Below are 72,089 nucleotides of genomic sequence, written 5' to 3' on the forward strand. Positions count from 1 at the left end.
ATATGAGTTGATTTTACTTTGTCTGCATCATGTCATCTTACTCCAAACATTACTTCGTTCATCATGAACTTAATACGTAGAGAGGCAAGCATAGAAGCGCTATTGAAGTGAAGTAATAGTAATAGGTGCAAGCATGAGTCGGCCTATTTGTTTATGGACTTGATGCCTATATTTACATGATCATTGCCGTGAAAATCGCATAACTATCCGCTCTTATATCAATTTCCCAACAGTAATTTGGTTATCCATTGTATGCTTATTTTCATGAGAGATGCCATTACGGAAAGCTATGGCCCCCGGGTCTATTCACAACATATTGCTAAAACCTCTAATACCTTGTTGCCATTTATTTTATTTCATTTTATTTTGTATTTTACAATTGCCTACACACCTCATTCGCTTGCAAATAATGAGTCTAAGGGGATTGACAACCCTCTTACCAGCGTTGGGTGCAAGTTGTTTGTTCTTTTGTGTGCACCCGTTGAAGACGGTTGTGGATTGATATTCCTATTAGTTCGGTAAACCATGGTTTCATAACTAAGGGAAATACTTACCCACTTTGTGTTGTGTTAACCCGTTTCTCTTCACGGATAACTCAACGCAGATCACGAGTATCGGTATGCGACGATGCGAGAGGAAGGGTATCCCGCGACGCACTCCACGAAGGTTCGGCGGCACCCACACGCGCCACCGCATCGGTGTCAGCCATGTCGACGGGGGTTTTGTGACAGCCCGAGACCGACGCTTCAGAAGATTCCCCTCTTTTTCGTTGTCGCCATGTTATTATTTTGATTGCCGCTTTCATCATCGCATCATTCGCATCATCTGCATTGCATCGGCACTCCGCTGCCGCCAGTTTTCAAAACTTGCATCCGTTATTAGTTGCCGGTTCTCTCCGTGTACGTCGTTGACCGTGCCGAGACCAACCACACACGCACGCGCCCGCGACATCGGTAAATATTGTTTTTAAAAGTGTGCGTAAAACTTTCTCGGATCGTGTCGACACTTGGCGTGCGGTCTTTATTTGATGTAGGTAGGCCACCTGCCAATTTTCGTTGCGATCGGAGTCTTTCTCGTACCCTAACGGTCTTCCATAGCGGCACCATCATCGTTTTATCGTCGGACGTTTTCCGGTGTTTTAAATATCATGTCGGGGCGCATACTCCTCTCTTCTCTTAACCCGTCTTGGTTTACACAACCGCCTAACCCATCTATTCCATGCCCACATTCGTGGCCGTCTGATCACGATCCCGTGGCCGAAATCGGAAGTGGATTCTGGTAACCCTAGCCCCTATCTGTAAATAGACAGCTCCCCTTCCTGGGTAGTAATCCCCTCCCCTGCCTCGATTTCCATTCATCCCCAAACCCTAGCCGCCACATGTCTCCTCCTCTCTCCCACCAGCGCCACCGGCCCGCTCCAGCCCATGCGAGGCCCTATCGGGCCCATCTGGCCGCCGCCGCCCGCAAGCGCCCCAGCGCGTCCGTGCCTCCAGAGCTGCCCGCGCCCGAGGGAGAGCCCCGCTCATCAGCATCCCTCCGACCAAGCGATCGCCGCCCCATGCCGAGCCATCGGTGAGCATCGCTCTTGTCGGACCTCCCCAAGCCGTTGTGCCCCGCGTCCCGAACCTCTCTTCTTCCGTGCTATCTCTCCCTCTCATGTCTCCCTCTTCTTCGTGGTTCGACAGGTCTCCATGGGGTTCGCCATTCCACCGCCTCCTGGCTCATTGATGACCGGAATGGAACCCTCGAGCTTGGATCCATTCGTCCCCGTTGCCGACTCCTCCGGATCCGACAAGGGTTGGCCGAATCTCGCGCCTCTGCCAAGCCCTAGAGCTCCCATGGCGCATGTTCCCGCGAGGGAAGGAAGGGGACAAGACCCTGGCGTTGACCCGCACGGGGCACGTGGCCCAGCCGGTGCTAGCCCAGATCGCTTGCGGCCCAGCGGCACTGCCTAGGCGTCAGGCCTAGCAGCGGCAAGCCACAACCCAGCTCCACCACCGCCGGCACAAGTCGGTCCTCTCTCCTTCAACCGGCATTTTAGGCCCAAGGTGAGCACTCGCCCGAGCCCATGTGCTATCCCCCGCCCCTGGCATATATTAGTTGTTGTGCGCCGTGTAGTTTCGGCCCAGTAGCAGTAGATTAGGCCCGTGGTTGTTGTTTTTTCGTCCAACGATTTATCCCAATTTCAGAAAATTGCATATTTTTCAAACCTCCGTAGATTTCAAACCGTGCACTGGATCGAAATAATTTATATATGAAACTTGACTAGATTTTTGTGCAGAATAATTTTTCCAACTGTCATGCATGATTAAAACTGTTAACCTTGCTGTTTTTCCTCTTTTTGCGTGTCGTGCGTGTTTAGACAGTTTAGGTCGTAACTAATTAACCGTAGCTCCGTTGGAGATGTGCCATATATGTAAATGGACCAAAACGACGAGTAGAATCACGTGAACGACTTTGTTTTGCCATTTAACAAACATAAAATGTGATTAGGACAGATCTGGACAGATTGCAAAGTTAACGTGTGGGACCGTTTTCAGAGATGCTATATGACGTTTCCGGTCCCCATTTAAAATGTCTAGATAGGTAGTTTATTTGCGCTTAACCTCTTGCATGTTTAACAACATTTAATATTGCTGTGTGCCTAATCGGGATTGAACTAAATAATTCATATGTGGAGTTTCGTCAATATGCAACTCGTTGCATATTGAACTTCACTTAATGTGTAGTGATTGATTGTTGTGAAATTGTCATGCCATGCCTTGCATAGTTGAAACCGTCCATGCATCATATTAGTCAGTGCATCATGTTGGCATGTGTTGTGGTGTATATCGTGTGTTGATTCTTGTTTCCGTTTGCTTCGTCTCGATAGAGTTCCGCAAGCGTGTCGGAAAGTGAGGATCCGTTCGACTACATCAGTTCGTGTGCTTCACGGAGTCATTCTTCTTCCAAGCTGGATCTCAGGCAAGATGATCATTTCCCTAGATACCATTACTATCATTGTCATGCTAGTTGTCTCGTTTCTTTTGCTATGTCACGTTGCCTACCACCTGTTAAATGTCAGCCTCTCAACATTGCCATGAAACCTTCAACATGTTCACAACCTAGCAAACCACTGATTGTCTATGTTACCGCTTGCTTAACCATGTGTTAGCGTTTCTAGTTGCAGGTGCAGTTGCTTCCATGTGATAACATGGGTTTCTTGTTATATCACCATATAATTGTTAATTAATTTAATGAACCTATATACTTGGTAAAAGGTCGAAGGCTCGACCTTTCTAGCCTGGTGTTTTGTTTCACCTTTGCCGCCTTAGTTTCGACTACCAGTGTTATATTCCATATTTGAGCGCTCTTAACACGATCGGGGTTGTTATGGGGACCCCCTTGATAATTCGTTTTAGATTAAGACTGGTCTGGCAAGGCCCAACTTTGGTACTATTTTCCTAATAACTAATGAACCACATAGGGAGTAATTAACCCGAGGAAACTTAATCAACCCCCGGGCCAGTGTTCCTCATGAGTGTTGGTCCAAAACAGAGCCACTTGCGAGGCCACCCGGGACAACTCGGGGGATGTCTATCCGGCCAATGTACACAGTGCTCATCCGTCGTGTCCTGAGAACGACATACGCGGCTCCTATCGGGATCGTCAACACGTCGGGCGGCCTTGCTAGATTAGTTTTACCTTTGACGAAATATCTTGTGCATCGGGATTCCGGCGATGCTTTGTGATTTCTCAGAGTTGAGGTTTTCCACTAAGGGGTCCGAGGAGATCGCGAGTTTCGTGATCGAGGATTTCTATTCGGCTTGTGGTAATTTATGATGGACTAGTTGGAGCACCCCTGTAGGGTTAAATATTTCGGAAAGCCGTGCCCGCGGTTATGTGGAAACACGGAAACTTTGTTTAACATCCGGTTCTAGAAAACTTGAAGAAAACTTAATTAAAACTTGCCAACTAAGTGTGTAACCGTGATTGTCTCTTTCGTGAGCTCCTTCTCCGGTCGAGGACACGGTGGGGTTATGTCCGACGTAAGTAGGTGTTCAGGATCATTTATTTGATCATCAGTAGTTCACGTCTGATATGCGTAGATCATCTTCCTCTTATTCTTGTACTCGTAAGTTAGTCACCTCAAATAAATGATTAGTCGCTTGCTGCAGCCTCACCACTTAACCATACCTCGTCCGTTAAGCTTTGCTAGTCTTGATACCTTTGGAAATGAGATTGTTGATTCCTCCGTGGCTCACAGATACAACACCAGTTGCAGGTACAGGTAAAGAGTTATTTGATGTGAGTGCATTGATTGTTCATTTGGAGTTTTTTCTTCTTCTTCATCGATCTAGGATGGGGTTGAGGCCGGCAGCCTGGGATAGCACGGGTGGACGTCGTTCTTTTATCGTTTGTTTTCGTACGTAGACGGACCCTGCCCTTCTTCATGATGATTGTATGTAATGTACTGATGTGCCTCTGATGTAGCTTGTGGCGAGTGTAAGCCAACTCCTTATACTCATCTTTTCAGTATATGTACTTGTAACGATATCCATTCTTGCGAAACGACGAGATGTGTTTCTATCACTGTCGAGGCCCTCGTGCCAACATAAGGATAGGGTCGCATCTTGGGCGTTACAGGTTTCCCCCGATCCCAGCCAGCACCTCGGACGCTCAGGAGCCTGCCACCAAACCGACCACGACTCTACGCCACCACGGTCTTGAAGCCACCACGTTGTCTCACCACGGCACCGCGGAATGAGGACTCCACACGACGAATAGGAACCGGGACTAGGGTAGCAGCATCGTCGGCACACGGGAGGGCTCAACCTCCACCGTCAACGATGGTAGCCGTCTAGACGCAATAGCAGGAGCACACCAGGCACGTGGGCCCATAGGCCCGGTCGGGCCCTCATAGGCCCGTAAAGCTCTCGCCATCACGCTAATGCGGGAACGCCGTCGGTGCCCGCCCGGTCCGAGCTGCTCCTCCTCACGACCATGCAACAGAGATTGAAGCCGCATCGGGGGACAGGCTCACTAGGTCCCAGATGGTGCCCGCATGACCCAGATCTGGCCCGGAGGCGTGTTGTCGGCCACACCGCGCCACCACACCGCCCCGCCGCCAAGGAGCGACTCCGCCACCTCGTCCGCAGCCGGCCACCGGGTCACCGGGTCGTCGTCTAGCCGAGCAACACCGCCCCCGCCCCTGCCCCGGGAAGGGGAGACGCGCGCGAGAACGTGATGGGCCCGCCACCGCTGACACCACCCGGACCATGGTCAGGGGCGCCCCCGGCGGCGGCGGGGGGGAGGAGGGGCTGACGAGGAGTAGGGCGGCCCGCCCCGACCACCTCCCGAGGAGACGGCGTAGGGCGGGAACGGAGGAGGGGTGGGGGAAGCCGAGTGGGCGCGGCTGACGGCGGCGGGCGGGGAAAGGGGGCGAAACCCTAGCAGGAGGGGTCAGGGTCGGGACGAGGAGAGGTCTGCAACGGTGGCTCTTGAAGTCTTTCGTGCACTTGCTGCCAGAAGGCCTCCCTTTGCTCCTTCCTATGAAATCTGTGGATACGGCCAACCATGCATCGCACAACAAATCATCCTCCATGATGGAGTAGCTCCACCATCCTTCGTGCTTAAAAAAGGCAAAATATTTGAAAATAAGCTCAATTGCATTTGATCGAACACCTGTCGGACGTGGTGTCCGCCATGGTGGTTGTCAACAGGGGACGGGGTGTACCTGGGTTTAGATGGCTCCAGGGTGACAGCTAGTCGAGCGGATACGTCTGTGCTGATTGCGGACGTACGACAATGCCTCTGTGACGGCTGAAGAGGTACATCAACAGCAGCGGATGTGTAGGATGCAAATGCAAAGCTAAAGAAAGAAGGGACGGAGTGGGAGAAAATGGGACTATGAGGGATGATTGGGTGATCCACGGGGTAGATAGCGATGTTTTACATGTCTGGACTCCTGCAAAATCCCTCACGTCTGTCTCCAATTTACATAAAAAATATGTCAAAACCATAGCGTGAACCGATACAAACCCGTATTAGATGACTTTCACGGTCCGAACAGCGTGGTCCACAGGAATTCGGGCTGTTCGTGGGGCGGTCTTGAAGATGCCGGTACGTAGGCAGGATGTGTGCTGGGGGCACGGGCACCAAACAAACCTGCAGTAGGCGCTCAGCTAGTGATACAAAATTTCTCAAATAAAAAAAACTATTGGTACAAATCAATGCACATGCAAGCAGGCAGCCTTTTTTTTTTTTTTTTTTGAAGTAAGCAGGCAGGCTTGTTGCATGTCTTCAGTTTGTCCCGAATGCACGACTCATAAGCTCAGCACATCATTATTGCAAGATATTCGGTCGATTCGCATGTTAATTATTGTATGTATGTATCGTGGTACGCATCAGCTAGTATCGCGCATGCCTGAGGATTACACCAGATTATTTGTTAGAACATACAGTATTCTGCTCTGCTCTGGTGGATCCTAATCCGAGCAGCATGTTTCACGAGGGACGTGTCTGGGAAAGGAGCGACTATCACGCACATATAACTAATTCAATCGATCCACCACATGATGGTCCAGCGACTGACGTGTTTCTTTTAGCTCCAAGCTGAGGTTGAGACGAAGATTCCTGACGTGAAATTACTATCGAGGCCTGTCATTTCACCATCCATGTATATGATGTGGAGAGACATCACGCAGAGCCAAAATGTTAGTTGACTGACAAAATGACAACTGTATGGCCAACGACTGCTCAGAGCTCACACGCAAAAATGGAAAAGGGGAAATGGAATGTATACATTCACATACTGAGATCCGTATGAAACAAGAGATTTCCCTTCTTCATTTCTTGTGATGATTTAACTGTTTCTGGAAAGAAGACCAAATTTCGGCGAAAATTCTCGCGAACCAAACACACACGATATATATATATATATATATTTATAGTCTTTTTTACATTTCATTTGATTTGCTCATACGTAATATCCGGGCTGTGCACACAAATTCAAATATAGTACTCACCTAGCTAGCAAACAATCAGTTAGGTAGGCGTGCGTGCGTGCACGCACGCACGAGGAGTTAACTGACAGGCAATCACACAATAGCTAGCCAGTAGATTGGCAAAAGACAAATGGAATCAATACTGCTAACCTCACGCTTGATCAAGCTGCACTGCATCCGGCTGGGAATTAACAGCACTTGACGCGAATCATGGCAGCAAGGGACGATCGAGAACTAAACATAATCATATATACCAGCTCCGTTCATCCTTCTTCCTCCTTGATCTCATCGGTCCCGCTGAAGGAAGAGGAGCGGTTGGTGCTGGCGGTGGTCGGGGAGGACGGCGAGGCGGTGTCGCTGAGCGCGACGAGCAGGTCGACGAAGGCACCGACGATGAGGCCGTGGGTGCTCTTGCCGTTGGCCCTGAGGTACCACCCCAGCATCTTCTCCATCCAGCACCAGTCCTTGACGCCATGGCTCATCACCATCTCCTCCATGGACGCCCGGAAGTCACGGTACGGATTCGACGAGTCCATGGTCATCGCCGTCGCTCCCTCGAACGCCGCCGCCTTGCCAACCTTCCTGCTGCCACTGCAGATGATAGTCTCGATGTCCTTCACCTTCAGCTTCAGCTTGGCCTCATCTAGAATGGAGGAGGAGGTGGCCGGCGTTGCGTGGGGCTCGAAGAAGAGGCGGCCGGAGCGCAGGGCACGGATGACCGTCTCTCGCTCGTTGGCCTCAACGAGCCCGGAGGCAGCCTCAGACGCCGTGGAGAGGCTGTCGTCGACCGATGCGAATGAGTTGGAGAAGCATGAGTCGGCGCCCGAGTCTGGCAAGTAGGCAGAGTTCATGGTCTTGTACGCCGCCTGGTGCTGCTCTTGCTGCTGATGCTGCCTGAAGGAGAGGGTCCTTGGCTGCTTGCAGGACGGCCATTGCCACGAGGTGGCAGACATGGAGGAGGACGAGGCCATGGAGGAAGGTGCAGCGCCACTGGTACTAGCAGCACAGTCTACCTGCTTGCTGCTGAAGATGAGGGACGTGAGGCCAAGCTTCTTGACCATGGCTGGTTTTAGTTTGATCTCAAGGAGAAGAAATCGAACAGGATGTACAAGACGCAGAGGCTGGAAGGTATCTGCCTATCTGGCTATGGTGCTCCGCCGCCCACTGGGTCTGGGGCTCTGGGCTACTACTAGCTCTACTTAATTAGAGAGACTGAAGGAAGGAGGTGTGTATGGGCTTTTGTTCAGAGGAGGGTTGCATACATATTGGCATATAATTAACAAAGCTAGCAGCATATAAGTACGGGAGTAATCAAAAGAATTATCAGAGTAGCTAGGTTGCCTAGTGAGCAGACAGACTAGCTGTTCACGATCTATTTTTCAGGAGCGAAGAAAGGAAGGAAGATGCCATGGATGGCAGAGTGCAATTTGTGCAGATATATAGTAATGATTTTGCCTAATCAATCCGGTGGTGTGCTGCTAAACCTATTTTGTTTACTTGGACATCCACGTGGAGCCTTGCTCTTCTACAAGGCTACAAGACACACGCATGATCAGTAGCTAGCTAGGAGCTGAAGAGGCCGTTTAATCGGTGGGTAGGTACTACCTTGTTGCAATTTAATCTAATGGATATGCGCCGTCCTTCCAATTTGCCCAGAGACAAATGTAAGTGTAATGATCCATCTTCACATGCGGCAAGCATTAGATTACTGGGAGCCGGTGGCGTGGTTTAATCTGCAGGCTGAGCAGAAGCAAATTAGTTGATCAGTTTCGCAACAACATACGAATAGGAGGATATAATAAATTAATGCCGCAAGTGTGCAGATACCTGTTGTAATCGAATGGTGCAATAAGGTCACAGGATAGATAATTAGGTTGGGTGCAGACAAGAGAGAAACGTCCTCAAATACGTAGTTTTTTAGGTCACAGTAATCCATGCAGTGCGCCTGGCTAGCTCTCCATCCATCCGTCCATCTGTCGTGTCTCGGGATGGGCCTCATCTCCCTGCAAAGTAACCTTAATCTTTCACAGATGAGACCTTGGCCTTGTTCGTTGGTGGTAGCCTGCTAGTGCCGTGCTACAGATTCTCATTCTCCCCGGTACTCTCTACCTGCATGCCATGCCGCAATCACCATTAAAAAGCATGTTAGTGAATGAACCCCAGCAAAGTCCTTCTCCGATTAACAATGTGTGGGATGAACGATTATAAAAGAACAAAACAGCTTCAGCCAGGCTCTCCTTTCTTTTTATGCTTTTGAATGCTATAGAACTGAAAAATTACACTGCACCAAACAGGGGACAAAAATCCTCAGTGGTTTCAGTTTTGTTTGCCACAGTTTCTATGCAGGCTGCAGCTTTAGCACCAAATATAGTACTGCCGAACAATGGATTGCACAGTATAGCAGAAACACTTGCCCAGTTTACAGCTAATCAGGCCCAATGATGGAGCAGAGTGAGTAGAGTACTGGCATGATCACAAGAGTGAACAGAAAGTTTCTGTGCACGCATCTTGTAAAATAACCTACTATTTATGCAGCAGAGTACTTCAACTGAGACGCGAATGCTGCTCAGGTCTCCCCTCCACCTCCAGTGCCCATTGTTGTAATAAGATCAGTAAAAGAAGAAACTGACAAGTGAAGGTAATACCAATATTACAGTGACTCCTTATGGAGCTTAACCATGCTGAAGACATAAAGATCAAGACAAAATTGTTATCCCAGAAATAAATGGATGGTGCTGACCGGTTGTTGCAAATATTCTCTGTGTTGCCGTTGCATCATCTCTTCTGAACCTTGTTTTAAGCAAGTAGTAGTACGTAGTTGCATAATTCTTGAGCATTTATGCAAGTCTGGCTAAACATGAGACCGGATTTATTGCACTCACCTCGATGGATGGCGTCTTCCCTTTTCTCTCCTTCTTTCCTTCTGCTGCTGCTCATTCAACGCCTCCACATCTTCTGGCATGATATCAAGGCTCCTACGAAAAAGGCAGGAAACCTGTGACCCATTTATTGAGTCTGTCATCCAATTTGGTGGTGCATCCAGAGTAGTAGCAATCTTTCAGGAAATGAAATCACATTTGGTTCAATGATTCTAGTGTACTAAGCATAAGATGATTGGGGAAGCAACATGTTCTTTAACAAGACCCAATCAAAAATTGTTGGTCCAAATAGTTCTGATCGTTGCCTGGTCCTTACGGCCTCAACCAAATACTACTAGTATTATTGTATGATTCCCTTAAGCTTTTGGCCCACCTTGGTACCCAGGAATCCAGGATAGGTACCTCTACTCATAGATTGCTGAACTGTACCAGTAATAGTGCCATGATCAAGGATTCAAGGTAGCAAAATCTTGAAGCAGTATGCTTTATGTAGAAACAGAAACTGTGAAGAAACCGGGATTATTATAGGATAAACTACACAATACCATGGTGAACTTGGCAACAGAAAAGAGTTGTATCGAATGCGACACATAGCGAACCATCGATCAGATCTGCATCTTCATCTTCATCAGTAGGAAATGATTGGTCAACTGAAAATGCTTCCAAATTCCTCACAGCTTGGTGCTGCTAATCAATTTAACCAACTCTCATAATCTGCTTATATTATCCGTGCTACTTCTAAAGCGTATTATTGCTTAATCTGGATCTACTTAGCAGAGGCCCCCCAGCTAGTCATGTCAACATTAATATGTGGACTGCGTCCATGCAGCCACGCATACATACCAGTCAGTCAGGGATAAAGGCGGGTGCAATTTACCACTGTGGGATAGGATGATCCAGCAGATCTATGTGCCCTGCACCTTCACTGTGCGCAGCACATCAGTGTCACTGCGGTCTATTTAATTAACCATGCAGAGCATATCCCACACCCTTTGATCTGCGGCAGCTTTTAAAGTAAGTGGTACTAGTACGTACTACGTACCCCGCCCTAAGGGCTGGCCTCCAATAATCTACTGCATGGAGGCAGTACGTGTGTACCCCCTCAGATTGGTGTAATTAGCTGATGCAGAGCTGCACAAGAGTGGACAGTTCCATGGACCAGGCCGCGGTCTGCCTCCTAACAGATCCACTGTTCTGGAACATGCAGGCAGGCGTCGCTGAGCCGCGGAAATTAATTGCCTGTTAGTAATTAGCTGCTGATAATCTGTATGTATATAAGAGGGCTAGACGCCATGGACACTGACATGTTCGTGTTGTTGTTATCACCCTTCCAGGCCAACAAGCAAGCCGTAGGGAGCTCACAGGGTTTGTGCTTCTGCAATGGGGTTTTGTGACTTTTTAAGAGGGCCAAGTGCACGCAAATGGCCCATGCATGCAATCATGCAATAATGCAGAGAGCATGGCTGGCTCCACTGGGCACATGTCCTGGCCTACCCTTCTTCACTCATGTATGGCGATGGCCAACTAACAATAGCCATTTTCCAGACTGTAATTTCTACCAAGAGTTTCTTCAGTGGCTGTACCAAGAGTTTATTGGTGTTTCAAAAGAGAGATTACTTGGTTGGCCAAGGCAACACCCTTGTCTTAATCTCTCAGGTCTCAACTAAGCCTATAAAAGCTTCTAAATAGACTCCACGAAATTGAGGACATGATTACTGTATAAGTCAGGCAGGTTAAGCTAATGATTTCAGTACTCATCAACTTTTAACAGAGGAATATGACTACCTGCATTCAACTTTTCCGTGGGTATTACCTCTGATTTTTAACCATCTATCTTTTTCATCCTTTCTTCATATGTACTAAGAGCGTTTCGATCACTACTATAGTGATCTAAACGCTCTTATATTTGTTTAGTGATCTAAACGCTCTTATATTTGTTTATAGAGGGAGTAGTATATACTCCGTATATCAATGAAAGGATCTAAATTCCAAAAATGATTAAAGCTGCAGATCGAATACTACTGTGTTTGTGTAGTATGCGTAACAGCAACTCCTAGATTGTGTCTCCAAAGGAGGACAAACCAGAGGACCCCATTGAACAGCTGTACGATACACACATGTATGGGTGTCCCCAAGTGTATAGAAGCAAACAGTGTTTGCATATAACGACCCACCATCAAATCGAAATAAATACGCCAGAATTGGAAAAATACCGAGCAGCTGAACGGCACAGAACAAAAAAGCTTCCTCCAGCAGTACATGGATGATTGAAGCCAAAATAAAATAAAACAAACGAGGGACCAGATTATATTCTTAATTTGAACCCTTCAGTTAGGAGACAATTGGAACCAACAGGATCCATTGTTTTCATGATTTCCTGTGATTTAAAACATGTTGCAGGTTAAACAAATCTATTTTTTTATTGGGGATGCTCTGATATTTTTTTTGTGTGTGTGATAAAACGGGCATACAACATTATAAGCTACTACTAATAATAAATAAGGGTTCTATATAAACGATGCCAATGAAGTATGCATGCTTAGGAAGATATTCTGTACTTTAATTTACACATCAAGCATATATCTTACAGATACAAATCTTATTAGACTAGTGGATGAAATTGAATATAATGCATGTTTTCCTAGAGCCACATGCCTCAAGGACCCAAAAGAGACTAGGCAATTAGGCATCAACAAACCTTAGCCAGTGGTTTAAAAATCCTGTGTTAGTTTGTCTCATGTGGAGTGCAGACAACCTGCATGTGTTAGTTGCTGGGCAGGTCCCCTCCTTCATGGAAGCTACCGCTGGTTCTTGAGACAATACAATTTTGTATAAGGTTTTTTTTTACTCAATCTTATATAAGGTATTAGCCAAGGAACTGACTGAAGTACCAAACCTAGCACAAGGCAGGATAATTAGCATAGTGTTTTCTTCAGCCCTTACTCTGATTCTGATAATCTCTTCAGTCTGGACTGATATTTCACCTTCGCCTTCTTGCATCAAACACCTCGTTAAAAAAGCGCTATTAGGCGCGCTTAAGCGCTGGGCGTTGGCCTAGCGCCTCGCTTTGGCCCAAGGCGCTCAAAAAAGCGGCCGGTGAGGTCCTCCTGCGAGAAATCAGTCTCTCCGGCGAGGAATCATGTTTCTCAGGTGAGAAATCAATTTCCCCGATGAGGATTCTACCTCCCCTGCGAGGATTCATCCTAGCCGACAAGGGATTCAGCTACTCCGACAACAAATTGACTGATTCCGGCGAGGGATCAGGCTTCTCCGGTGAGGGATCGAGCTTCTCTGGCAAGGGACAGAGGAAGAGGGAGAGAAGCAGCCTAGTGTAGCAAGGGAGAGAGGACGAGGGGAAGACGTGAGGAGGAAACCTAAATTTCCTGTCCACTGCACAACATACAAGAGCTTTAGTAGGAGGATATGAAGATGGGCCTGTGGTTTAATGGGCTAGACCAGCCCATCTAGCTTATCTTTTCATCCTACAGTACTAACGCCTAATTGCGCCAAATTTCACCTAACCGCGTCTAAGCTAGAAAAGCGCAAGTAGGTGGTCGAACGCATAATTAACGCCTAGCGCTTTTTTGAATTTTGATCAAACATAACTTGGTCAGCAAAGCATTGTAACAAGCATTACATGATTAAACTACTTGCAAAAGTTTTTTGCCCAAAAGAGGATGCTCCATCCCCTAAAGGATTGTTTCGTCTTAGTGTTGCCTATGGAAAATGCCTCTGTTGTATGAATAATCGAATTAACCTCAGTTCATTTTCAAGCATGTAAGTTCCATATGGATGCAACAATGGAGCCTTGCTGGTTCTGCCAACACAAGGCACAACTTTTCAGAAACATAAAGTGGTAGCCAGCATCTTTTGACTGAAAATAGATTTGTCACTTCATTCTTTCTGGAAAAGTTAAAACCAAGTGCTAAAGTTGACCCGAAATCTCAAAGTAGGATGTATGAGCTATTAATAAATTATACAAATAAAGCTTTGGGGTAGTTACACCTAAACAATGGAGGAGCCTGTCATGTGGGGTCAGCCCTATAGGCGCAAGGCAGGCCCCACGCGGTCTGGGCCTGCACCAGCCTAAACTATGGCCTAGTTTAATTATAGAAGTTGTGTTAGATTAGGAGTCTGGGTTAGTTGAAAAGGTTTAGTCCCGTAGAAGGTTACCCTGTCAACTCCCAATCAGAGTAGGAGTCTGTAATCTGGTTTTGTAATTAGGCTATATATAGCCAGCCCTTGGGATCAATAAAATTAAGCAGAGAATAATCTAAACCCTCACCTCCTTGCTCCTGCGCTACGGCGCCTCTCCTCGCCCCCTTCTCCAGCCATAGGCCGGCGAGGGATCCGCCCTCGCCCTCCTGTCTCTCACGCCTACAATTTGCGCAGCAATCAGCCGGACCATGACAGAGCCACTATAAAAGCAGGGGCACTTTGACATGCATAGTTATGCCTAAACGCTAGTAGTAAGTAATTTTTTTGTTGAAGAGAGACTGTAGGGGAGTTCCAGGCAGTGAAGTTACTAATAAGTAAACAGGAGAATTACAACTTATGTACAATATGTACGAACCAAAGGGTTTGACTATACAGTATGACATTAAGCAGATCCGGCTTATCCTCCTCTTTAATCAACTAACAGTACTCCGGCAGGAGTACTACTTAATAGTTAAAACCCTGAACACTAATAAAAACCTAGGCAAATGATGTGAGATCTGAATGAACAATCCTACTCTTAATGGGCCTTTGTTTGGATGCAGATATACATGGCCGTTGGGCCTAAAGTCAGGCTACATAATAATAGGGCCATTTGGTTGAGCACAGCCCATTGTTAACTGCTAAGTACCCTGCTCACATCATTGAAGCCAAACCAAGGACGACAGTGTTCAACACGCCTACACATGTGACATAATTTGAAAGATAGCTCTCCAGATCGAAACCTACAAGATAACCCTAGCTGTTTTAATAGATTTTTTAAAGTAGTGTATGGTAACATCAAGTCATCAACATCGCCGAGTACGACATTGATATCGAAGGAAAACAGTTGTTATGACCGGTACGGCGTACCAACGGAGGAGGCCCAATGGGCAGGGTTAGTTACGGGCTTAGCCCAAGTTATTTTAGCTATCTTAGAGTTCAAGTTATATTAGAGTCCAAGTTATCTTAGTTATCTTAGAGTCCAAGTTATTGAGATTATATAAACAGATGTAAACAGTTATTTCGGAATTAAGCAATAAGACAATTCTATTGCTCGACTCCCAGAGGAGCCGGAACCCTAACCCTAGCCGCCCTACCCTAGCCGCCTCTCTCTCTCTCGCAGCAACGGCGCCCAACCGCCGGCGCCTGTGTCCCTAGCCGTGCCGGCCGCACTTCCACCCCTACAACCTACGCCCGACCTGGTAGAACCCTAGCCTCTACCAATTTGGTATCAGATAGCTTGGGTTCGATGAGTTTGTCGGACCTTCCCACCACCGCCGCCGCCGCCACCACCGCCTTCCCCGTCACCTCGCAGCAGCAGCAGCCGCCGCACTAGTCGCCGTCGCCGGCCGCCTCCGGTACTACGGCCCTGGCGGCCGAAGCTGCCCCCGTCCTCTCCCCGGCGGAGATGTCCTCGGCAATCCGCGACCTCACCCTGGTGATCTCCAACCTCCGGACCTTCCTCCAGGCTCCGTACGCGACCCCGCCACCACGGCCCCCGCCGGCGGCGCCCTTCGCGCCACCGTCGCGCCCCAGGGCCTGCCGATCAACCAGGTCAGGTGGCCGTCGTCGCCGTCCCCACTGCTGATGTGGCTCGACACGCTGACCTACACGACGGCGCCGCTCCAGCCGACGGTGTTGCAGCAGCCCGCCACCACCTTCAGGGGGTTCGGTGGGTATACTGACCCATACGCCGGGAGCTCCGTGGTGCCGCAGCACCCTCCTTCCACCGCACTGGGTCGCCACGAGGGCGCCTACGTGGCCTCACCGCACGTGCAGCAGCCGCCCCGCTTCACCAAGCTGGAGTTCTCCACCTACGACGGCACCGTCGACCCCCTGAACTGGCTCAATCGGTGCGATCAGTTTTTCAGGGGGCAACGGACCATGGCGTCCGACCGCACATGGATCGCCTTCTACCACCTCCGTGGCGCCGCACAGACGTGGTACTACGCCCTCAAGCAGGACGAGGGCGGGATGCCTCCGTGGGAGCGCTTTCGCGACCTGTGTCTCCTTCGGTTCGGCCCCCACATACGTGGGAGCCGCCTAGCCGAGCTCGGCCGCCTCCCCTTCACCACCTCGGTGCAGGACTTCGCCAACCGCTTCCAGACGTTGGGCTGCCATGCGCGTGACGTCACGGCTCGCCAACGCGCCGAGCTCTTCGTCGGCGGCCTTCCCGACCACATCCGCATCGACGTCGAGATGCGCGACCCCCAGGACCTACAGATGGCCATGTACTACGCACGCGCGTACGAGCAGCGCACCAACGCCCTGCAGCAGGCGACGCGTCTCCTTCGACGCGACGCCTTCTCCTGGGACGAGGAGGCGACTACGGCATTCGAGGCTCTCCAGCGGGCGCTCACGACGGGACCCGTCCTCCAGATGCCGGACTTTGATATGTTGTTCGTGGTGGACTGCGACGCCTCTGGCATCGGCTTCGGCGCCGTCCTCCACCAGGGCGAGGGACCGCTCGCCTTCTTCAGCCGCCCCTTCACCGCTCGCCATCACAGGCTCGTGGCCTACGAGCGCGAGCTTATTGGGCTAGTTCAGGCGGTGCGCCACTGGCGGCCTTATCTTTGGGGCCTGTCGTTCCGTGTGCGCACGGACCACTACAGCCTCAAGTTCTTGCTAGACCAGCGCCTCTCCACCGTCCCGCAACACCAGTGGATCAGCAAGCTCTTCGGCTTCGACTTCACCGTCGAATACCGCCCCGGCCGTCTCAACACGGTCGCCGACGCCTTGTCCCGCCGCGACACTGAGGATGTCGCGGACGACGTCGCCACGGCTGGAACTATCATGTGCATCCGCTCCGGGCCATCTTTCGCCTTCATCAACGACATTCGCCGGGCAACTTCAACGGCCGCGGACGCGCAGGGCCTGCGCCAGCGCCTTGACGCCGGCGAGCTGGCAGCGCCCTGGCGCCTGGACGAGGGGCTGCTCCTCCATGGCCGCCGCATCTTCGTGCCCGACCATGGCGACCTGCGCCACCAGGTCCTGACCTTGGCGCACTCTGCAGGGCACGAGGGCGTGGAGAAGACTCTCCATCGTCTCCGTGCTGATTTTTACATACCCGGTGATGGCGCGCTGGTCCGCGACTGGGTGCGGTCGTGCGTGGCGTGCCAGCGGAACAAGACGGAGACACTACGACCCGCGGGTCTACTGCAACCGCTGGACGTACCCTCCCAGGTGTGGGCGGATATTTCCGTGGACTTCATCGAGGGCCTTCCCAAGGTGGGCGGCAAGTCCGCCATCCTCACGGTGGTTGACCGCTTCTCCAAGTACGCGCACTTCATCGCCCTGGGTCATCCATATATAGCCGCCTCCGTGGCGCGGGCCTTCTTCGACGGCATCGTCCGCCTCCACGGTTTTTCGTCGTCCATCGTCAGCGATCGTGATCCCGTGTTCACGGGACATGTCTGGCGGGATCTCTTTCGACTGGCGGGCATGAAGCTACGCATGAGCACGGCGTTCCACCCTCAGACGGACGGCCAATCTGAGGTGGTCAACAAGGTGATCGCCATGTACCTGCGCTGTGTTACTGGTGATCGTCCACGAGCTTGGGTGGACTGGTTGGCATGGGCGGAGTACTGCTACAACATCTTCTATCACTCCGCCCTGCGGACCACACCTTTCGAGGTGGTCTACGGGCGGCCACCTCCGGCGATGCTCCCTTACGAGCCTGGGACGGCTCGGTCCGAGACGGCGAGCGACTTACTCCGCACCCGCGACGACATTCTGGCTGTGGCGCGCCAGCGTCTTCTCCAAGCACAGCAGCTGGCCCGGAAGTACTACGATGCTCATCATCGCGAGGCGAAGTTCGCGGTGGGCGATTGGGTGTGGTTGCGCCTCCTCCACAGGACCACGCAGTCTTTGGACCCGCAATCCAAGCGCAAATTGGGACCTCGCTACGCCGGTCCCTTTCGTGTGCTGGAGCGTGTCGGCACACTCGCATACCGCTTGGAGCTGCCAGCTGGTTCTCGCCTCCACAACGTCTTCCATGTCGGCTTACTGAAGGCCTACCGCGGGGACCCTCCTGCAGCGACGTCGGCCCTTCCTCCTACTTCGGATGGCCGCCTCCTTCCAGCTCCCGCGCAGGTGGCGAAGGTGCTGCAGGCGCAGCAGCGCCGCGGCGTCTGGCATGTCTTGGTACAGTGGGCCGGCCTGCCAGAGGAGGAAGCGACTTGGGAGAAGCTCGACGATTTCCGCTAGCAGTTTCCAGATGTTCAGCTCGAGGACGAGCTGTTTGAGAAGGCGGGGAGAGATGTTATGACCGGTACGACGTACCAACGGAGGAGGCCCAATGGGCAGGGTTAGTTACGGGCTTAGCCCAAGTTATCTTAGCTATCTTAGACTCCAAGTTATATTAGAGTCCAAGTTATCTTAGTTATCTTAGAGTCCAAGTTATTGAGATTATATAAACAGATGTAAACAGTTATTTCGAAATTAAGCAATAAGACAATTCTATTGCCCGGCTCCCAGAGGAGCCGGAACCCTAACCCTAGCCGCCCTACCCTAGCCGCCTCTTTCTCTCTCGCAGCGACGGCGCCCAACCGCCGGCGCCTGCGTCCCCAGCCGTGCCGGCCGCACTTCCACCCCTACAACCTACGCCCGAGACCTGGTAAAACCCTAGCCTCTTCCAACAGTCCAGTGGCTTGCAATTCTGCAGAGCAAGAGAAGTAAAGATGGTGATGGAGGATTATGGATATGAATTTGGCTTGACGGGGAATAGGGGTGTGCACGGAGAGTAAATTTGAACATATGCTTAATGATGTTTTTTTACAGTGGGCAAGTCGCCTACTGCTTTCCTCAATAAAAAAACAAGGGGAAAAGTGTATAATGTAACAGATTCCTGCGACAAGTGAGGACAGATCAGGAAAGGATTGGACTGTCTGAGCTGCTGGTTCTTCTATTTCATGCATCTAATTAAGAGGGTGGCAAAAGTTCGGTGGCTGTATGACCTCCCATTTTATGAGACAGAGCAACTGGAGGTTGATTAGTCACTTTACTGGAAAGTAAATGCAATTATTTCTACAAGACAGGGTTTTAAGTGGTGTCTCTATCTGTTGCTGGCAGGAAGCTTGCTGAGAAATTGCTCAAGACTTATCTACAGCCATTAGTATATCGTTGAAGACTAAACATGTAAAAACATCAAGTCAGGTAGTACAAGGAGAGCTTGGTCTTATATGACCACGTATATCTCTACTTAAAGATGAAGTAAACTAACAGACAACAACGCAAGAACGATGCTATTCAAGAAAAGCCAAAGAGGAATATGCCTCGCTGAAGATGAAGGCATGGTATGTATTACCGTATACATGATCTCAGAGTCACAAGGAAGGGAGTAGGGTAAGCAACAGAAGTTTGTCATGTCCGCCAATTACTAGCTATATCATACATGAGTTACTCAACGCAACACTGCAGATAGCAAACACCAAAGTCTAGCTGCATATATGTACTTTTCGAGAAGGAAGGTTAATCCTTCGAGCCTCTGCATCTGTGAATGCACACAGCCATAGCTGCATATATTTATCTACACGCCAGATGTTTTGGCGACTAGGTCTTGTTCTTCGTGTCACAGTACTTGTGGAAGTGCAGCAGCACAGGGCTCTTGCACCTGGGGCACTTGGGTTGCTTCTCTTCTTCTGAATCTGAGAGCATCATATACATGAGGCACTGGGGGCATCCAGCCACCACCATCGGCATCTCCACCTCTGCATCCGACGACACGCATGAGCTCGCCGGTGAATCCATGGACACTTCACCGCTGCTAGTTGTTATCTGGCTCATGCTTGGTTCACTAAGTGGTGTCAAACTAGCTACAGTGCAGTGTAAGTGGTTAGAGGAAGAGGAAGAGGAAGAGAGGAGCCCCTCTGTATCTGTTCTGTGGTGTGTGAGAAACTGAGAACTGTGGTCGTGCGGTGCACCTCCCACTGGCAGAACATTATATAATGGCTTTGGAAAGGAAGAGTGCATCCTAAAATAAAAACTCCTTGGATTTCCTTAGGCAGACAAGAGATTGGAGGTCAAAATCATTGCAGCTGAGGTGAAGTTTCCTTGCGACCGAAGGACTTTCTCCTTCCACGTGGGCATTCAAATGAAGGATAGTACACTGGTAGTTCAAGAAAAGTTAGCAGTTGGGACTTTCTTTTACTTTTAACAAAAAGTTTCCAGGAGCATACACAACTCTCTTTCCCATTCCCTTTGCTACTGTAAATACTGGTTATTTCCGTTGAGCAATTAATGGAAAGGGGTTCGTCTGGTTGGAACAAAAATAAGCCTTTTGCAACATTAAGATTGTTTGGTTGAGACTGTTGTACTGGTATATACCTAACCCTTGAATGAGAGAACAGTTGTAGTTATCAGAAAATATAACACCATCACCCCCCCCCCCCCCACACACACACACACACTAAAAAATAGTTTAACAAACTGACCTACCGATTTTCCATAATCTGAAAAGATATATGGATCGCGAATATGTGATAAACTAAGTAGCTTGTCTGAACAAAAAACAATACAGATGCAAGGCCCTGGAATCATGAATGTTGTCCCTACTTGATAAAGTGTCCTCTGGTGAATCATCAGAGACAAATATAACAATGATGCTTTTGTAACAATAAACTTTTATAAGGAACCTTGACAGGAATTCCAAACAACATACTGAGAGTAGCCAGTTACAACTGACAAGTAACTCAGACTTGACATTGAAAACAAGTTATTTATTACCGTACATTTAATATTATATATAGTGAATGCATCTGTAAGTGGTTTGGTGTCGACCGGTTGTTGTTTATGTCTGTATCTAACAACTACTGTGTGGCGTCACAGCAAGGGAGCTATGGGCACAACTGTCAGACTGATCTATGTTAAACACTATATTCTCATGTGTTTGGTTGGTTGGACTTAACGTTTGGTGTTGAGTGCATGCCATATAATTAAGTTAAAGTTAAGTAGACTATATTATATAATCAATCCGTACGAAAAAAGTATACAGTCAACCAAGAATATCGGAAGCAGCTAGCAACCTGAAACGAAATGCAAATGTCAAAAGGATAGCTTAGATGATTTAGTTTCCATCCCTTTCTTCACCATTGTATGTTTTTCTGTCTTATAGTCTATGATTTAAATCAATTATAACCTGCATACTACATAATGTTGGGACAATTGTAACTGTATACACCTTGTCATTCTAAGTTAACTGTTAGGTTGTGGCGCAGTTCCATTGTTAAGACAGCTGCAGAAGGCCATCAATAATGTTTGAGAACAAATAAATCTTATAGTACTGGCACACTTTGATTTGTGGGAAAATACTTGTCATTCATTCCTGGTAACTGCATAGCAGCATAACATATTAACATGTGTGAGTAATTATGTCAGTATTGTATTTGGTGAGCCAGGCACAAACATTGTAAAGCATACAGTAGCTTCTCCAGCCAAGGAAAAGCAAATGCAGGAATAAGTGTGTTATCCTAGTTACAGTGTTTAGGAGCTTAAATAGTGTGAACCCTGAATACTCGATGTATTCTGAATAACAGTATTGCAAGCCACCTTCTGAAAAATAAACATGGCTACTTGATTCCAGCAGGTTTGAAATTTCACAGAGCTCTAATCATATCTCCAGCAAATGTAAACCTTTTTCAACAACCCTAAGTGACAACTTTGAAGTTGTGTCTGTACATCTGAAAGAACCCCCAAAATATAGATAAGAATATTTCTGACAGCGCATCACGGATGATCGGAGACACTTACATTTACATGATATAAGTGGTAACTGCATTACCAGCATCTGATGCCATTGACTTTTCTCCTCATATGGTTACACTTAAAATCACTGAATTAGCTAACAACTATAAAAGCATCCAGAAAATAGTTAAACAAAAGAGAATTATCTCCTCCACTACAGAAATGGGCACTATTTATTATCTAATTCTTGTCATTGTGTAAGTAAATCTTGTACTGGTTTTTTTTTCTTTCTATTTTCCGACATTAATGAAATGGGCAGAGTGCCTCCCTTTCCCTTCAATGAAAAAATAACTCGTATAGAGATGCTAGGTCTAGGTGTCACTAAAAAAAAGAGCAAACTGTAAACGGGTTAACAATTGAGAGTCCAAACCGTGAGAGGCAGCCAGGAAGCAGACACCTTGCGGAATGAGGGCGCCGTCGAACACGGGGGCCGGGGGTGGTCACCATCTCCGCCTCGGCCCGACACTCCATGCATCGCCGCATCTCAAGACGCACATCGTCTCCCTTCTTCCCCCGCGCCCACGACCGCGCGTCGTATCCTCCAGAGACCCCGGCCGATCGCCGCCGCGGCCGGCAGGGCCGGGCGCCGCGGGATCGTGGTAGGAGGATTTGAGTTTCGGTTTTGGGTTTAGGTGGGAAGGAGAGGGAGGCGGCGGATTGCCCGAGTTCAGCCATTCGAATCTTTTCGATCGGTGTCTAGAAAAAATAAATAAGGAGCAGCTACGAATCAGTAGGATGATTTTTTAAGAGAGAAATCATCCGCTCATTCAGCCCTTAGATCAGCTTCGCGATATCGTCGGATCAACAGCTGGTTTGAATGGTCAACGCACACAAGACCTCCTCCCTGCATCGCACATCAGTCCCATTCTCTCCTTCGATCTTCGATCATGTGGAGCCGCTGGTGTTAGCCGTATCGGAGCCTTGGGAGCCTCCGGCTTTGCTTCACTGCAGCGCCAACATCCGTGCGACGGCGATCCATCGTAGCTCAAGACGCCGCCGGCGATGCTCCATTGAAACACATGCCGCTTCGATGTTGCTTCACCAGCGACGGGTGCTTCAACGCAACACGGCGGCCATGGCGAAAAGCTATGACGCAGCGGACGACGACGACGAAAAAAGCTGCTGTCGGCGGATGACCCCGGGTAGGCTTATCAAGACTGCTCCTTCATTTCCAGCCCAAAAAACATGAACATACACATATTCCCAAGCCCAAGTCTTCCCACCGACTAGGCATCACCTACCGGCTAGAGTCGAGGCGGCCATCCCTCTGACCGGCGAGGCAACCCCTGCCGGCTAGAGTCGAGGCGGCTACCTCTTCTGAGCCGGCCTCGTCCCGCCAGCCCGGCTAGGAATGAGGCGGCCGCACCCAAGCCGGCTAGCCAAGCAGGCTAGCCGGCCGAATATCACAAGTCACATCAGATCGTAGGTCAGGATAAGACCTTACGATTAAAGGTAGCTACGCGTCAGCAAAGGTACTGGATCGGGGCGTCCGGCAGGTACAAGCGTCGGCGGCCACGCCGCTGACCTACCCCGGCTCTGATCCATCACCTAGCATAGTGTCGGACCGTCACACTCCCACTCCATTACTGCACTCGGCGTGGGGAACAGTGGAGGCGGCCGTACTACCTGCCCATGACGAATCTCGCAGGGCGACGCTTGACGTACAACGCGTGCTCGGCGTCAACCTTACGCGAGAGCTTCATTGGCTAGCCAGCGGGTCCCACTGCCAATCGAGACCATGCAGCCGGCGGGCCCCTCAAGCGACAAGACAAGACTCTAGTGGGGCCCTGGCCAGCCGGCGAGGCTGCCAGCCGGGTCCCACACTTGTATCCTTTATCCATATTGTAGGCCGGCGGGTTCGCCTATAAAACCCCCTGGTCGCCCTCCATGCAGAGGGGGCGATCATTACACAGTCACACAACACCATACGCTCACCAACCACAGAGAGAAAGGCAGAGACGAGCCGGCTGCTCCCCTCTTCCTCCTCCCAACATAGCTCCAAGAGCAACCCTGTACTCTGTTCATACACATCAAACACTCCGGCAGGACTAGGGGTATTATCTCTACGGAGAGCCCTGAACCTGGGTACATTGTGCGTTCCATGCGTGTACCAACCTCGTTCCCAGCGTCCACCTTTGTCCCTTCGGTTCTCACCGACTTTAGCCTACCTATGGCATATGTTGTGAGTATTCACCGACATTTGGCACCCACCGTGGGGCCGATCGCGACATCGGCTGGCTTTACGCGCTGGGCGAGGCCCCGCACCTACACCACCGGATGCATCGCGTCCGGATCAGTATGCCTGCCCGTTGAGCCCGCTTTCGACGAGGCAACACCCATGATGATCGACGCCCCCGTCCGCCACGCGGATTCGGACGAAGATTCTGATGACGAGGCGCTCCCTAGTGTCGTCGTCGCTGCTATGGAGAACCTCAGCGTTCTCTTCAGCGACCTTCGTCTCAACGACGGTCCGCGCTACTTCGGCGAGGACTTCGACGTTGAGGCGCTCTGCGCCAGCTTCAGCAGGCTCTCTATTGCTGAGATGCCTGCCCACGACGTATATCCCAACAACGTCCTCGTCTTCGACGGTCCTCCACCGTCGGTGGGGTTCTTTACCCCATACCACGTTGTTGCCGTCTCCAACACCGTGGAAGTGATGGTTATCGGCGCCGGCACCAGCACGGCTCCCGGCAAGGCCTCAACAGGTGCTGGTGAGCCCGCCGCTGCCACCGCCGATACTCTTCGGGACGCCATTGTCGGCCTGAAGACACCCGTCACCGCTTCCGCAAACCCTGCTGACGCTCGGGCCTCGCTGGAGGAGGCTCGCAAGGGTATCCTGGAGAAGGGCATTGTCGTAGCTTCGGCGAAACGTCGGATGGAGGCTACGCAGCGCGAATATAACTCCGCATACGTCCTTACTCCGATTTCCGAGGCCCCTAGCCGGCTTGGATCGGTCCGCATCCGCGGCCGGTTCATCGCCGAAGTCCTAGGTGGCGATCTGTCCACCTACGAGACCCCTACGGCCAACATGCGAGCGGCATAGGCAGCCATGGAGGAGATGGCGAGCCTGGAAGGCGAGGAGCGCGCTTTCCAGGAGAAGCGGGTCAAGGACCTCCTTGACGCCGCCAACCAGCAACACGCTCGGTTTGACCCCGGTCAGGCTCAGTCGGAGTCCCCGGGGCCCAACCCCGGAGCACGTCGCAACCCTAGTGGTCAGCATCATGCAGAAGGATCCTCCTCGCATCGCCCTTTCGGCCGAAGGGGCGAGGGAAGCCAAGACCGGCACTCTCAGCGGCAGAGCGAGCACACTTCGGGCTTGCGTCGCGGATGCGACGAGGGCGATTCGGAGTGTGAGACTCTTCCCCCATGAAGAACTCACGTCTCTGGTTCGCGAGGCGCCTCCCCTCTCGCCACTCGGGCTGGTGCTCGCGCTTCCCAGGATGATCGGGACGCTCACCGGCGTTTCATCGTCTTGGCCCAGTCAGCCCTCCTGGAGGAAGACGGTCTCGTCGGTCCGGCTTGCTTCGGCCCCCGGATCCGAGGGGAGCCGTTCCCCCGAGGTTTCACCTTGCCTCGGTACACGCCCAAATACAATGGCACGGCCAAGCCAGAGGACTGGTTGATTGACTACACCATGGCCGTCGGCACTGCCAGGGGCAACAAGCACGTAGAGGTCCGCTACGTGCCACTCATGTTGACCGGCTCGGCCCGGACTTGGCTTAACAGCCTCCCGGTCGGCAGTGTCAACTCCTGGGTGGACTTCGAGGACGCGTTCGTCCGCAATTTTACTGGCACCTACAAGCGCCCTGGCCGGCCCCGCGAGCTGGCCATGTGCATCCAGAAGCCCGACGAACCCCTTCGCGACTATGTCACCCGGTGGACGGAGCTCCGTAACTCCTGCGAGGGGTGCATGATGTACAAGCCATCCAGTACTTCATCGACGGTTGCCGAGACGGCACCCTCCTCAAGCACAAGCTTATGTGCTCTGAGCCCACCTCCCTGGCGGTGCTCATGGCCAAGGCGAACAAATACGCCACGGCCGACTCGGCGATGCGCGTCAAGGTGAGCGCCTCGGACAAGGCTGTACCTACGCCGGCTACTCCCAAGCCGGCTGGGGACAACCGAGGCGGCAAGAACAACTACAAGCGCAAGGCAGATCAGACGGATTCCCGCTCCAACAGCAAGTTGGTGGCCAGCGTGAAGGGCGAAACATCGGCTCCTCAAGCCGGCCCTCCGCGAAAGCGTCCCAACAGGAGCAACACCAACTGGCTGCCCAAGCAGTCCTTCGAGCAGCTGCTCGACGCCCCCTGCAAGATACATTCTGGGGCGCATCCGTCTTCCCACACCCTTCGACAGTGCAGCTTTGCACGCCGACTGTCGCAAGGGGATGGTCTGTCGGCTCCTCCAGGTGCGCAGGCGGCGCCTCGTGCACCGGCTCCACCGCCGCCGCCTCGCGACGACGGCCACCACCAAGACGACTATGCTCATCAAGACGGAGCGTTCGCCGCCTTCACGAGTGAAGGTGACAACAAGTACAGCCTGCGCCAGAGGCGGCGCAAGGTGAATGCCACGGTCCCCCCGGTTCCCCAGTACATGCATTGGTCCGACAAACTAATCACATGGAGTCGGGTGGACCATCCCGCGGTGATGCCCAACCGGGGATCATACGCACTCGTCCTCGACCCCACCTTCGCCTCCAAAAGGCTCACATGTCGATTCTCCCGGGTGTTGATCGAGGCGGCAGCAGTATCAACATCCTCTAGCTCGACACTCTCCTCAAGCTCGGACTCAAAGAGACGGACGTCCTACCGACCAGTACTGTCTTCCATGGCATCGTGCTTGGGCAGTCCTGCTCACCCATTGGCAAGATCCAACTGGACGTCCTCTTCGGCGACAAATCCCACTTTCGTAGAGAGTCCATATGGGTCGAGGTAGTGGATCTCAGTAGCCCGTATCACGCGCTGCTGGGAAGACCGGCTCTGGCCAAGTTTATGGCTATTCCGCATTACGCCTACCTGAAGATGAAGATGCCGGGTCCCAAGGGCATCATCACTGTTGTTGGCGACTACAAGAAGTCGCTCGAGTGTGCCCAATATAGCATCCGCCTCGCCGACGCCTTGGTGATCGTTGAGGAGAAGCGGCAGATCGACCGACTTGTGGCCCAGGCTACTGAGTAGCCGGTGATTCCTTCTCCTCCATCCCATTCAGCCGGCGAGGGCTCTTTCAAGCCGGCTAAAGAGACCAAGCAGGTCCCACTCGACCCTGCCAATCCAAAACAGTGCGTCACCATCGGGGCTGGCCTCAGCCCCAAATAGGAAGGCGAGCTCGTCGACTTCCTCCGTGAGAATTGGGACATCTTTGCATGGTCCCCCAAAGACATGACGGGTGTTCCGAGGAAGTACGCCGAGCACAAACTTCACGTGCGACCGGATGCAAAGCCGGTGAAGCAACCCTTGCGTCGCTTCGCCGAGGGGAAGCGACGCACGATCGGAGAAGAGATCACCCGACTCCTTGCAGTCGGCTTCATCATGGAGGTTTTCCACCCGGACAGGCTGGCTAATCCAGTCCTGGTGCTGAAGAAGAACAACACCTGGCGAATGTGTATTGACTACACTAGCCTGAATAAGGCCTGTCCGAAAGACCCTTTCGCGTTGCCTAGGATAGATCAAGTGATAGACTCCACTGCAGGCTGCGAACTGTTGTCATTTCTGGATGCTTATTCGGGCTACCATCAGATCAAGCTGGATCCAGCTGATCGCCTGAAGAACTCCTTCATCACGCCCTTCGGGGCCTACTGCTACACCACCATGACGTTCGGTCTGAAGAATGCAGGTGCGACGTTCCAACGCTGCATGCAGCAGTGCCTACTGCCACAGATCGGCAGAAACATATGTCTATGTGGATGACGTCGTCGTCAAGACGAAGCAGCACTTCAGCCTCCTCAACGACTTGCGGGAGACGTTCGCCAACCTGCGCGAGTACAAGATCCGGCTCAACCCGGAGAAGTGCGTCTTCGGGGTTCCAGGCGGCAAACTCTTGGGGTTCTTCGTGTCCGCCCGCGGTATCGAAGCGAACCCCGAGAAGATCGGCACCATCGAGCGGATGGTGCGGCCGGCTCAAATCCTCGACGTCCAAAAGTTCGCCGGCTGCTTGGCGTCCCTTAGCCGGTTCGTCAGCCGGCTTGGCGAGAAGGCACTTCCACTCTACCAGCTCATGAAGAAGACAACAAATTTCGAGTGGAACGACCAGGCGGACGAAGCCTTCCGCAACCTCAAGCGGGTAATCTCGAGCCTGCCAATCTTGGCAGCGCCGTCTGAAAGGGAACCGATACTCATATACATTGCGGCGACCACTTGTGTGGTTAGCGTAGTGTTGGTAGTTCAGCGTAAAGAGGAGGGCAAGGCACTGCGAGTGCAGAGCCCTGTCTATTACCTTAGCGAGGTCTTGTCCGCCTCTAAGCAGAACTATCCGCATTATCAAAAAATGTGTTATGGTTTTTACCTTGCTGCAAAGAAGTTGAAGCAATACTTCCAAGAGCATGCCATCACCGTGGTAAGCACTGCCCCACTTTCAGAGATCATGGGCAACCGTGATGCCACGGGCAGGATTGCCAAATGGTCCATCGCTATGGCGGATCACGATATCCGGTACGAGCCACGTACCGCCATCAAATCTCAGGTGGTGGCGGACTTCTTAGTCGACTGGGCCAAGACCCAGTTTGAGCCACCGCCTCCAGACTCCACGCATTGGCGGATGCACTTCGACGGCTCGAAGATGCGGACAGGACTGGGAGCCGGCATCATCTTAACGTCTCCGAAAGGGGACCAACTCAAGTATGCTCTCCAGATCCATTTCGCCGCCTCCAACAACATCGCCGAGTACGAAGCACTCGCTCATGGCCTCCGGCTTGCCAAGGAGATCGGCATCCGGTGGCTCATATGCTTCGGAGACTCAGACTTGGTGGTGCAGCAGGTCTTTGGCGAATGGGACGCCAGGGACGCCAACATGGCAAGCTACCGCTTCATCATTCAGCAGCTCAGCGGCCCCTTCGAGGGTTGTGTGTTTCACCACGTTCCCAGGGTAGAAAATGAGGCAGACGATACACTGGCGAAGATCGGCTCCACGAGACAGGCCATTCCAGCCGGCGTCTCCCTCGAGCAACTCCATAAGCCGTCTATCAAGACGTCTCCCGAGTCGGCATCGATCTTTGTGCCGGCTGACTCGATGTAAGCGCCATCGGCTCCACCAGCTACGCCGGCTGCAGTTCTTGTGCCGGGTCTATTGGCTCCATCAACTACGTTGGCTGCGGTTCCCATGCCGGCTGCGTTGTCTACACCGACTCCAATGGCGGCACCGGCTACGACAACAACCTCGGCTCTGCCTGGACTCGAATCCTGTCGTCTCGACACCTAGTGGGTGGACGTCATGGAGATAGACGGTGAGCCAACTGCCGCGGCAACACTAGAGACACCTTGTCTCGAGTCCACAACAACGGCTCCATCAAGCTCGGGGGTTGCAGAAGCCCCCAACAGTCAAGACAAGGGGAGGCAACCCTTGTGTCGACTCCATCATGGGCTCAAACTATTCTGGCCCTCCTTCTTCGCGGCGAATTTCGTCAGAACGAGGCGGAGGCGAGACAAATCCAGCGCAGATCTGCAGCCTACGCCATCATCAATCGCGAACTGTTACGACGCTGCGTGACCAGCGTGTTTCAACGCTGCGTCGAATCAGAAAAGGGACAGGAGATCCTCAGAGACATTCACCAGGGGGAGTGTGGGCATCACGCCGCCTCCAGAACCCTGGTGACCAAGGCATTCCGCCATGGATCCTATTGGCCCACGGCCCTCGAGGAGGTCGCGGATCTGGTCGACAAGTGCGAAGGTTGCCAATTCTTCAGCGCGAAGAGCCATATGCCGCCTTCGGCCCTCAAACCATTCCCCTGTCATGGCCATTCGCCGTCTCGGGACTGGACATGGTAGGGCCCTTCAAGACGGCTCGCGGTGGGATGACGCATCTCTTGGTGACCGTCGACAAGTTCACCAAGTGGATCGAAGCCGGGCCTATCAAAAAGCTTGACGGCCCCACCTCTGTCAAGTTCATCACACACATATCTGTCCAATATGGCGTTCCCCACAGCATCATCACCAACAACGGCACCAATTTCGCCAAGGGCGCTCTAGCGCTCTACTATTCCAAGGTAGGCATCCGGCTCGATTTGGCATCAGTGGCACCCCTCCAGTCGAATGGCCAAGCAGAGAGGGCCAACGGCCTGATTCTGGCGGGCATCAAGCCAAGACTGGTGGAACCACTAGTCAGATCAGCCCGCTGCTGGATTGAGGAACTGCCGGCTATGTTATGGAGCCTCCGCACCACGCCCAACCGGTCGACCGGCTTCACTCCGTTCTTTCTTGTATACGGGTCCGAGGCTATTATTCCCACGGATATCGAGTTCGACTCGCCTCGGGTCGCCCTATACACAAAAACGGAGGCGAAGGAGGCAAGAGAACACGTGTGGATCTCCTCGAAGAAGCAAGGGACTTGGCCTTGAGCCGGACGACCATCTATCAATAGAAGCTGAGATACTACCATAGCAAAAAGATCAAGCCTCTCTCTTTCACGGAGGGATACTTTGTCCTCAGGAGAATCCAGCGCACTGTCGGCCAACACAAGCTCTCATCCCCATGGGAGGGACCCTTCATCATCAGTAGGGCGTTGCACAACAACGCTTACTACTTGATCGATGCCCAAAAGCCAAGGAAGCGCAAGAGGGATGACTCCGGCCAAGAAACGGAACGTCCATGGAACGCGGCGCTGCTTCGCCCGTTCTATTGCTAGAAGGCAAGAATCAAACAAGGGAAAGAGCATGCACATGTATCTTTCTCCCTTTTCAGGGATCAACAACAAATGCAATAAAAAGAGCATGCCTCATGTTTCTTTTTATTGAGAGTTTTCACTCGGTGTACGCCCCCTAACTGGCTTCAATAAGCTCAGGGGCTACACTGCGTACACCTCTTGCTGGCTTTATCAAGCTCGGAGGCTACGCAGCGCACACCCCTTGCTGGCTATAACAAGCTCGGGGGCTCGCTAGCCGCTCGGATGCCTTCCCTATTGTAAAAGAACACATAGTGTAACCGGCTGATCCCTGGTCACCTCGTACGAGCTTGCGGGCTGGCTCTGGCCGTCTGGCTTGCGAGGTGACGCCAGGTCAGGCCGGATACATGCAAAGTTCGGCTACAAAGGGTCGCCGGCTCGGGCTGGCTCGATCATATATATGATCTCATTCAAGCCGGCCTCTGTTGGTTCATGTCTTGTTCTTTAAGTCTTGATGAGTTCGAAAAATCTAAGTCTCGTATTCTAAAATCAGAAACCTCGACCCAGCCACAGACCGGTTCCCGGCTGTCAGGTTGGCAGGATGGAAGATTAGGAATACGAGGATTGGAGAAAAAGGAGTCAACCAGGAATCAAAAGACAAGAATATGAGACAACACGCATGGTAATACGAATATAATGTTGAATACATACATTCAAAAAAGCATTGGCCCACGGCCCACGTGTTGGGTAACGTAGCATAAAATCAAAATTTTCCTACGCATATTCAGATCTTCCTATGGAGAGACCAGCAACGAGAGAGGGGTAGGAGCATCTTCATACCTTTGAAGATTGCTAAGCGGAAGCGTTGCTAGAACGCGGTTGATGGAGTCGTACTCGCAGCGATTCCGATCTAGTGCCGAACTACGGCACCTCCGCGTTCAACACACGTGCAGCCCGGTGACGTCTCCCGCACCTTGATCCAGCAAGGAGAAGGGAGAGGTTGGGGAAGAACTCCAGCAGCACGATGGCGTGGTGTCGATGGAGATACGAGGTCTCCTGGCAGGGCTTCGCCAAGCACCGGTAGAGAGGAGGAGGAAGAAGGGCAGGGCTGCGCCGAGGGAGAGGGAGAAGTCTGTCTCCCAAGGGCCCAAACCCCTCTATTTATAGGAGGAGGGGGAGGGGCTGCGCCACCCCTAGGGTTCCCTCCCTAGGGGCTGGCGGCCACCAGATGGGAAAGGGGGGCGGCGGCTAGGGTGGGGAGGGGGTGGCGCACCACCTGGTGGGCCTTAGGCCCATCTGGCTTAGGGTTTGCCCCCCTTTTCTCTCCCCCACACATTGGGCTGAGTGGGGAGGCGCACCAGCCCACCTAGGGGATGGTTCCCTTCCCCACTTGGCCCACCTTACCTCCCGGGGTCGTTGCCCCCCTTCGGTGGACCCCCGGTGGACCCGGTGGTCCCGGTACGTTATCGGTGATGCCCGAAACACTTCCGGTATCCGAAACCATCCGTCCTGTATATCAATCTTTACCTCCGGACCATTCCGGAGCTCCTCGTGACGTCTGGGATCTCATCCGGGACTCCGAACAACTTTCGGTAACCTCGTATAACAATTCCCTATAACCCTAGCGTCATCGAACCTTAAGTGTGTAGACCCTATGGGTTCGGGAGACAGGCAGACATGACCGAGACGCCTCTCCGGCCAATAACCATCAGTGGGGTTTGGATACCCATGGTGGCTCCCACTTGCTCCACGATGATCTCATCGGATGAACCACGATGTCAAGGATTCAATCAATCCCGTATACGATTCCCTTTGTCTGTCGGTATAGAACTTGCCCGAGATTCGATCGTCGGTATACCTATACCTTGTTCAATCTCGTTATCGGTAAGTCTCTTTACTCGTCCTGTAGCATGTCATCGTGTGACTACCTCCTTAGTCACATTGAGCTCATGATGATGTTCTACCGAGTGGGCCCAGAGATACCTCTCCGTCACACGGAGTGACAAATCCCGATCTCGATTCGTACCAACCCAACAGACACTTTCGGAGGTACCCGTAGTGCACCTTTATAGTCACCCAGTTACGTTGTGACGTTTGATACACCCAAAGAACTCCTACGGTATCCGGGAGTTGCATAATCTCACGGTCGAAGGAAAAGATACTTGACATTAGAAAAGCTTTAGCATACGAACAATACGATCTAGTGCTATGCTTAGGATTGGGTCTTGTCCATCACATCATTCTCCCAATGATGTGATCCCGTTATCAATGACATCTAATGCCCATGATCAGGAAACCATGATCATATTTTGACTAACGAGCTAGCCAACTAGAGGCTTGCTAGGGACACATTGTGATCTATTTATTCACACATGTATTACTGTTTCCTGTTAATACAATTATAGCATGAACAATAGACGATTATCATGAACAAGGAAATATGATAATAACCATTTTATTATTGCCTCTAGGGCATATTTCCAACACCACGTTCATTACATCCCTCCGGGGGTAGAACAAAACACAAAGGACACCGGCTACGGGGCTACGGCCTCATCGGTCGCCCCGGCCGCTGCTCTTGATGTGGTAGCTTCACCATCTCCGGCTGCTCCCGAGGCGGTTGCACCGTCTCCTTCGCGAGGGCTCCCGGCTCCATCCGCACTGGAGTCGGCGTACGCCGCACCGCTGGAGGCGGCAACAGATTCCATAGCTCGGGCCGCCTCGTCGGAGCTGCCGTCAGGGTCATAGGGCTGAAGGTCGTGTAGATCTTCAGCGATCACACCGCCGTCTTCACCCTGCTCAAAAACAAAATCGTCCCAGGCTGCGTACTCAGCGATGTCGCTGGCCCTCACATGCAATGCCTCCTTCATGCCCTGTAGCTCCGCCTCCGAGCCATCACGCTGGGCGACGAGCCTGCCCAAGTCCAGGTTTCGATACTAGGACTTGGCCAAGCGCAGGGCCATATAAGCCCTAGCCCGCGCGGCAGAGGCGCGCGAGGCATCCAAGCGTTCTCCGCCTGCTGCAAGCCAGCGGGCGAGCCGACTCATTGACGCCGGCTCCACGCCCTCCGGCCACAAGGCCGCCACCATCGACGAGCCTGTGATCTGGAGCTGAGCCACGGACTCGCCCAGGGCGTGTAGGCGGGCCCGAAGGCCCACCCCGATCTCCTCCACGCTCCAGCCGGAGGTAGTATCTACCTCCTGCCCGGCCGCGTGGCACTCCTCGCGGCTCACCTTGACGGCGGTGTCGGCCGTGATCTGAGTCTCAGGAAAGAGACCTGGAATGGCAACATCCAGGACGTAAGAGCACAGTAAAAGGAGGAGACGGCCAAAAAGACCAAAAACAAGACAAAGAAGAGAGACTCACGATGGAAGGCGCCATCGGTCTCATGGGAGCTCTCGAGGACTTCGAGCTCCCGCATCTTACTCGCATGAGTAAGGCGGGCAACCTCCTCCTGGAGAGTCGCCGCAGACTCCAAGGCCATGGCCAGCTGCGATTGCTTCTGGACAAGGGCCTCCTCCTTCTCCCTCAAGGAGACGTCCTTGAGGTTCATCTCCTTGAGATGAAGCGACGCGAGGCGATCCACTTCGGCAGAGTAGGAGGCCTCCTTCTCGTGCAGCGTATCGTGCAGTCGCTCCAGCTCGACCCGGCTGGCCGCCTCGAGCTCCTTCTTCTCCGTTTGAAGAAGGGCCAGCTGCTCCTGAAGCCGGTTGCCGGCATTACGAAGGGCGTCCCGCTCCGTGGCAGCTTCGCCCAGCCGGACTTCGAGCTCGGCGATCCGGCCATCAGCTCCCAGGTGCTGGGTCCGCAACTCATTATAAGCCTGCGCCTGAGCATCATAAAGCTCCTGCCAAAAAAGCAAAAAGGAACAGGATTAAGTTTCGGCCTGGTTAAGACTTAACCAGCCCGATTCTCGGGGGCTACACCCAGTGGGTGCGCTAGCGCGCCCCCACTGAAGAAACAATACAGGGAAAAGGACCTCCAAGAGATTCGGACCGGTCGACCCGATTCTCGGGGGCTACACCCAAAGGGTGCGCTATCACGCCCCCACTAACGCAAAAGGAAGAGAAAAGTTCAAAAACCAAAAAGGAAATACCTACCTGGGTGCGGGCCTCCAGGCGCTCCATGTCGCCGCATACCACGCGGGCCGACTGCTCCACCTTGGACCGGCTACTGGTAAACATCGACACCAGCTCCGGGACGCCGGAAAGCGCGGTGCCGGCGGGCAGTCACAGGCAGGCCAGGTTGGCCGCCCGCCATGTCTTCATGGGCCGGTTCCCGGCTTGGCCCCCAGCTCCTAGCGCAACAAGGCCGTGCTGGGGAATGACGATGGCACCGGCTCCTGGTGCCAGCTCGGCGGCCGGCTCGGGCGTTGTCCGGCTGGCGCTACCTCCTCTGCGGGAGGCGGATGGGCCATATCCGGCGCATCTATGGCCGCCCCTGGTGCGTCAGGGGCCGTGTCCGGTGCGTCTAGGTCCAGCTCCGGCGCGTCGGGTGCTGCCTCGGCCCTGGGGGAGTCAGGGACCGTTTCCAGGTCCACCAGCGACGAGGCTTCTGGCCTAGAAGGTTGGCCTCCCTCAGCCCTTGGGGTCGACCTTGAAGCCGCTTCGCTAGCTGGCTCCTCCGTGCGAGCATGTGCGGAGGGGTCATGTCTAGCCTTCGCACGCTTCTCCACCGGCCTCTCGACCCGGCTGGGGCGAGACTGGCCCACGGTCGCTTTCCCCGCAGCCACGTCCCACCATCGCTTGGACTCCATCTCAAGCTCCCTCTAGGCAGCATCGGCTGCTGCCCAGCCAGCCCGCTCGGCTGCGGAGGCGGTGTCCTCTTCCACATCCTCCGCCTCCCTGTCAAGCAAAGTACTTAAGGAACAAAGCTCCTCGCAAGATAAACGAAGAAAAGGGGGAGGAAATCTTACCCCGCTACCATAGGACCTGCCTCCGGCCAGCACCGCGGTGTCTCTTTGCGCCGCCTGCTCGCTCTCCGGCTGGAGGACCCGACGCCGGCCACTTAGGAGCCGGTCGAGAAGCTGTGGCACCCTTGCCCTTCCTCCCGGCTGCCTTGTCGGCGGCAGTCGCTCCGCCCCTTTGGCGCCCGCCGCATGTCAGTGGCGGACTGGTGACCTCTTCCACCCCATCGGAGTCCTCCTCGAAGGCTGCACCAGAAATGAATGAGGGAATCTCGTCGTCATCCGTCCAGTCCGCAACGGAGGGTCGTGCGTACTCACCAAACGACTCTGTCCCTTCCGACTCCAGGGGATTCTCCGAGCCGGCGGAGGAGTCCGAGCGGGATTCAATCATGCCCTCGTCCTCAATCTTTGAGGCGTCGGACACATCCACGTCGGGAGCGGGTGGACGGAGGGACCCCTGCAGATTCTCGTACAGCTACGGAAAGGGATTCGATCGTCGGCTCAGCAGCACGACTGGCTACAAGGCAAACAACAAAGAATAAAGAGGCCACCTACCATCGGAGGCGGATGGGCCCTATTGAAGGGGGACATCCCCCACGTCCACTCCCCGCTCTCATCCATGCGGGCGGTGGAGATCAGGTTCACCCTTCGCGCCACAGCGCCGGGGGTGAACCTCTTGGTGGATAGCCGACATGGATCATGCCGGCCGCTCATCTGGCAGACCAGATGCGGCCGCCTCTGCAAGGGCAGGATCCGACGGGCCACCATAGTGGTGAGCAGGTTGCGGCCAAGGAGGCCGCCCTTCTCCAAAATGTCGAGGTGGGAACAGATCAGCGCCACCTCAGGAATCGGCTTGGGGGTCTTCGCATCCTAGTTCAACCTCGTCGGCGGAGTGATGTCGAACGGGGGCATGTTAAGGACATCCAGGGCAGGGTCGGCATTCTTCACATAGCAGAAAGCCTTCTGCCAATGCTTGATGGATTCTTGCAGGGGCATCTGGGGGAAGCCCGATTTCGAGCGGTGGTGCACCAACGCGGCCCCACATGGTGTCATTGGGCGCGGCCCCTTGAGCTTCTCCACCTCGTACTTCTCCATAGCGTTGGATTGCTGCTTGAAGAAAAACAGGCTACGCCACAGGTCGACGCGGGGCTCGATCCCCACGAATCCCTCGCACATGACCACGAAGGCCGACAGCTGCAGAATGGAAAGCGCTGTCCGGAAGCCCGAAGCCCTGGTAGAAATGCTCGATGAAGACCACGACCTCCCCCACGGCGGGTGTGGGAGCGGTCTCGGCGCTAGGGAGTCGCACCAACGTTTGGGAGGCCGGGGGAAGTAGTCGGTGGTGACGGAGCGCCTCGATGTTCCCCTCGCCGACATTGCTGCCCAGCCAGGCTCCCTACGACGACGCCTTCTGCGCCGAGGGCCTCTTTGAGGAAGAACCACCGGCCATGGCTACGGGTGATGGGAACCCGAAGGGGTTGGCGACTTCGCGGCGACGAAGACGATGAAGACGAAGGATGCGAGCTCTTTCTCTCTGGGCGCGGGGAGGAAGAGAGCGCGGATGAAGGGCAAGAAGGGGGGCGAATGGCCTCCTCGGAACCCCCGCATCCCATTTAAACCCCCACGAAGCGTCGTGGGAAGGGGATCCGGTGCGCACCGGACCCCCATTAACCCCATGTATTACGGGCGGTAACGCTTCCCTAAGCCCAACCGTCGCAGAGTAAATCCGCAGAGGATCTCTCGCGCGGAGGCCGAGGGGGCGTCATGGCGAGACCCAGGGCCCAGGCCCGGTCCCGTCATCAGTAATCACCATCATTACGCCAGGAGGGGCCTGGCACGTGGCGTTCCCCGAGCGAATTGCGACGAGGCCGAGGCGACGTTTCGAAGCCAGTCGGTTTCGAAGCCGGCACCCCTCGTCACGAGTGGCGGCAAAAATGTCGAGGAAAATCATCAAGCCGGTGAGGCCGCCCACCCGCAGGCGACAGGCCTCGCCAGCTTCGGGCACTACTGTCGGGGGGATGACCCCAGGGTAGGCTCATCAAGCCTGCTGCTTCATTTCCAGCCCAAAGGACATGAACATACACAGATTCCCAAGGCCCAAGTATTCCGGCCGGCTAGGAAGCACCTACCGGCTAGAGTCGAGGCGGCCATCCCTATGGCCGGCCAGGCAACACCTGTCTGCTAGAGTCGAGGCGGCTACCTCTTCTGAGCCGGCCTGGTCCCGCCAGCCCAGCTAGGAATAAGGCGGCCGCACCCAAGCCGGCTAGCCAAGCAGGCTAGCCGGCCGAAGATCACAAGTCACATCAGATTGTAGGTCAGGATAAGACCTTACGATTAAAGGTAGCTACGCATCAGCAAAGGTACTGGATCGGGGCGCCCGGCAAGTACGAGCGTCGGTGGCCACGCCGCTGACCTACCCCGGCTCTAATCCATCACCTAACATAGTGTCGGACCGTCACACTCCCACTCCATTACTGCACTCGGCGTGGGGAACAGTGGAGGCGGCCATACTACCTGCCCATGACGAATCTTGCGGGGCGACGCTTGACGTACATCGCGTGCTCGGCGTCAACCTTACGCGAGAGCTTCATTGGCCAGCTAGCGGGTCCCACTGCCAATCGAGACCATGCAGCCGGCGGGTCCCACTGCCAATCGAGAGCATGCAGCCAGCGGGCCCCTCAAGCGACAAGACAAGACTCTAGTGGGCTCCTGGCCAGCCGGCGAGGCTGCCAGCCGGGTCCCACACTTGTACCCTTTATCCATATTGTAGGCCGACGGGTTCGTCTATAAAACCCCCCGGTCGCCCTCCATGCAGGGGGTCGATCATTACACAGTCACACAACACCATATGCTCACCAACCACAGAGAGAAAGGCAGAGACGAGCCGGCTGCTTCCCTCTTCCTCCTCCCAACACAGCTCCAGGAGCAACCCTGTACTCTGTTCATACACATCAAACACTCCGGCAGGACTAGGGGTATTATCTCTACGGAGAACCCTGAACCTGGGTACATCGTGCGTTCCATGCGTGTACCAACCTCGTTCCCAGCGTCCACCTTTGTCCCTTCGGTTCTCACCGACTTTAGCCTACCTATGGCATATGTTGTGAGCATTCACCGACAACTGCGATGCGGCACCGGCGGCCATGGCGGATGTAGCGATGCAGTGTTGTCGACGAGGGTGCTTCAACGCAGCGCGACGACCATGGCGGAACCTACGATGCAGCAGGCGACGACGATGACAAAAGTTGCGATGCTGCATCGGCGGCCATGGCGGATGGTGCGATGCAGCGTTGCCGGCGACGGGTGCTTCAACGCAGCGCAACAGCCATGGCGGAAGTTGCGATGGAGGGGGCGACACGACGACAAAAGTTGTGATGCAGCACCGGTGACCATGACAGATGTTGTGATGCAGTGTTGCCGGCGACGCATCACGACGGCCGGGACGAGAGCTGCGATGCAGTGGGCGGCGGCGAGGACGAAAGTTGCGATGCAGCACCGGCGGCCAAGACAGATGTTGTGATGCAGCATTACCAGCGACGCGCGCGACAACGCAACACGACGGTCGGGGCGGGAATCTGCGACGTAGCGGGCAACGGCGAGGACGAAAGCTGCGGATTGCGGTGGCATTTGTGGCTGCTTCGTGTTTGAGAAGGAACGGACGAGGAAGAGGTAAGCTGGGAAAAGAGGGAGCGAGCGAGAAAGAGATAAGGTGGACCAAATTGGGACACATGGTTGAAGGAGGAGGCGGTTTACGCGATGGATAAATCAACCGGTTGATTTAGAACGTTTTCTACAAAACCATCATTTTAAAGGCTAGTTTAGCAGGAAACACTGCGTTACATTTCTTTGACAGAAAATACCATGCATTGTCTAATCTTTTCGTAAAAATCACTGATCGATGAATTTGACTCGGTAGCATGTTTATGATAGATGGGCCTACCAGTCACGCCTATGTGGTGCCGCTTAATATCACACATGTAACGACGACGTTTGATAACATTGTCATCACGTGTGAAGTCTTATAGGATTCACCTGTCATTAGAAGAAGAAAAATCTTGCTATGGTTGTTGTTGGCCGGTGAGGTTGGCTCGAGTTTAGTCTCACCTTGCTTACGGGAGGAGGCCACAACCAGCTTATAAAAGGGGAGATTCATTCCTCCCTTCAATCCGGGTGTGGGCTAGGTCGAGTTGGACGCTAACATATGATATCACAGGCAGCATCGCCATGCCTTTCCGAGGGGCTTCTCACGGGGATGGGGTGTTAGGGTTGCTATAGGCCGGTGAGGCTGGCTCGAGTTTAGTCCCACCTTGCTTACGGGAGGAAGCCACAACCATCTTACAAGGGAGAGATTCATTCCTCCCTTCAGTCAGGACTTTTGGGATGGAGTGGGCTCTCCGCTGAATGCTAGCATGTGTGCGCACAAACGTCTAGAACATAGGTAGAGTGTGGGCTAGGCTGAGTTGGACGCTAACAAATCTGTCTGTGTGATACGTCTCCAACGTATCGATAATTTATGAAGTATTCATGTCAATATTCTACAACTTTCATATATTTTTGGCAACATTTTATATTATTTTTAGGGCTAACTAACTTATCTAGTGCCTAGTGTCACTTCCTATTTTTTGGGTATTTTTTATTTCGCGGAAAATCCATATCAAACGAAGTCCAAACGCGATAAAATTTGCAGAGTTTTTTTGGAAATAGATGTGAATTTTGGAAAGAAAAATCAACGCAACATGGTGCCCGAGGGGGCCACAAGCCAACAAGGCACGACCAGAGGGGGTGGACGCGCCATGATAGCTTGTGGCCACCCCTTAAGATAGTTTGGGCCCTTCTTTCGTCGCAAGAAAGATAACTTTCCTATAAAAATTCCCTTAAAATTTCAGCCCAAGTGGAGTTCCAGATCACCGGATATTAAAAAATTAGGGATAGAAAACAACAACGAAAAGAGGAGAGAAACACACAAAGATATCCAATTTCGGAGGGGCTCTTGCCCCTCCGGGAGCTATGGAGGCCAAGGACCAGATGGAAGAACCTCTTCCCATCTAGAGAGAGGCCATGGAGGAGGAAGCCTAAGGGGGACACTCTCTCCCCCTCTCTCTCTATGCCGTCGGAGTACCGTCGAGAGAATCACCTCCGCGGTGACCGTCTTCATCACGTTCCTCATCTCTTTTAGCGGTCCACTCTCCCGCACTCCGCTGTAATCCCCTACTTGAACATGGTGCTTTATTCCACATATTATTCAATGATGTGTTTTCATCCTATGATGTTTGAGCAGATCTGTTTTGTCCTTTGGTTTGAGTTGTATGTTTTATTTTGGTGTTGTCCTATCGTGCCCTCCGTGCCACACACGCATGAGGGATTTCCATTGTAGGTTGTTGCAATACGTACATGATTCGCTTATAGTGTGTTGGTGAGTGACTTAAACACAAACTTGAGTAAGGGGTTTATTGCATATGGTAGTAAAAAAGACTTGAAGTGTTAATGCTATGGTTGGGGTTTACCTTAATATTTTGCAGTAGTTGTGAATTCTTGCTAGAGGTCCAATCATAAGTTCATATGATCCAAGTACGAAAAGTATGTTAGCTCATGCCTCTCCCTCATATAAAACAACAATAATGATTATCGGTCTTTTTACAATTGCCTAGGATAATTCTACACACCATACCATCATTATTCCACACTCGCTATTTTTAATATATTGTAATATATTTTAACTTTATTTAGGCATCTACTATTTTCCTATTTTAGTTATTCAATATGATGCTAAGCTATCCTCTTTTTACCCACAATGTAGTTTTATTACTCGTTACTAGATAGAAGCAAACGTTCGGTGTATGTAGAGTCGTATCAGCGGCACATAGGACTTGAGAGAATGTAGGTCTTACCTTTAGATTCTTGTGGGTTCAACACTCCATAATTACCACTTCTATATTTGGAAAGTGCTACGATGATTCCTTGCACTTGGGGATTATCAAGCTCTTTTCTGGTGCCGTTGTTGGGGAGCAATAGCGTGGGGTTAATATTTTTGTGTATGCTTGTTTGCTTATATCACTAAGTAGGTTTTGTTTTAATTTTGTTTTTTTTTAATTTCTTTAGTTGTTTGTGAAACAAACAAAAAAATTGAAAAAATAACAACACAAAAAATTTACTTGCCGCTTAAAAGAAACGTGATTGGAAAGTTATGCATTGAAGAAGTGAGGGTCGACCTTGAACACTTGTGTTCATGCTTATGGAAACAATGTAGAATTTTTCATGAAAGTTTCTTATAAAAATAATTATTTACTTAAATTTACCATTGCACCATAAAAATAACGTGCTTTTAATAATATTCATAATGCTCTTTTGTATGTTTCATCTACTATTTTTATGTGAGCATGAGTGAAATCGTCATGCCTAGCTAAAAGGCTTTAAAGAAAAGCGCTTGTTGGGAGAGAACCCAACAATCATCCTTTTTGTTTTTGTGTTTTCACATGATTAAGCTACTGTATTAATCATTTTTTCTGTCTTTTATTTCAGTAATTTTCCAAGTAAAGGTTTTGGGGTGATTTGGATGATAGTAGATTTGATCCTCTACAAAAACAGAAACTTTTGCGTCCAGTGCATAATTTCTATGATTTTACTGGAATGTCTTTTTTATCTGAATTTTTTACATAGTATTTCTATACAAATTTCCCATGTTGTCCTAAGTTTTCAAAAAATTGGAGTTAGATAGGTATGGTTTTTGTGCTAATCATTACAGGTTGTTCTGTTTTAGACAAATTTTGTCTTTGCTTGCATAGTTTGCTTATTTTGATCATGCTATGGTTTTTATAAGGGGGGTATAAGCCAAGGAGAATTTATAATATGGTACTTTTAAAAATAATTAAATATGAATCAATTTATAGAAGTACCTAAAGTACATGGTTTGCATAGTATACTAGCGGATCTTATGAGGTTTCTGTTAAGTTTTGTGTGATTGAAGTTTTCACGTTTTGGGTGAGATACCGATATGAGGAGAATAAGGAGAGTCAAGACCCTAAGCTTGGGGATGCCCAAGGCACCCCCAAAGTAATATCCAAGGAAGATTCAAGCATCTAAGTTTGGGGATACCCTGGAAGGTATCCCCTCTTTCATCTTCAACACTATCGGTATACCTTACTTGGAGCTATATTTATGTTCATTACATAATATGTGTTTTCCTTGGAACGTCATTTTATTTTTTTATTATATGTTAGATGTTATTCATGATAATGGTTTTCAATAAAAGGTTCCAAGAATTGCCATAAGATGTCTCAATTGCATGTTTGATGTGTGATTGTGTAAAAACAGAAACTTTTGTTGTAGAGTTTGAATTTTTCATATTTTACTGGAACATGGAAATTTTCTGAAATTATCACACAATACTTTCATACAAATTCTTTAGCGTGCCCTAAATTTTCAGAATTGTTTGAGTTACAGAAGTTCACTTTTTAAATGAATTGCTACAGATTGTTCTGTTTGGACCAATTGTTGTCATAGTTTTCTTATCTACTTAGCATAGAGTTTTCTTTGCTTATATTGATAGATATAAATTGTGAAAATGATAGTATACAATATCTAATGTTTGAAAATTATTATGTAACTTGTCTTGGCAATACATGACACTTTTACGGTTAGGTGCTATACAAACAGTTTTAAACCCCTTTCCGCGACGTTGTTCCAAACCATCACCTTGCATGTGTGGGTGATAGGGTGAGGCCATCCCAAATGACATCAAAACAACGTCTGCGATGGAGCGAGCGCCTGTTGACGATTCGCCTAATGTAAGCGTATGCAAAGTCGTTGTTGGGGAACGTTGCATGGGAAACAAAAAAAATACTACGCACACATAAGATATATCCATGGTGATGACCATCTACGAGAGGAGAGATCGCTAAGCGGGAAGCGTTAAGAAACGCGGTTGATGTATTCGAACGTCTTCGCGATCCAATCACGATCCGTACCGATCTAGCACCGAACGGACGACACCTCCGCGTTCAGCACACGTGCAACTCGATGACGATCTCAGCCTTCTTGATCCAGCAAGAGAGACGAAGAGGTAGCTGAATTCTCCGACAGCACAATGACGTGACGACGATGATGGTGGAGCTAATCCGGCAAGGCTTCGCCGTGCACTAGCGAAATAACCTACGGGGTGTCACAAAGTAGTGGAGGGAGAGGGGCTACGCCGTGTCTTAAGGTGCGGCTAGCCTCTCTCACCTCCACTATATATAGGAGGGAGGGAGGGTGGTGCCCTAGGGGTTCGGCCGACGCACCAAGGAGCGGGAGGAGTCCTCCTCCAATTCGGTTTGGTGGAGGAGGAGTCCTCCTCCTAGTAGGTTTGCCCCACCTCTCTCTCTTTTGGCGCCTAGTCCTATTGGGCTGTCCGTCCAGCCCACTAGGAGCTAGTGCGCCACCCTTTAGGTCTATGTGGCCCTCTTCAGGTGGGTGGCCCCTCCCGGTGGACCCCCTGAACCCATTCATCACTCCCGATACATTACCGAAAATACCCGAAAACCTTCCAGCATCCAAATATACCTTTCCTATATATAAATCTTCATCTCCGGACCATTCCGAAACTCCTCGTGATGTGCGGGATCTCATCCGGGACTCCGGACAACATCCGGTCACCAACATACATAATTCAACTATACTGAAACGTCACCGAACCTTAAGTGTGCAGTGTTGGAAATATGCCCTAGAGGCAATAATAAATTAGTTATTATTATATTTCTTAGTTCATGATAATCCTTTATTATCCATGCTATAATTGTATTGAATGAAGACTTATATACATGTGTGGATACGTAGACAAAACACTGTCCCTAGCAAGCCTCTAGTTGGCTAGCCAGTTGATCAAAGATAGTCAGGGTCTTTTGATTATGAACAAGGTGTTGTTGCTTGATAACTAGATCACGTCATTAGGAGAATTACGTGATGGACTAGACCCAAACTAATAGACGTAGCATGTTGATCGTGTCATTTTGTTGCTACTGTTTTCTGTGTGTCAAGTATTTGTTCCTATGACCATAAGATCATATAACTCACTGACACCGGAGGAATGCTTTGTGTGTATCAAACGTCGCAACGTAACTGGGTGACTATAAAGATGCTCTACAGGTATCTCCGAAGGTGTTAGTTGAGTTAGTATGGATCAAGACTGGGATTTGTCACTCCGTGTGACGGAGAGGTATCTCGGGGCCCACTCGGTAATACAACATCACACACAAGCCTTGCAAGCAATGTGACTTAGTGTAAGTTGCGGGATCTTGTATTACGGAACGAGTAAAGAGACTTGCTGGTAAACGAGATTGAAATAGGTATGCGGATACTGACGATCGAATCTCGGGCAAGTAACATACCGAAGGACAAAGGGAATGACATACGGGATTATATGAATCCTTGGCACTGAGGTTCAGATGATAAGATCTTCGTAGAATATGTAGGATCCAATATGGGCATCCAGGTCCCGCTATTGGATATTGACCGAGGAGTCACTCGGGTCATGTCTACATAGTTCTCGAACCCGCAGGGTCTGCACACTTAAGGTTTGACGTTGTTTTATGCGTATTTGAGTTATATGGTTGGTTACCGAATGTTGTTCGGAGTCCCAGATGAGATCACGGACGTCACGAGGGTTTCTGGAATGGTCCGGAAACGAAGATTGATATATAGGATGACCTCATTTGATTACCGGAAGGTTTTCGGAGTTACCGGGAATGACGAATGGGTTCCGGGTGTTCACCGGGGGGGGGGGGGGCAACCCACCCCGGGGAAGCCCATAGGCCTTGGGGGTGGCGCACCAGCCCTTAGTGGGCTGGTGGGACAGCCCAAGAAGGCCCTATGCGCCATAGGAAGAAAATCAAAGAGAAAAAAAAGAGGAGGTGGGAGAAGGGGGAAGGACTCCTCCTTCCAAACCTAGTTGGATTCGGTTTGGAAGCGGAGGACTCCCCCCTTGACTCGGCCGAACCCCTTGGGGGTCCTTGGACCCCAAGGCAAGGCTCCCCCTCTTCTCCCTATATATACGGAGGTTTTAGGGCTGATTTAAGACAACTTTGCCACGGCAGCCCGACCACATATCTCCACGGTTTTACCTCTAGATCGCGTTTCTGCGGAGCTCGGGCGGAGCCCTGCCGAGATAAGATCATCACCAACCTCCGGAGTGCCGTCACGCTGCCGGAGAACTCATCTACCTCTCCGTCTCTCTTGCTGGATCAAGAAGGCCGAGATCATCGTCGAGCTGTACGTGTGCTGAACGCGGAGGTGCCGTCCGTTCGGCACTAGATCGTGGGACTGATCGCGGGACGGTTCGTGGGGCGGATCGAGGGACGTGAGGACGTTCCACTACATCAACCGCGTTCACTAACGCTTCTGCTGTGTGGTCTAAAAGGGTACGTAGATCGAATATCCCCTCTCGTAGATGGACATCACCATGATAGGTCTTCGTGCGCGTAGGAAATTTTTTGTTTCCCATGCGACGTTCCCCAACATGCAGACCCTGTTGGTTCGAGAACTATGCAGACATGACCTGAGACACTCTCCGGTCAATGACCAATAGCTGGTCCTTGATGTCCATATTGTCTCCTACATATTCTACGAAGATCTTTATCGGTTGAACCTCTATGTAAAGGATTCAGTTAATCCCGTATAACATCCCCTTTGTCCTTCCTGTATGTTACTTGCCCCAGATTCGATCATCGGTATCTCTATGCCTATTTGTATCTCGTTACCGGCAAGTATGTTTACTCGTTCCGTAATACAAAATCCCGTGGCTAACTCTTTAGTCACATTGCTTGCGAGGCTTGTTATGATGTAGTATTACCGAGTGAGCCCCGAGATACCTCTCTGTCATACGGAGTGACAAATCCTAGTCTTGATCCATGCTAACTCAACGGACACCTTCGGAGATACCTGTAGAGCACCTTTATAGTCACCCAGTTACATTGTGACGTTTGATACACACAAGGTATTCTTCCAGTGTCAGTGAGTTACATGATCTCATGGTCATAGGAACATATACTTGACATGCAGAAAAACAATAGCAATAAAACGAAACGATCACATGCTATGTTCGTAGTTTGTGTCTTCTCCATCACATCGTTCTCCTAATGATGTGATCCCGTTCTCAAGTGACAACCCTTGTTATGGCCAGCAAACCTTGACCTTCTTTGATCGACGAGCTAGTCTACTAGAGGCTTACTAGGGACAGTGTGTTGTCTATGTATCCACACATGTATCTGAGTTTCCATTCAATACAATTCTAGCATGTATAATATATGATTATCTTAAACAAGGAAATATAATATTAACTATTTTATTGTTGCCTCTAGGGCATATTTCCAACAGTCTCCCGCTTGCACTAGAGTCAATAACCTAGCTCACATCAGTATAAGGTGAAGAGAGAATTGTAAATCTTTTCGGCTATTGATTGTGTTGAAGAACAGGAATACCCATAATGTGCCCTCCTCTATGCCGAAAGTGCACACAACTTTTCTCCAACCCCTTGTGTTGATCGCCCGTCCATCCTTCACCGCCTCCAGGAAGACTTTTAGACCATTATCATGGTAGCATCAATTATATACTATAAGGTTCTCTAGTCAAGTAGTTTGAAAGGTAATCTTGAGTAAATTCCTTCGGAAACCACTGAAAAGAGACAACTTTGAGGTATTCATGTCTAATAGTGTAACTTGTTCTAAGTAGGAAAAGAAGGCAACATATTACTTACCATCCTAAAGTTCACCGATGTCCTGGATAAAGTGTAAATAAAGAGTTTAATTCCAATCATATGTCTCTTCTACCTAACATTTTTTCCTAGTTTCCTCACTTGATGCTTGTTCATGCTTATCTCATTGCCCCATATGCAAAGGGGGTCGAAGTATGGATCAGTACCGCTGACATATGTACCTAAAAGCAACAAATAAATGTTAGAACCTAAGTTACAATTGCACAAATGATATAAAATACTACAATGGGATGTGACTAACCTCGATGGTAAACAACAATATCGTGCATTGTAGCCCTACATAAGCACATAGAAAGGTGTGTTAAATACAACAAGGTTAACATCCACCAAAAATAGCAAATGTTAATTAAATGACAGTATCTCCAATGATATTTTTATTGCAAGGAGTAGCACGGTAGCAAAGGGACGGGTATTGGTGAAATTGAACTGGACAATTCATAGTTGTTGGGGCACTTCATCTCGGCCAGAGCCCGCCCAAAGTCGGTGGCAAGGTGTTCCTCCACGTCGAAGCATGGATCAGTACAGCTAACATATGTACCTACAAGCAACAAGTAAATTTTAGAAGCCAAACTGCAATTGCACAAATGATGTAAAATACTATAAGATATTGGGTAGTGACTAACCTCAATGGTAAACAACATCATTGTGCATTGTGAGTTGTGACACTAGGTAAGTACATGGAAATGCATGTCAATTATAACAGGCTTAACATCCACCAAAAATATCTAATGGTAATTGAAGGACACCATCTCTAGTGATATCTTCATTGCAAAGAGTAGCACGGTATCGCATGGACAACATAAAAAATGGATATAACTGTTCACTACAACACGCTTAACAGAAGCATAGCATAGGCATTGTAAGTTTGTAATGGGTACTGGTGAAATTGAACTCGGCAATTCATACTTGAAAAACACACTGCGCATAATTGAAATAAATAGCGGACGTGTTAACTACAGACTCGACTATAGAGTACAGACAACCTAACATGGCGATAAAAACTTATACAAGTGAAACTGAAATTGACACAATTAAACATTGCAACTAGTATTGGTAAAATTGAACCGGAGAGTTCATACTTGGTAAATCCTGAGGGGTAGTTGCTTGGGCACTTCATCTCGACCAGAGCCCGCACCAAGTTGGCGGCATCGGGGACAAGGTGTTCCTCCGGGTCGACACACACATCGATCACTGCGCCATAGACCGTCATGAGCTCCTCGGCCTTCGCATGATATGTGGCTGGGCTTATGAAAGGATGCTCGACGCTAGGGGTGAGGGTGTGGACGCATGAGGGTGGTCCGCACGCTCCATCTGAGCAATCAGGTCGGGGCGGTGATGGAAATCGATGGTTACCTCACTAGATCGACGAGCGAGGTCGGGGCAGAACATAGATTTGGTTGCGGTGGCAGCGGTTTGGGCTACCGGGAGAGGAGGAAATGTGATGGGTGGGTATGGGGTGGGAGTAATAACATTTGAAATCGCCCGCCTACTGAAAATTTGGTTGCGGAACTCAAACCTTATGCAGGGGAAACACGCAACACAGACGAAGCGCATCAAATACCCGTGTGCGAGAAAAGAGAAAATTGTTGATCCCGCGTCAAAAAAATTGTACACTCTATGAACGTACACAAAATTCGCAGATCATAGTTTGCTCTAAAAACTACTAGTAGGGGTAAGTACTAGTACTTGGATGCTCATAATTAATTAAATAAACGTTCGGGCGACATACCTGCAAACTACCTCTCCGATGCTAGACAGATGCCCTCACTATCCACCTTATCGGTGGCAGCCCACACCTTGCTTGGATCTCCGACCAGCTCTCATCGCGGTCCTGATGGCAGGTGGAGGCATCGGGCCATGGTGGCTAGAGACCGTCGTTCTCCTTATCGGACATGCCGGTGGCAACCCACCATGCTCGGATCTCCGTGCAGCTCTCCATAGTAGCGCGTCCGAGCGCTTCTTTCTTGGGGATGATGGACTCCCTTTTCTTGCATGTTTTGCTTCTTCCGCTCGACATGTGCGGCTTTGGCGTCCGCTTCATCTTTCATCCATTCGACGTAGGCATATTCATAGTGCGCCCACGTTGGTGTGTGGTCGCATGCGGCGAAGAACCGACGTTGTGCGATGCCATCGCCTCCTTACCAATTAGTGTGCGGTTGCGGGCTGCGATGAACTCTTTGCGGCGACATGCTATTGCTTCCTTACTACTTAGTGTGCGGCGAGGTGGCATGATCGATGCGTGGAGATAGCTATGTGGACTTTGTCGGAAAGCCGTATATTGTGGTTTTTTTTATAGCAATCGATGTCGATATATATGATGCCGCAGTCCGCGCTCTGGTTACTTACTTTGCCACGGCGCACCCTGGTTGTGCTTGCAAGCATGCATGTTTCTCGAGCATGCACGGTCATCGAGAACTTGTTCAGTCATCAAGAACCTGAGCCGTCGTCGTTGTGTGTTGCCAGACGCATGCTCTCGTCGATAGACCGGGAGCGGGAGCATTGCCAAGGCACTTAAGTGGTCATGTAGCTGCCACGACAAATAACTGCGGGGTGGCAAAGCTCTAGCATGCACAGCTCGACATTAAAAGCGAGCTCGCACGCATATTACAAGCATTTTCTCTCTCATGTCGTCGAATGTTTTGCAAATGATTCGTTGTAAGAAAACGTTTGCTGTCAAAACTATAATTTAGAAAATTAATAGTATTAGATAGTACATGATACTTTGGTTGGTGTTCAAATATTTACCACAGCATAATGGTGTCATATAATGACACCACGCTAGGTAACATGTTTTTCACGCATGTTTTCCTTTTTCTAGAGTTAAAAAAAGGATCATATATATTATCCCCCTCTTCCCACACATATCCCTTAAATTTATATTAATTTTCCCGTCGAATACATGAAAAGTTATTCAATGTCATGATTATGAATTTTGAAACCGTTTTTTCACATTTCCATATACATAATGTCCCGAACTTGAATTATGAGCAGTAAATGCCTAGAGAGTGCATATAAAATACTAAATATAGTAAACGAACCCGGGAAAATGTCAAATTTAAACACAGTGCATTGTAGTGGGTATGTTGATCGTAGAAAATAAATCAAGGAGAAAGGACAAAGTAAATATAGGTTCCCCCTCAAAACATGTCGATCTCCCTCCCCAAACCATGAAACTTCATAGGTGATGGTTCGATATATGAAGAGTGTGAATGAAGGCATTAGCCAAATCTTGTCAAATATTTGACACACCATATTGAGGTCATGCCAAAGGCACCACACGAGGTATCAAGTTTTTCAGGCATGTTTTCTATTTTTTCTAGAGTTTAAAGACTCTTAAACGACACATATATGGTTGCCTTTGCACACACATATCATTTCAATTTCTATTAATTTCCTGTAAAATAGATGAAATATTATTCAATGACACATTTATGATTTTTAGAACCGATTTTCCATTTTTTCATGCATAGATCGTCCGAAATTGAATTACAAGCACAAAAGGCCTAGAAAATGCACATAAAAGCCTAAATATAGTGCACAAGTCCAAAAAGATGTAAAATTTGGACATTGTGCATTATAGTGGGTATGATGATCATAGAAAATAAATCAAGTTGAAAGGACCAGGAAATATGGGTACCCCTTTCAAAACATGGTGATTTCGCTCCCCAAACCATAAACTTCATAGGTGATGGTTCGATATATGAAGAGTGTGTATGACGACATTAGATAAGCCTTCTCAAATGTTTGACACACCATATTGAGGTCATTCCAAAGGCACCAAACAAGGTAAAATGTTTTTCACGCATATTTTCTATTTTTCTAGAGTTTAAAAACCCATAAACGACACATATATGGTTGCCTTTGCCCACACATATCATTTTAATTTATATTAATTCCCTACAAAATAGATGAAATTTTATTCAATGACACTACTATGATTTTTAGAACCGTTTTTACAATTTTTTCATGCATAGATTGTCTGAAATTGAATTATAAGCACAAAAGACCTAGAAAATGCACATAAAAACCTAAATAAAGTAAACAAGTCCAAAAAATATATAATTTGGACATGATGCATTGTAGTGGGTATGATGATCGTAGAAAATAAATCAAGTTGAAAGGACTAGGAAATATGGGTTCCCCTTTCAAAACATGGTGATTGCGCTCCCCGAACCATGAAACTTCAAAGGTGATGGTTCAATATATGAAGAGTGTCTATGACGACAACAGCCAAACCTCCTCAAATATGAAACACATCATATTGAGGACCTGCGAGGGCACCACATGAGGTATCATGTTTTTTCACACATGTTTATATTTTCCTAGAATTATAAAATCAAATAAATGACACATCTATGGTTGCCTCTTCTCAAACATATCCTTTAATATTCAATTAGTTTCTTGTAAAATACATGAAAAGTCATTCAATGACACAATTATGATTTTTTGAATCCCTTTTACATTTTCCATGCATAGACTGTCCGAAATTGAATTATAAGCACAAAAGGCCTAGAAAATGCACATAAAAGCCTAAATATAGTAAACGAGTCCGAAAAATGTAAAACTTGGACACGTTGCATTTTCGTGGGTATCATGATCGCATAAAATAAATAAAGTTGAAAGGACCAGGAAATATGGGTTCCCCTTTCAAAACATGAGTGTTTTGCTCCCCGAACCATGAAACTTCATAGGTGATGGTTCGATATATTAAGAGTTTGTATGACAACGTTAGCCAAACCTCATCAAATATTTACCACATCATATTGCGGCCTTGCGAGGGCATCACATGAGGTATCATGTTTTTTCACGCATGTTCTCTATTCTCTTAGAGTTACAAAACAAATAAATGACACATATGTGGTTGCCTCTTCCTAGACATATCTTTTAAAATTCAATTAGTTTCCTGTAAAATACATGAAAAGTTATTCAATGACACAATTATGATTTTTGAACCCTTTTTGAACAACTTTTCACGTATAGAATGTTCAAACTTGAATTATAAGCAGTAAATGCCTAGAAAATGCACATTAAAACCTAAATATAGTAAATGAGTCCAAATAATGTAAAATTTGGACACGGTGCATTGTAGGTGGTATGATGATCGTAGAAAATAAATCAAGTTGAGACGACAAGGAAATATGGGTTCCCTTTCAACCTTTGTGATTTGTTTGAGCAGATGGTTACTTTGTGAAGGTCATGTGCCTTCTGTTCGTTTACCCTATTTTACGTTCTGTCCTTATTGACAAGAACCCGAGCCACACGGATCGCGCATGCGCACCATAGGATGCACCACGATTGAACGATAATCCACACCTCTCCCATCACACTTGTATACTGTATTTGGGATTTTAGTTCGTACATGCACTAAATTAAGCTAGCAACAAAAACTTGCAATCAAATATATACTACTCCCTCTTTAAACTAATATAAGAGTGTCTATAGAATACAAAAGTAGTGTATTAAATGCTCTTATATTAGTTTACGGAGGGCGTATATCATAATGACATTAATCACACACGGTTCCTGTTTATAAACCTTTTTCGACGTAGACCCTCAACCCCGGCCCTCTCCCCCTTCGTCCTCACTCCCATTTTTGTATAGGTTCTCGTTCTCGACCTTGGCCCGCCCAAATATTTGAGCTTGATGACGCCTATCGCAGCCAGCTGACATGTCTATTTTGCGTCATGTTTTGTTATTGTTATTTAAAGTGTTTTTATGCATTTTACCACTTGGTGGAGTAATTCTAATGCCTTTTCTCTTATAATATGCAAGGTTTACATCAAGTGGGAGAATGCCAGTAGATGGAATTATCGACTTAAAAAGCTACGTCAGAGATACCGATTCTGCACATCTCCAATTGGACTAAAAATTTATAAAAATATATTTTATAATAAATAAGAAATACTGGAACAAAGAAGTGTCGGAGGTGGCCACTAGACACGAGGGCGCGCCAGGCACCCCTGGTGCGGCCTGATGTTTAGTGGGTCACCTGGCCCACCTCTCGCGCCCATCTTTTGGTATGAATTCTCCTTCGACCTAAAAAATTAAGGAGAGAACTTTTGGGACGAAGCGCCACCATCTCGAGGTGGAACCTGGGCAGGAGCACTTTTGGCCTCCGGCGGAGCGATTCCGCCAGAGGAACTCCCCTCCCGGAAGGGGAAATCGAGGCCATCGTCATCACCAACAACCCTGTCATATTGGGGAGGCCAATCTTCATCAACATCTTCACCAGCACCATCTCTTATCAAAACCCTAGTTCATCTCTTGTACTCAATCTTGTACCAGAACCTCAGATTGGTACGTGGGGTGTGTATAATAGTGTTAATTACATCTTGTAGTTGATGCTTTATGGGTTTTTTGGTGGAAGATCATATGTTAAGATTCTTTATACTGTATAATACCTCTCTGATCATGAACATGTTTATCACCCATGAGTAATTACTTTTGTTCTTGAGGCCACGGGAGAAATCATGTTGCAAGTAGTCATGTGAAGTTGATATTCGTTCGATATTTTGAGGATATGAATGTTGTGATTCCCTTAGTGGTGTTATGTGAAGTCGACTACATAACACTTCACCATATTTTGGCCTAAGGGAATGCATTGTGGAGTAGTAACTAGAGGGTGGGTTGCGAGAGTGATAGAAACTTAAACCCCAGTCTAGGCACTACTTCGTAAGGGGTTGATTTTGTGATAGCCTGGCTTATTAGGGATGATAGACTACTCATATCAATAAGGAATTCCTTCTTTTCTAGGAGCCCATTCGAACAGAACTCCCAGGTTAAGCATGCTTGGCTTGGAGTAGTTCTTGGATGGGTGACCAACCAGGAAGTTGATCCCGGGTGCGCATGAGTGAGGACAAAGTGCGTAGAAAAGACTAGTATTGATATGTGGGGCCAGTCTAGATCCTGCCAGGAGTAACGACCGCCGGCGGGTGTGTCCGGGGTGTTACAAGTTTGGTATCAGAGCCGACCCTCGCGGTTACACTGATGTTTGCGGACTGGTGTGCGGTCATGTTGTTCATGACATTTGTGACCTGTCGTGGCACACGACATGGTACATGTACTAGACTGGATGCCGACGAGGACGTCGGTTTCTCTGAGTGGTGGTGTATGTGATAGCCTGGCTTATTAGGGATGATAGACTACTCATATCAATAAAGAATTCCTTCTTTTTCGGGAGCCCATTCGAACAGAACTCCCAGGTCAAGCGTGCTTGGCTTGGAGTAGTTCTAGGATGGGTGACTGATAACCCACAAGTATAGGGGATGGCAACAGTTTTCGAGGGTAGAGTATTCAACCCAAATTTATTGATTCGACTCAAGGGGAAGCGAAAGAATATTCTCAAGTATTAGCAGTTGAGTTGTCAATTCAACGACACCTGAAAGATTTAGTGTTTGCAGCAAAGTATTAGTAGCAAGGTAGTATGATAGAAGCAGTAGCAACAGTAACCAAAAACAGCAAAGTAACAACAGTAGCAACAGAGTAACAGCAGCAGTAGTGACAGCAGTAGCGGCAAAGTAACATAGAAAGGACCAGTAGGAAAAACTCGTAGGCATTGGATCAGTGATGGATGATTGTGTCGGATGTGATTCATCATGTAACAACTATAACACTGAGAGATAAGTAACTAGCTCCCGTTCGTCTATCTAATGTAGGCATGCATTCCGTATGTAGTCATACGTGCTTAGGGAAAAGAACTTGCATGACATCTATTGTCCATCCCTCCTGTGACAGCGGGGTCCTAATGGAAACTACGGGATATTAAGGTTCTCCTTTTAATAAAGAACCAGACCAACACATTAACACTTGGTGAATACATGAACTCCTCATACTATGGTCATCTCCGGGAGTGGTTCCAGCTATTGTCACTCCGGGGTTGCCGGGTCATAACACATAGTAGGTGACTACAACTTGCAAGATAGGATCTAAAACACACATATATTGGCGACAACATAATAGGTTCAGATATGAAATCATGCCACTCGGGCCCTAGTGACAAGCATTAAGCATGGAAAAGTAGTAGCAACATCAATCTCAGAACATAGTGGATACTAGGGATCAATCCCCGTCAAAACTAACTCGATTGCATGATAGAACTCATCCAACTCATCACCGTCGAGCAAGCCTACGATGAGATTACTCACGAGCGGTGAAGAGCATCATGGAATTGGCGATGAAGGAAGGTTGATGATGACGATGGCGACGATCTCCCCTCTCCGGAGCCCAAAACGGACTCCAGATCTGCCCTCCAGAGGAAGAACAGGAGGTGGCGGCGCCTCCGTATCGTAAAATGCGATGAATCCTTCTCCCTGATTTTTTTCGGACGAAAGAGGTTATTTAGAGCTAGAATTGGGGGCGGCGGAGCTCCGAGGAGGTCACAAGCCTGCCAGCCCCGGCCAGGGGGGTGGCCGGGCCTGGTGGGCTTGTGGGCTCCTCGCTCCGTCCCTCGAGTTGATTCTTGCGCCAGTATTTTTTATATATTCCAGAAAAATTTCTCGTAGATTTCCAGGTCATTCCGAGAACTTTTATTTCTGTGCAAAAACAATACCATGGCAATTCTGCTGAAAACAACGTCAGTCCGGGTTAGTTCCATTCAAATCATGCAAATTAGAGTCCAAAACAAGGGCAAAAGAGTTTGGAAAAGTTCTTGTCGGTCACTGATACGACGGAGACGTATCAGTGACCGACAAGAACCTTAGCCACACGGATCGCGCATGCGCACCATAGGATTGCTACTTCTCAAACAACAACGCCAGAAATTGACACGTTGACGCGCTTGCGTTGGTTTTTCCCTTGAAGAGGAAAGGGTGATGCAGCACATGAGCAGTTAGTATTTCCCTCAGTTTGAGAACCAAGGGATCAATCCAGTAGGAGAATCTCGTCAAGTCCAGGGTACGTGCACAAACAAAAAAGAGCTTGCACCCAACGCTGTAAAGGGGTTGTCAATCCCTTCAAGATTGTTTGCAAAGTGAGATCTGAAGGCGGAAAGTGCAACGAAGTAAAAAGTGTAAGGCTGGAAATATGGTGTGGAGTAGACCCTGGGGGCCATAGTGTTCACTAGAGGCTTCTCTCAAAATAGCAAGTATTATGGTGGGTGAACAAATTACTGTCGAGCAATTGATAGAACCGCGCAAAGTCATGACGATATCTAAGGCAATGATCTAGCATATAGGCATCACGTCCGAGACAAGTAGACCGATACTTTCTGCATCTACTACTATTACTCCACACATCGACCGCTATCCAGCATGCATCTAGTGTATTGAGTTCATGACGAACAGAGTAACACTTTAAGCAAGATGACATGATGTAGAGGGATAATCTCAAACCAATGATGAAAACCCCATCTTTTTACTCTTGATGGCAACAACATGATACATGCCTTGCTACCCCTTCTGTCACTGGGTGAGGTCACCGCACGGTATGAACCCAAAACCAAGCACTTCTCCCATGGCAATAATCATAGATTTAGTTGGCCAGACAAAACCCACAACTCGAAGAGAATTACAAGGATATGAAATCATGCATAAGAGAGATCAGAAGAAACTCAAATAAGATTCATAGATAATCTGATCATAAATCCACAATTCATCGGATCTCGACAAACACACCACAAAAGAAGATTACATCGAATAGATCTCCCTGAAGATCATGGAGAACTTTGTATTGAAGATCCAAGAGAGAGAAGAAGCCATCTAGTTACTAGCTATGGACACGTAGGTCTGTGGTGAACTAATCACGCATCATCGGAGAGGTCATGGTGTTGATGGAGAAGCCTTCCGTGTCCGAATCCCCCCTCCGGTAGGGCACCAGGACGTGCCCCAGATGGGATCTTGTGGAGACAGAAGCTTGCGGTGGCGGAGAAGTGATTACGACGCTCCCCTGATTTTTTTGGGAATATTTGGGAATTTATAGGCGCAAGATCTAGGTCAGGGGACCTCAAGGGGGCCCACAAGCCTGCATGGCGCGCCCCCTGGCGGCGGGGTGGGTGCTTGTGGGGCCCCTGGGGCTCTTCTGGCTTGGCCCCCAAGCTCTCCGATCTTCTTCCGTACCAGAAAAAATCTTTTCAGGGATTTTCTTTCGTTTGGACTCCGTTTCAAAATCTCCTCTGAAAGGGGTCAAAAACATGGAAAAAACAGGAACTGGCACTTGGCACTGGATTAATAAGTTAATCCCAAAAAATAAATAAAAGGTATGCAAAACATCCAAAGTTTGACAAGATAATAGCATGAAACCATCAAAAATTATAGATACGTTGGAGACGTATCAAGCATCCCCAAGCTTAACTCCTTTTCGTCCTCGAGTAGGGAAGTGATAAAGAATGAATTTTTGATGTGGAATGCTACATAGCATAGTTGTCCTTTGCAAATTCTTTCACGTGGCATGAATGTTCAGATCCGTACGATTCAAAACAATAGTTTGCTATTGACATGGAAAAAGTAATACTTCAAGAAAACTAGTAAAGTAATCATGAACTTTCAAAATAACAAGGCCAAAAAAAGTTATCCCTACAAAATCATATAGTCTGGCTATGCTCCATCATCCTCACACAATTAATGTAAATCATGCACAACCCCGGAATTGGCCAAGTAATTGTTTTCGCACTCTTACTTTCTCAAACCTTTTATAACTATCACGCAATACATGAGCGCGAGCCATGGATATAGCACTATAGGTGGAATAGAGTGTGGTGGTGGTTGTGAGACAAAAAAGGAGGAGATGGTCACATTGACTCGGCGTATCAATAGGCTATGGAGATGCCCATTAATAGATATCAATGTGAATGAGTAGGGATTGCCATACAAGAGATGCACCAGAACTAAAATTATATGAAAGCTGAAAAGGAAAACTAGTGGGTGTGCATCCAATTTGCTTGCTCATGAAGTCCTAGGGCAATTTTGAGGAAGTCCATCATTGAAATATACAAACCAAGTTATATATTGAAGATTCCCACTAGAACATGGTAGTGACAAAGCAAGAATCTCTCAATCATGAAGAACATGGTGCTATCATGAAGCACAAGTTTGGAAAAAGATAGTAGTATTGTCCCTTCTCTTTTTTTCTCTCTTTTTTTTATTTCAGCTCTTAGGCCTCTCTTTTTTCTTTTTTCTTTTTTTTCTTTTTGGGCTCTTTGGCCTCCTTTTTTTTATTTCCTCACATGGGACAATGCTCTAATAATGATGATCATCACACTTTTAGTTACTCAAAGCTCAAAGATCACAATGATGATGACTCCATAGGAAATGCCTCCGGCAGTGTACCGGGATGTGCAGCGATCTATTATGATCATGCAATGGCAATATGAGAGTGACGACACAAGTCATGAGACAGAACGGTGGTAGTTGCATGGCAATATATCTCAGAATGGCTATGAAAATGCCATAGTAGGTAGGTATGGTGGCTGTTTTGAGGAAGGAATTTGGTGGGTTTGTGCACCGGCGAGAATTGCGCGGCACTAGAGAGGCTAGCAATGGTGGAAGGTGAAAGTGCATATATACCATGGACTCAACATTAGTCATAAAGAACTCACATACTTGTTGCGAAAGTTTTTATTAGCAATCGAAACAAAGTGCTAAACGCATACTCCGAGGGGAAGGGTTGGTAGGTGTAAACCATCGCGCGATCCCAACCTCAACACAAAGGATGACAATCAGTAGATCAATTATGCTCCGACTTCCTAACATAGCGGTTCACCATACGTGCATGCTATGGGAATCACTAACTTCAACACAAGTATTTCTAGATTCACAACACCCTACTAACATAGCTTTTAATATTCCCGCATCCATGTCTCAAAACTAACTGAGAGGAATCATAACTTTTCTTTCTACTCAATGCACATGAAGATGGAAGTTTTTGCATCCTCTTTGGGTACCTAGCACATGGGACTAGTTTCATAGCATAATCCAACTACCAAATCACAAACCGCCGTGCTCTAAAGATATAAGTGAAGCACAAGAGCAAAAGTATCTAGCTCAAAAAGATATAAGTGAAGCACTATGAGCATTCTAGAAAAATCAAGATGAGTGCATGTCTCTCTCTCTCTCAAAAAGGTGTGCAGCAAGGATGATTGTGACACAACAAAAAGAAAAGACTCCTAAGATACAAGACGCTCCAAGCAAAACACATATCATGTGGGGAATAAAAATATAGCCCCAAGTAATGTTACCGATGGATTGAAGAAGAAAGAGGGGATGCCTTCCCGGGGCATCCCCAAGCTTAGGCTTTTTGGTGTCCTTGATTTTGGCTTGGGGTGCCTTGGGCATCCCCAAGCTTGACCTATTTCCACTCCTTATCTCTTTTTCCATGAGAACATCACCCAAAACTTGAAAACTTCACAACAGAAAACTTAAACAGAAACTTGTGATAACATTAGTACAAGACAACAAACTACCACTTCTTTTGGTACCGTAGAAAACTTGAATTCCATCTATATTGATGATGGGCTACTGTATTCTCACTTTTCTATGGCTAGTACCCCCGATACTAACCATAGTTTCATCAAAACAAGCAACCAACTCAAGAAAAACAGAATCTGTCAAAAACGGACCAGTTTGTAGCAATCTGTATACTTTGTATACTTCTGGTACCTCAAAAAATATGAACAATTACGACGGCCTGGGAAAAAGGCATATCAACCAGCATCAAAACGAATCAACTCAAAACCTCTTTCTGAATAAAAAATGAAAAATCATCTCGTGAGCGAAAAGTTTCTATCTTTTTCCAGCAGGATTTAAACAACCTTTACCAAGACTAATCATAAAGGCTTTGCTTGGCTCAAACACAAAAATAAACACAAAAAACACAATCCCAACAGAATTATGGAAGTGTGGATGCAACAAAACAGAAAGAAAAAGATAAATTCATTGGGTTGCCTCCCAACAAGCGCTATTTTTTAACGCCCTTAGCTAGTCATAGAAGCGATAGAATCACGTATCATCGTCTTTGATGCTCAAACCATAAGTGGTCCTCATCATGGTTTCATAAGGCAATCTTATTTTCTTTCTCGGAAAGTGTTCCATGCCCTTCCTTAAAGGAAATTGAAATCTAATATTCCCTTCCTTCATATCGATGATAGCACCAATAGTCCTTAGGAAAGGTCTACCAAGAATAATAGGGCATGTAGGATTGCAATCAATGTCAAGCACAATGAAATCCACGGGTACATAGTTCCTATTTGCAATAATAAGAACATCATTGATCCTTCCCTTGGGTTTCTTGACAGTAGAATCAGCAAGATGCAAATTAAGAGAACACTCTTCAATCTCATTAAGACCCACAACATCACATAAAGACTTTGGAATCGCAGAAACACTAGCACCCAAATCACACAAGGCATTGCACTAATAATTTTTGATTTTGATTTTGATGGTAGGTTCCCACTCATCATGAAGCTTTCTAGGGATAGAGACTTCCAATTCAAGTTTATCTTCAAGAGCTTTTATCATAGCTTCGACGATATGATCGGTAAAGGCTTTGTTTTGGCTATAAGCGTGTGGAGAGTTTAACATGTATTGCATCAAAGGAATGCATTCAATCAAGGAGAAACTATCATAATTGAATTCCTTGAAATCCACGGTAGTAATTTCATTACTACTCAAAGTTTAAGCGTCTTCTACTCCACTTTTAATGCTTTTAGTATCAAGATAGATGGACTCCGAATCATTGGGGCACTTTTCAACCAAAGTGGATTCATATCCATCCCCATAATCATTAGGTTTGACACAAGAAAACAAAGAGTCAATGTGAGTCACACCAAGCACTTTAAGATCTTCGTGATTCTCATCACGAGAACACGCCTTTTTAAGCCATTCATGTCTAGCACGAATTTGGGCAGTTCATTCTTGGCTCTCAATCATGGAAACACGCATATCTTTCAAAGTTTCATCCATGTTGTTTTTGGGAGGAGCACATCTAACTTTCAAAGCATCAACATCACAAGAAATCCTATCAACGCTCTTAGCCAAATCGTCAATTTTGAGTAGTTTTTCCTCTATGGACGCATTGAAAATCTTTTGAGAGTTGATGAACTCTTTGATATTACTCTCTAGATCAGAGGGTAATCTATTGTAATTTCCATGAGTATTGTTGTAGGAGTTTCCAAAATTATTAGAGGAGTTACTAGGAACAGGCCTAGGAACATAGTTTCCTCTAAAAGCATTGTTGTTGCCGAAGTTATTCCTACCAACAAAATTAACGTCGATGCTAGCGTTGCTACTCTCAATCAAAGAAGACAAAGTCATATCATTAGGATCCAAAGGAGCACTTCTACTAGCAACCAAATTCATTAACTCATCCATCTTAGTACTTAACGAGTTAATTTCTTCTATAGCGTGTACCTTCTTACTAGTAGGTGACCTTTCAGTGTGCCATTGAGAGTAGTATGTCATGATGTTGTCTAAGAGCTTTGTAGCTTCTCCTAATGTGATTTCCATGAACGTTCCACCTGAGGCGGAGTCCAAGATATTTCTAGAAGCGAAATTCAAGCCAGCGTAAAAGATTTGAATAATCATCCAAAGGCTCAAGCCATGAGCGGGACAATTTCTAATAATTAATTTTATTCTCTCCCAAGCTTGTGCAACATGCTCATGATCATGTTGCTTGAAATTCATGATATCATTACGGAGAGAGATGATCTTAGCTGGTGGAAAATACTTGGATATATAAGCATCTTTGCACTTATCCCAAGAATCGATACTATTTTTGGGCAAAGAAGAAAACCATGTTTTTGCGCGACCTCACAACGAGAAAGGAAAGAGCTTCAATTTAATCACGTCATTATCCACAACTTTTTTCTTTTGCATATCACAAAGCTCAATGACGGTATTGATATGGGATGCGGCATCTTCACTAGGAAGGCAAGAGAATTGCTCTTTCATAACAAGATTCAGCAAAGCGGCATTGATTTCGTATGACTCCGCAATAGTGGCGGGAGCAATCGGAGTACTAATAAAATCATTATTATTAGTATTAGAGAAGTCACAAAGTTTGGTGTTTTCGTTCATGGTGACTTCAGCAAGCAAGCAAGCAAGCACACAAGCAAACAAAAAGCAGGCGAGAGAAAGGGCGAACGAAAAGGCGAACGAAAAAGGCAAATTGGTGAAGTGAGGGAGAGGAAAACGAGAGGCAATTGGCAAATAAAGTAAATGCAAGAGATGAGTTTGCGACACTTACTTGGATGAGTTCTTGACTTGATCTTCCTCCCCGGCAACGGCGCCAGAAATCCTTGTGCTACTTCTCAAACAACAGCGCCAGAAATTGACACGTTGACGGAGATTGGGCTTGCGTCGGTTTTCCCCTTGAAGAGGAAAGGGTGATGCAGCACAGGAGCAGTAAGTATTTCCCTCAGGTTGAGAACCAAGGTATCGATCTAGAAGGAGGGTCTCGTCAAGTCCAGAGTACCTGCGCAAACACGAACAAGCTTGCACCCAACGCTTCAAAGGTGTTGTCAATCCCTTCGAGATTGTTCGCAAAGTGAGATCTGAAGACGGAAAGTGCAACGAAGTAAAAAGTGTAAGGCTGAAAATATGGTGTGGAGTAGAACTTGGGGGCCATAGTGTTCACTAGAGGCTTCTCTCAGAATAGCAAGTATTACGGTGGGTGAACAAATTACTGTCGAGCAATTGATAGAACCGCGCAAAGTCATGACGATATCTAAGGCAATGATCTAGCATATAGGCATCACGTCCGAGACAAGTAGACCGATACTTTCTGCATCTACTAGTATTACTCCACACATCGACTGCTATCCAGCATGCATCTAGTGTATTGAGTTCATGACGAACAGAGTAACGCTTTAAGCAAGATGACATGATGTAGAGAGATAATCTCAAACCAATCATGAAAACCCCATCTTTTTACCCTTGATGGCAACAACACGAGACGTACCTCGCTACCTCTTCTGTCACTGGGTGAGGTCACCGCACGTATGAACCCAAAACCAAGCACTTTTCCCATGGCAAGAATCATACATCTAGTTGGCCAGACAAAACCCACAACTCGAAGAGATTTACAAGGATATGAAATCATGCATAAGAGAGATCAGAAGAAACTGAAATAAGATTCATAGATAATCTGATCATAAATCCACAATTCATCGGATCTCGACAAACACACCGCAAAAGAAGATTACATCAGATAGATCTCCATGAAGATCATGGAGAACTTTGTATTGAAGATCCAAGAGAGAGAAGAAGCCATCTAGTTACTAGCTATGGACCCATAGGTCTATGGTGAACTACTCACGCATCATTGGAGAGGTCATGGTGTTGATGGAGAAGCCTTCCGTGTACGAATCCTCCCTCCGACAAGGCACCAGGACGTGCCCCAGATGGGATCTTGCGGAGACAGAAGCTTGCGGCGGCGGAAAAGTGATTACTATGCTCCCCTGATTTTTTGGGAATATTTGGGAATTTATAGGCGCAAGATCTAGGTCAGGGGACCTCCAGGGGGCCCACAAGCCTGCATGGCGCCCCCTGGCAGCGGGGTGGGGGCTTGTGGGGCCCCTGGGGCTCTTCTGGCTTGGCCCCCAAGCTCTCCGATCTTCTTCCGTTCCAGAAAATATCTTTTCGGGGACTTTCTTCCGTTTGGACTCTGTTTCAAAATCTCCTCTAAAAGGGGTAAAAAACATGGAAAAAACAGGAACTGGCACTTGACACTGGATTAATAAGTTAGTCCCAAAAAATAAATAAAAGGTATGCAAAACATCCAAAGTTTGACAAGATAATAGGATGAAACCATCAAAAATTATAGATACGTTGGAGACGTATCATACACCAAAGAAGACATCAAACTCTTCTAGTAGATCTTGTGCCGTCTCGCTTATTCACCAGCCCACACATGCCGGAGGCGGAGCGGGACCCCCTCATCACACAGATCGACAGATTGAGCCGGCTCAACCTCCATCGGCGAGGTCGCCGACTCAGCCGTTCCACACTCCGTAGGGCCACTTCTCCACCCCTATTGATAATATCCTAGCTGCAACACGTAACCTGGAGTCGCTCCCCATCCATGGAAACACCCCGGTTGGCTGATGGCAAAGAGCCACTTTGCCATCAGCTGACAAACACCAGACGATAAAGAGCAGACTGGTGGCAAAGGTTCTATTTGACAACAGTGAGCACTTTGTCGTGTGCCAGCTGATGGCATAGAGATGGAAAGCAGACGACAAAGAGCTGACTGCTGGCAAAGGTTCTATTTTCCATCAGTGAACTCTTTGCCGTCCGCGAGCTGACGACAAAGAGAAGTCAGGCACACGACAACGATGTTCACTGGACCGCTTTTTAACCGGCCGTTAGGTGCTCCTCTTTGCCATCTCCCTTCTACCTCCTTGCTGTCGGGGGTAGACAACAAAGAGTATGACAACCTAATGATCGTCGGCCCCCACCCCACACCCCCTCTCTCCCCTCGCGCACCGCCCCCTCCTCCCCACGCCCATCCTCCCCGTGCGACCCCCTCCCCCACAACCGCCGCGACTCCCTCCTCCACCATCGCCAAGACCCCCTCATCCACCACCACGCCGCCCCTCCTCCACCGCCGCCCTCCTCCCCGTGCATCCCTCCTCCCTGCGCCACCTCCTCCTCTACACCCACCTGCCCCTCCTCCCTGCGCACCCCTCTCCCTATGTTGGCCCCCCTGCCACGCTCGGCGCCCCTGCCGCAGCCGGCGCCCCACCGGCCAAGCCCCCCACCGGCCCGACCCCCACCGCCCTGGCCGCCCACTGCCCGTGCAAGTGAGTTATTTTCCTTTGTTGTTGTATTTGTGGTAGGTTAGTTGGTAGATTTAGTTAGTTAGTAGATTTAGTGGTTGGTTAGTGCTAGGTTTAGTTAATTAGTTCTAGGTTTTTTGTTCCTTTTTGTTCCTTTTTGTTGTTTTTGTTAATTAGTGGTAGATTTAGTGGTAGGTTAGTGTTAGGTTTAGTTAATTAGTAGATTTAGTGGTAGGTTAGTTGGTAGATTTAGTTAGTTAGTAGATTTAGTGGTAGGTTGGTGCTAGGTTTACTTAATTAGTTCTAGGTTTTTTTGTTATTTTGTTGCTATTTTTTGTTGTTTTTGTTAATTAATGGTAGATTTAGTGGTAGGTTAGTGCTAAGTTTGGTTAATTAGTAGATTTAATGGTAGTTTAGTTGGTAGATTTAGTTAGTTAGTAGATTTAGTGGTAGGTTAGTGCGAGGTTTAGTTAATTAGAAGAAGAAGAAGAAGAAGAAGGAGAAGAAGAAGAAGAGGAGGAGGTGAGGAGGAGAAGAGGAGGAGGAGGAGGAGAAGAAGAAGAAGAGGAGGAGGATAAGAGGAGAAGAAAGAAGAGGACAATGGAAGAGAAGGAAGAAGAAGAAGAAGAAGAAGAGGAGATGGAAAGAAGAAGAAGAAGAAGTTGAAGAAGAGGAGGAGAAGAAGAAGAAGAGGAGAAGGAAATAATAATAATAATAATAATAATAAGAAGAAGAATAGGAGGAGGAGAAGAGGAGATGCCATTAGCAATATGATTTTTCTCATAGTTTGAACTGCAATGCTTTATGTGATGTGATGTACTAATTTTTTTCACTCGGTACAATTTACAGGCTTTGTGCTATTTCATCTGCTTTGGAGTCATCATCGTTGTTTGACTACTTCCTCTACAGCCGAGGGTGAGCTACGAATCCACCTTCACCTCCTACTCTCTTTTAATCATGTTAGTAGATTTTATTTTCATGCTAAGTCGCGTAACCTAGGCGTCTCCCGTCCGACATGGTTGCATCGATAAATAACTCATCCGGATTGTCCAGCGATTTCCACGGACACCCCAAGGATGTGTAGATTGGGTACGTTCTTCATGCTCTACCCCATTCCAAGACAAAATTTTGGCAGCGCCTCCCCGTTGCTCTCCTGATGCACATTCTCTCGGGTTTTTGCCGAGACGTGTATTTGGAGAACAGCGGGGAGATGTTGTCAAAATTTTGTGTCACAATGGGGTAGAGCATGGAGAACGTACTCACTCTACACATACTTGGGTGGGATTAGGAGCTATCTTTACCTATTAGCGTGTAGGTTGCATGGACGTAATAAAATTGACAAACTAGATTAACTGATGAATATACATGCTGAATTATATATATACATATATATATATATGGTGTCTTTAGCAGGTAGGCAAGATGAGTGATCGTGCGTGGATGTACACCGGTCACCCTAGTCACAAAGAGATGACCAAATAATGGTTTCTAAAAACCAAGGAGTTTGTGAAAGCCGCATTTGCAAAATGGATACCAAACAAATTGGTGCCCCTGTCCTGGGTGCGACAACTATAAAAGAGGACATAGGCTGTAATGATTGAACACCTGCAAAGGAGGGGTTTTAAGCCTAATTATACAATGTGGACATTTCATGGCGAGTCTATACAATGCACCAGAGCTGAGGTGGTTCGTCGTCGCATTGACGAGCATGGTACCGGGATGAAAGACATGGTGCAAGACTTTGATGATGCTCGGGATTCAAACGATGAGATGGAGGAATCTACAAAGGCCTTCTATGAAATTTTGGAGTCTTTAGAATGTCCTCTCCACGAGCACACTGAGCTTTGTCAGTCGGATGCCATTGGACAAGTAATGGTTCTGAAGGCTCAGTTCAACTTGGGAGGAGAATGCTACGATGCGATGATGACACTATTTAGACGCTTTCTACCCAAAGGCCACGTCATGCCTGCAAACCTATACTAGTTTGACAAAATACTTCGTGTACTTAAGATGCCCTATGCGAAGATACATGCTTGTGAGAAAGGATGTACCTTATTTAGGAAGGAGTATGCGGACTTGGACTATTGTCCCATTTGCAAGTCTACTAGGGATGTTGTGGTAGACAATGGTATGGGTGAGAAGAGACAGACCCAAATCCCAGTTAATGTTCTTTGGTATATGCCAATCATACCAAGGCTTCAACGCCTTTTCATGGTCGAAGAGACGGCCAGACAGATGACATGGCACAAATTGGGCAAAAGAACTGAACTAGATGCAGATGGGAATAAGATGGCGGTACACACATCGGATGGGGAAGCATGGAAGGATTTCGATGCATTACATCAGGATAAAGCGGCAGATCCAAGGCATCCTCGAGTCTACGATGCCAGAGATGGGTTCAAACACTTCGGTATGACGGTAACCCAATACAATTGTTGGCCTGTATTTGTCATTCCACTCAATCTCCCCCCCGACAGATTATGCAAAGAAAGAACATATTCCTGGCATTGATAATTCCAAGGCCCAACTACCCCGGGAAGAATATGAATGTGTACATGCAATCACTTAAGTATGAATTGAAAGAAGCTTGGGATAATGGGGTCAATACATACGATGCCGCTAGAAAAGAAAACTTCAAAATGCATGTCTCGTACATGTACTCGATGCATCACTTGCCGGCGTATGCACTATTCTCTGGATGGTGTGTGCATGCAAGGTTCCTGTGCCCCACATGCAAGGCAACTCTTCAGTTTCATTGGTTGCAGGCGGGTGGGAAGTATTCTTGCTTTGACTTGCATAGACAGTTCCTGGATCCTCACCATCAGTTTAGAAAATACAAGAAGAACTTTACCAAAGGTAAAGTTGTCAAAACCTCGGCACCACCTGCGTTGACACACCAACAAATCCTGGATCAGTTAAACGCCCTCGAGCCTGATCCAGAGCGTCCACGGTATTTCAAGGGGTATAATTCAGAACACGCCTGGAATCACAAGCCATGCTTGTGGGATCTGCCTTTCTTCAAAGACCTCCTTCTTCCACACAACATCGACATGATGCGCACTTAAAATAATATCGGAGAGGCCATTTTTGGTACATTGTTTGGCATAGATGGGAAGTCAAATGATAATACTAAGGCTAGAGTCAATCAAGAGACACTATGTCATAGACCGTTACAAAACATGCAAGAATCGAAAGAAAAACAGAACCGGTCGAAGCCAAAGGCTTGGTTCAATCTTGGAAGGCCAACTATGAGGGAAATTATCTTGTGGGTCAAAATGCAATTGATGTTCCCCAATGGGTATGCAACGAATCTAAAGAGGGGAGCGAGTCTTGAAAAAATAAAAACCTTTGGTCTCAAGAGTCATGATTGGCACATATGTCTTGAGCGGGTAATGTCGGTGATGTTGCGTGGCTTTATTCCAGAGGATGAATGGCTAGTACTGGCGGAGCTGAGCTATTTCTTTCGTATTCTTTGTGCGAAAGAATTATCGCCTGGCGTGGTATATGACATGGAGGAGTTGGCACTGGAGCTGCTCTACAAGTTAGAGAAGATCTTTCCGCTGGGCTTCTTTAATCCAATGCAACATTTGATTTTACATCTACCGGCCAAGGCAAGATTGGGTGGGCCCATGCAAAATCGTTGGTGGTTTACAACTAAGAGGATGCAGAAGACGCTTCGAGCTAAATGTAAAAATAAACATAGAATTGAAGCATCGATGGACGAGGCATTCATTACTGAGGAGGTGGCTAACTTTGTGAAAGCACACTACGAAGCCAAAAATCGTCATTTGCATAATCCAAAGCCATAGTACAATGATGCGACCCTAAAAAAGGTGGATCCAACCTTAACCTATACAAAGGGAAGCTCGCACCAGTCGGCGCTTCGAAACCAATAATGTTGGATGTCGAAGAATGGCGGAACATTTTGTTGTATATCTTCAACAACCTAATAGAAGTGCGGCCGTACATCGAGTTAGTTCTTGGTACTTTTCCTGCAACTTCTAATTCCTTTGAACTGCTCTTATTCCCCGATATTTTATACAGTCGATACATCGCCAAATTCTCAAATGGATCGGTGATCCAAAATGATTCTGTCGAAGAGTATGAGCTTTTGGCAAAGCAGGGAGGCGGCTATCCCGGTTTCATCTCTTGGTTCAAACAAATGATAATTATCAATAATGGACCATTTCATTTCTTGGCCTAACTTGCGGCTAATGCAACAATCATTTCTTATTAAACTTGTAGGCTAATTCAGAGTCTATGGACGCCAAATTGAGACAAGCCGCTAATGGTTTTAACTATAAGGTCCGCTCATTTGAGAAATACAACATCAACATGTATCACTTTCTTACCTTTGGCAAAGAGCTATCTATACCCGACCAGAAATCTACAAATTGTTGTGTCTCTGCTATCGGCGAAGGTGGTATCGAGTATTATGGAGGAGTTGAAGCAATTTATTAACTTCAGTTCTTTGGTGAAAACCCACCGAACGTCGTAGTCTTCAAATGATATTGGTTCCAGCTGAAGGAGACTAGAAGGACTCATGAACATATAGGGCCAGTCAAAATCAATCCAAGCACCCATTTAGATGTTCCCGATGTCTATATACGGCTCAATAGGCGACCCAAGTTTTGTATCTACCGTGGGCATGCCAAACTGATAAGAATCTGAATGGATGGCATGTTGTTTATGAAGTGCACCACATCTTAGACCACCTCCCCCAGATGAAAAGGATTATGAACCTCACATTAACCCAGACACATATGACGGAGAATTCTTCCAAGAAACACATCTTTCCAAGAAACGTTTCAAGAACCGCCGTGCTTCACCATAGAACATGGAAGTAGACAGCGACAGTGAATCCGACTTCACCCCTGAGCCGGAACCAGCAGAGCCAGAACTAGAAGAGGTTACTGCTATGGATGACCTATCAATGCTTGACCGATTACAGAAAGGCCTTCCACAAGTTGATGTCGTTGAACCCGATGAGCATGTCATTCATGAAGACACGCGTGATAGTGACGATGATGATGCATTTATTGATCCAGACTATTATTAGTTTGTATGCATCCCAACTTAAATTATATATGTACGTATTATTATTCATGTGAGGTATTCAATTTTTTTATGGTGTACTAATTTCTTTTACTCTTTATCATGGCAGGTGTTGAAAGATGGTGGGTGCGGGTTGATACGTCTCCATCATATCTACTTTTCCAAACTCTTTTGCCCTTGTTTTGGACTCTAACTTGCATGATTTGAATGGAGCTAACCCGTACTGACGTTGTTTTCAGCAGAATTGCCATGGTGTTGTTTTTGTGCAGAAATGAAAGTTCTCGGAACGTCCTGAAAATTTACGGAGAATATTTCTGGAAAATATGAGAAATACCTGCGCAAAGATCCACCGGAGGGGGTGAGCCAGTGGGCCACAAGCCCTGTGGCCGCAGCCACCCCCCAGGCCGCGCCGTCAGGGCTTGTGGGGCCCACGTGGCTTTGCCGCCCCCAATTCCAGCGCTATTTATTCCCTTTCGTCCTGGAAAAAATCAAGAGAGAAGATTTCATCGAGTTTTCGATCCAGAGGCGCCGCTACATCTCGTTCTTGCCCTGGAGGGCAGATTTGGAGTCCGTTTTGGGCTCCGGATCAAGGAGATCGTCACCATCGTCATCATCAACCTTCTTCCCTCTCCAATTCCATGAAGCTCTTCATCGTTCGTGAGTAATCTATTCGTAGGCTCGCTGGGTGGTGATGAGTAGGATGAGATCTATCATGTAATCGAGTTAGTTTTGACGGGGATTGATCCCTAGTATCCACTATGTTCTGAGATTGATGTTGCTACTACTTTGCCATGCTTAATGCTTGTCACTAGGGCCCGAGTGCCATGATTTCAGATCTGAAATTATTATGTTGTTGCCAATATATGTGTGTTTTAGATCCGATCTTGCAAGTTGTAGTTACCTACTACGTGTTATGATCCGGCAACCCCGGAGTGACAATAATCGGAACCACTCCCAGTGATGACCATAGTCTGAGGAGTTCATGTGTTCACCAAGTGCTAATGCGTTGGTCCGGTTCTTTATTAAAAGGAGAACCTTAATATCCCGTAGTATCCATTTGGACCCCGCTTCCACGGGAGGGATGGACAATAGATGGCATGCAAGTTCTTTTCCCTAAGCACGTATGACTACCCACGGAATTCATGCCTACATCACATCGACGAACGGGATATAGCCACATATCTCTCCGTGTTATAACTGTTGCATGACGAATGTCATCCAACAAATCACCGATCCATTGCCTACGAGTTTGACCCACTGCTACTGCTGTTACTACTGTTACTTGCTCTGCTGCTACTGTTGTTACTATTGTTGCTGCTACTGTTACTTGCTCTGCTGCTACTGCTGTTACTACTGTTGCTGCTACCGTTATTTGCTACTGTTGTCACTACTGCTGTTCCTTGCCACTGCTGTTACTCGTCACACTGCTGCTACCCGCTACAATACTTTTCTGGCGCCATTGATACAACAACTAGGAATAGTCTGCCTTGTCAACAGATCGTTTCTGGCACCGTTGCTATCATAGTACTTAGCTTCTTATATCCTGCTTGCAGATACTAATCTTTCAAGTGTGGTTGAGCTGACACCTCAACTGCTAATACTGGAAAATATTCTTTCACTCCCATCGTGTCGAACCAACAAATTTGGGTTGAATACTCTACCCTCAAAAACTACCGCGATCCCACACGCTGGTAGGCTATTGCAAGACAATTGCTAATTGTTGAGCAACTGGGGAGCAACTCTTTTCTGGCGTCGTTATCATGGAGGCATCAAGTCAGGATTAGTTGCACGTCAACACGGGTCCAGATCGCTCGGCGGGTACTTCTTCGTAGTCGGCCCGCGCGAGGGGTGGTACTTCCATTCCACCCCTATCTCTCCGTAGAGCCTTGGTAGACAGTTTCACGACACCACCCGTGGGTGCTTCTTCGTCGGCGGCGTTTCCCACTGGGAGAGGAGGTCGGACAGGGAAGAAGGGGAAGGGTACATGATGTGTCCACGGGAGAGGTAGGCGGACTGCTACGCCGTCCTTGCCACCACCACCAGCTCATTCACCCGAGCACATGAC

General features: G+C 48.4%; 1 protein-coding gene and 1 pseudogene across 1 annotated transcript; both read right to left on the minus strand.

Moving 5' to 3' along the window:
• Positions 1-6,921: 6,921 nt before the first annotated feature.
• Positions 6,922-11,064, minus strand: LOC123412901 (transcription repressor OFP13-like). The gene is made up of 3 exons (XM_045105862.1): positions 9,869-11,064; positions 8,814-9,095; positions 6,922-8,726 (listed from the first exon to the last, which is right to left on the minus strand). Exon 3 carries the CDS (start codon positions 8,045-8,047, stop codon positions 7,250-7,252), a length of 798 nt encoding a protein of 265 aa, XP_044961797.1. The 5' UTR covers positions 8,048-8,726; positions 8,814-9,095; positions 9,869-11,064; the 3' UTR covers positions 6,922-7,249.
• An 11,539-nt stretch (positions 11,065-22,603) lies between these two features.
• Positions 22,604-49,279, minus strand: LOC123409064 (annotated as a pseudogene).
• Positions 49,280-72,089: the final 22,810 nt, after the last annotated feature.

Source organism: Hordeum vulgare, chromosome 7H (genome assembly GCF_904849725.1).
Source record: "Hordeum vulgare subsp. vulgare chromosome 7H, MorexV3_pseudomolecules_assembly, whole genome shotgun sequence".
Lineage (NCBI taxonomy): Eukaryota > Viridiplantae > Streptophyta > Magnoliopsida > Poales > Poaceae > Hordeum > Hordeum vulgare.

Coding starts and splice junctions, on each gene's coding strand:
- LOC123412901 (XM_045105862.1), bottom strand. CDS start 8,047: ATGGTCAAGAAGCTTGGCCTCACGTCCCTCATCTTCAGCAGCAAGCAG.